General features: G+C 43.2%; 2 protein-coding genes across 7 annotated transcripts; both read right to left on the bottom strand.

Moving 5' to 3' along the window:
• Nucleotides 1-27,423: 27,423 nt before the first annotated feature.
• Nucleotides 27,424-59,509, bottom strand: ZNF621 (zinc finger protein 621). 6 transcript variants are annotated; one of them, XM_064589706.1, is made up of 5 exons: nt 59,378-59,509; nt 41,374-41,459; nt 31,724-31,850; nt 31,039-31,146; nt 27,424-29,214 (listed from the first exon to the last, which is right to left on the bottom strand). In XM_064589706.1, the coding sequence occupies exons 2-5, from the start codon at nt 41,395-41,397 to the stop codon at nt 28,154-28,156; spliced, it is 1,320 nt and encodes a 439-aa protein (XP_064445776.1). In that variant the 5' UTR covers nt 41,398-41,459; nt 59,378-59,509; the 3' UTR covers nt 27,424-28,153. The 6 variants fall into 6 exon arrangements, with proteins under 6 accessions (XP_064445776.1, XP_064445768.1, XP_045759950.1 ...); XM_064589698.1 differs by lacking the exon at nt 59,378-59,509 and adding an exon at nt 42,912-43,498; XM_045903994.3 differs by lacking the exon at nt 59,378-59,509 and adding an exon at nt 42,912-43,497 and having other exon boundaries at nt 31,039-31,143.
• Nucleotides 47,323-59,442, bottom strand: ZNF620 (zinc finger protein 620). Its single transcript, XM_045903998.3, has 4 exons — nt 59,378-59,442; nt 52,536-52,662; nt 51,937-52,050; nt 47,323-49,871 (listed from the first exon to the last, which is right to left on the bottom strand). The coding sequence occupies exons 1-4, from the start codon at nt 59,399-59,401 to the stop codon at nt 48,874-48,876; spliced, it is 1,263 nt and encodes a 420-aa protein (XP_045759954.1). The 5' UTR covers nt 59,402-59,442; the 3' UTR covers nt 47,323-48,873.
• Nucleotides 59,510-60,948: the final 1,439 nt, after the last annotated feature.

Here is a 60,948-nt window from a genome sequence, read left to right on the forward strand (position 1 = left end):
CCCGGATGTTGCATCACGTCGTGGTGAATGTGCTAAACAAACAAGTGATATTTCTCTGCAATAATCCAACAAATGAGAATTTGCCAAGAGAACTTCTACACACTATAAAGAAATGGATAGCAATTCTTGTGCCCTGCTTTTCCTTGCCTGTGTAGATGCTGGTTTCTCCACATGGCATGCTCTTTCCCCCACTCCTCCTGGCCAACTCCTCCTTCATATACCATCACCTATTCCAGAAGGCCCGCTCTCCTTCCACCCCAGGCTGAACTGTCCCCCCCCCACATCTGGGCCCACACACACACCGCTATGGCTCTCGTCACACTTTGGTGCTGTTCCTTGTCTCTTACCCCAGTTAAACTGTGTGCTCTTTGAGGGCATGGACTGGGTCTTTTCAGCTCTTGTATCCCTGCTGCCCAGCACAGAGTCCAGTGTACAGTAGACTCTCAATCCTGCTTTGTGTTGCATGACTAAAAACAAATGAACTAAATAAACCAATGCTACTCTAGGTCATAAGGATGTTCTCCTCTGTATTCTTTCAGAGGTCTTCTGAAATCCACCTGGATTGTTGTGTATGCATGAGGTAGAGGTAAAGATGGACTTTTTTCCCATATTCATAGGTAGTTAACCCAATGCTTTTATTTAAAAGGACCATCCTGTCCCCACTACACTGCAGGGTTACCTTTGTCATAACTCAGGTGACTGTATATGCATGTATATGTCAGTTTCTAGACTCTTTCTTCTGTTCCATTGGTCAATTCATCTTCCAGCTTCCTGAGCCAAAGACCCTGTTACAGACTTACTCTATGCAAATAAGTAACAAAATTTAAGCCAATAACAACTTCAAGCAGCGCCACACCTACTTGAGAGCCTGAGCAGTGAACAGAGCCAGCGTGAGTGGCCAGGCTGTCGGCTGGGGCTGCCATCAGGGAGCTGCAGGTGAGCAGCAAGCAGAAGAGCCCTCTCAAGGAAGGGAAAGTGACACCAGCCTCGTCTGTGCACCTCAAGGGACCAAACAAGGGGTGGACCATCCTTGTAACAAGCACAGAAGCAGAAAGCCAAGCCAGGACACCAAGTCAGGAGGAAGCCAGGCATTGCCTGAAGTCCACGACAGGAGCCAAGAGAACTTGGGCACCGCCCTGAGCTGAACTCACTGGTACCTGCTGCTGTGGCATCTGGCTCCTAGCCCTGCAGGCAGCTTTCTGATGTCCCAAAAGCTTGGCCAGGGCTGAACCGGCAACCACTTGGCATAGTGGAAAGAATACAAAAGTAGACATCCAAATACCTGAGTTCTAATTCCACCATCCCCACAAGCCGCTCAGGCATCAAGAGGCTTCTGACAGCTGGGGCTGGGAAGACGCAGAGAACCCAAGAGATAGAGATGAGAAATGCCCCAGGTCCTCTTTGCCTTCGGCTAGACAACTCAAATGAATGAAGAGGCCCCCTACGGGGACAGTGGCGATCTGACACGTGGCCCTTCCGAAGGGCCCCAAGGGCTGGCCACAGGGGAATGGGGCCTAGAGTTACCAACTCTTCCAGTTTTCCGAGAGAAGCTGCAAATCCAAATTCGTATGCAAGATGTCTAAGTGTTGGTAGTTAATTTTTTAAAATTAGCTGCGACCCACATACAACACATCTACAGGCCATATCTGACCATATCTGATTTAGTATCTGATCGTTATCTGATTAGTATCTTTGGAATCAGTAGAGGAAGAAACAAATTATTTTACCCTTGAGTCCTGGGTGTTGTTCTGATATTAGGAAGAGAATACGGTGGGGGCGTCCCCTATACACTGAGAAAATTTATTGTGAAAATGAGAAAAAAAAGAAACATGGCCCCCTGCTGGGTTACTTTTCCAAGCCTAATTGCATTTTAATAATCTGGAGCTAATTCTGAAGGTAATAATTGTTTGGTTCTCACATTGGATTTGTGTTGATTATTTTGGAAAATGTGTTGAAGCTTATTTTATTTTCCAATCTTGTACTACTTTAATGAAAATTCATTACCAACAGAGCCTTCTGAACTGGGAAGGAAGAAATTGAAAACAGTCATCTGTATATAAATAAAATAAACAGGCATGCTAAATAAATTCTTTTTACATGAGGTATCTGGCCCATACTGATGAAATACGAATAAGGGGATATTTAAGACCTAGAAAGAGAAAAAAAAACTATGGAGCGGGTAAGTAAATGAAACAACATTATTTCAAGGATCATTTGGGACACCATGATGGGGGTGGGGAGAAGTGTTAGGTTTGGAATCATAAGATCCAGCTGAAATCCAGATTCGGCTCTTTCAGGTAGAGTAACCTCTGGATGATAGGATTATATATCCCCACCCTCTGGGTCATTCCTTCAGTCAAAAAAAAAGAGAGAAGCAAATACATTACACGTAAGTGAACTTGTTCAAGTTTGCCAAGCTTTCTTTTCCCTCTGACGCAGTGATCAGCAACATCCCAGGTGGTGGACACTTTGTCACCCAGAGTTCTGTAATGAAAACAACAAGGATGCAGAACAGAGTCCCAGGACAGCACACACGGATGTGCATATAAGCAAGAAATAAACCTTTATTATTTTAAGCCATCGAAATATGGTGGTCTGCTTTTTACTACAGCAGCACCTAGCCCATCTCAACTGATACCAGTCTGTAAGCCTGATTCCTGATCTTAAAATAAAATTTACAAGCACCCACCTTAGAGCATATTGGCACGTTACCTCCCCCAGCAATGAGTACACCGAATTACTCATTTTTCTCCCCATACCGCATACCTTACATCCTCTAGTCCCCATTACACTTTCCACATGTAATTCCATGTTGATGTTTTCATTATATTGTAAGTTTCCTGAAGATAGGAACCCTGTCTTTTCATCTGTATATCTCAACAAACAAGATGTGTTTCTTGGAAGAGAGACAAAATTTGAACAGGGTGCTCAACTGGTTAAAACAGGTTTATTTTTCACTAGTCATCAAGTAAATACAAATTAAAAACCACAATGAGAAGTAATTGCATGACCATTAGAATGGAAAATCAGAAAGATTGATGACAAAATGTTGCTGACCAAGGCTGTGGAGCAGGCAGAACTCACACCAGCTCATGAGAGTGTCAAATATACAACCACTTAGGGGGCGCCTGAGTGGCTCAGTTGTTAAGCATCTGCCTTCAGCTCAGGTCACGATCTCAGAGTCCTGGGATCAAGCCCTGCAATGGGCTGCTCTGCCTCTCCCCTCTAACTCTCCCTTCTGCCTCTCCCCTCTAACTCTCCCCTCTGCCTCTCCCCTCTGCTCGTGCTCCCTCTCTCTGTCAAATAAATGAATAAAATCTTTAAAAAAGTTCAATGTACACCCACCATGTGATCTAGGCATTCCATTTACAGATATTTATCCAAGAGAAATAAGAGCATATGCCTACCCTGTTAGTTGTCTATTATTGTGTAATATTACCACCAACTTAGCAGCTCAAACAGCACATGTTTATTATCTCACAGCTTCTGTGGGTGAGGAGTCTGGCCACAGCTTAGCTGGGTCCTCTGCTTCAGCATGTCTCACAAGACTGCCATAATGGGGCCCACCAGGCGCTGGGGTCTCATCTGAGCCCTGACTGGGGAAAGACCCCCTTCTGAGCTCATGGGGTTGTTGGCAGGATCCAGTTCCTTGCAGGCCCCCAACTGGGAGCCTCAATTTCCTGCTGGTTATTGGCCAGAGTCTGCCCTCAGTTCCTTACCATGTGGGCCTCCTCATAGAGCGCTTACTTCATCAAAGCCAGCAAGAAAGTCAATAGAGTCTGCGAGCAAAATGGAAGATACGATCATTCATAACATAATCACAGAACGGACATCCCATCCCCTTCGCCATATTCTATGGGTTAGAGGCAAGTCACAGGTCCCGCCCACACCCAAAGGGAGGACACTGTACAAGAGTGTGAACCCCAGGAGGGGAATGTCGGGACCCATCTTAGAGTCTTCTGCCACACTCACGCAAAGACTCATTCACAAGTGTTCATAGCGGCTTTATTCGAAATAGTCCCCACCATGCAACAAGCCATCAACAGGAGAAACAAACTGTGTAAATATACAAGAGCTACTATTCAGCTATTAAAGGGAATGGGCTATAGATACAACATGAATGGATCTCAGAGATATGCTAAGTCTAAAAAAGAAAAAGAAAGCCAGACACAAAAGCACACGTACAGCATCTACACAATGGTCAAGAACAGGCAAAACTAATCTATGCTGATAGAAATTAGGCTAGTGGCTGCGTCTGGGTGCCAGGAATTGACTGGAAGGGGCAGGCAGGAACAATCCAGCAGATGGAAATGTTCAATACCTTGTTTTTTGGTGGTACATGGGTGTACACAACTGTCAAAACTCATCAAATGCCTAAAATATATGCATTTTAATGTGTGCTAATTATATTTCAATAAAATCTTTAGTCTCTTACTGTCAACAGTTTTTTGGTTTGGGGTTTTTGTTTTTTGTGGGTTTTGGGGGGGTTTTTCTAGCTTGAAGAACACGTATCCTGGTCATCAGCTACAACAATTCTAATTTTTAAATTTTCACTTCTATGGAGGGGAAAAATTATTCAAAATGTGATAGCAAATGGAAAAAAAATGTTAGAACAGAACAGAATATTCACAAAGATATTTTGCAATATAATCGATAGACCTCTTGGAATATTATTGCAAAATAATGGCCAAGGAGAGGGCTCTGCTCAAAGATGGCCCTAAAAGTATGTGGCTTTTTCTAACATCATCATTATCATTAAATACAGAGCACAGACAGCATTTCAGTTGGTATGGGCTTTTGCACTCAAAGCAAAATATATCATTCAAGGCACGGTAAAAGACATCCTAAGCTCATCCTCCTGCTACAGAAAGCGACAGCATTTGGTGGGGGCTGGAAAGAGTCCAATTGCTGAATAGCCCAACCGCAGTGCAGAACCACAGCCCAGCGTGCAGAGCCAGATGTGAAGGTAGGCCAAAATGAAAGCTATCAACAGAATAAAAGAACACACAGGCAGGAAAACAGCAGGAGGGCAGCAGAAACAGAGGCAAGCACAGGGAAATATACCCAGAACATGAAATGTGCTGTTACTGATTTGCATGTTGGATTGGGCTGATACACACCATTTTTGGAATAGGAAATTAAAATGGGAAAGAACTGGTCTTAATGAACAAGCAAAGACAGTATGCAGGCACAGTCACAATAACCTGGGAGAAGAGACCAATCTCTTCCAGTCAAATTAAATCCCAACAAAAAGAGGGGGTGGGTATGTGAATAAGACTGTTTTAAACAAATGGGGAAAGAAAGGTATTTGGGGTTGAGAGACATTGTATGTACTAAGGCAAGCTAGTTGAATCTTTAACCATAATAAACACACTTATGGAGAATAAATGCTTCTTAAGGTACATGGTTTGGCAGCTGGAAATCCAAAAAAAAAAAAAAAAAAAGGCAAAAGGAGTAGAGAACAGGGTATGTTGCCATCCAAGATCACTGATGTCACACATTTATTCCATATACATTTAGCAAACTCCCAGCCCTCAGTGTTCCTGACCCATCCTGACCACAGGATTATGTCATCCTCCTCCTCCCTCTTTCTCTGTGACTTTCCCTTCCCCAGCACCCCACGAAGGGTTCATAAATGCTTTCATCCCACTCCACACCCCTCTGCCATGGGCAAGCTCCCAACTCCCTGCGTTTCAGATCCAGCCTGGACCAAAATGCCCAACATCCCTGCCAGACAGAGAATCAGAAGTCTGTCAGACCATTTGTGCTAATTTCTTTTAGATGTGATAAGGTAGGGTCTTTTGAAACTACTTGTCTTTTAGAGTTATCAACTGAAATATTTATAAATGGAATGATAGGATGTCTGGAATTTGCTTCAAAATAATATTGGGGAATAGTACACAGCAATTTAAGAAACCAATTACAACTAGATGGATGACTCTAGTGAAGACACCAGACCCCAAAAGAATACATGCTGTATGATGCCATTTGTATAAAGATCAAAGAGAAAACCAACCTTTCGAGATACAGGTTAGAATAATGGATACCTGGAAGGGAAAAGTTGTGATAAAAATCAGAATAGTGGCTGCCTCTGTGTATTCACTGGAAGGGAACAGGAGGGAACTTTCTGGAATGACTGAAATGTTCTATGCCTTGGTTTAGTGATGGTACATGGGTGTATACAATTGTCAAAACTCAGCAAATGCTTCAGATATGTACATTTCATTACATAATAATTATATCTCAATAAAAACTAGGTTTCGTCTCTTGCCATCATGGTAGTTATTTTTTTAGCTTGAGGAACATTTATTCTGGTCATCAGTTTTCTTTATGACTAATGCTATGGAGACTCTCCTTGTACCTAATCTTCATGCAAGCCCATAGGCATTAATTCTCCTTGCCAGTGAAGAAATGAATGAAAATAACTGTCCCATTATTTAGCTATGAGAATAATTCCAACCTAGAGCCACAGATACTTAGAAAAGCCCAGCAGGACTTTGTCACTGACAAATCACCCAATTTGGGATCTTCTTTCTGAATCACCATTTTTTCATACGATGTATGTCAAGGAGCCAATGAATACAAAACAAGTGTTCTCATATGAGGGGAGTAAATGCACTGTATGCAGTGAGGCAGAGAAAGCCTTAACCCAGCTCTCCGGGTGAAGCCAGGGACCTCTCTGCCCTTCAGTGTCAGGCATTGGAGGGACACCGGTGTGGGCACGGCCAGCACACCTCCCTTACAAAGTCTAAAGATTCTTCATGAAGAACTAAAGCTTCTCCCTAAGAAAGAACCTCAGCCTTGGAAACTAAGTACATTTTTAAATAACCATTCAGTAAATCAGTGGAGGAATAAAGGGTCTTCCCAGTCCTAAGAATAATGGCGGATCATCTAGAGGGTCATCCTCGTCAAGGTACACCTGGTTCAGAGCAGCAGGAAAATCATCACTTGAGGACTTAGAGGTTCCAGTCTCAGCTGGAATTGATTCTTTCTTCCCCTGGTGTTGTTTATAGTCTGTTTAAAAATATCTGGCAGCTTTCACCTGATTGGCTTGTCAATCTACTGAATAAATAGTCTGAAGTTTGCTTCAGAAATGGCATTCTGCAGCCATTTCACCTGCCAAGGATAATTTAATAGAATTATAAAACTTGATTAAAGTTCTGTCTTATGCTCCACAGACTATACAGACAGGCATATATCACCTATATTTAAAAATCAGGGTGATGGGGCGCCTGGGTGGCTCAGTCGTTAAGCGTCTGCCTTCGGCCCCAGGTCATGATCCCAGGGTCCTGGGATTGAGCCCCGCATTGGGCTCCCCGCTCTGTGGGAAACCTGCTTCTCCCTCTCCCACTCCCCCTGCTTGTGTTCCCTCTCTCGCTGTGTCTCTGTCAAATAAATAAAATCTTAAAAAAAAAAAAAGGGTGATGAGTCAGGCAAGAATAGGTGAAAATTTGATAAGGAGCAGGATATTTCCATAAACCCAAAATATCTCCCGCAAAAGTACTTATTAATTACAAAAGGAAAAAATGGTACTTTAACAATGGAAAGATCCAATGGACATCACCTTAACAAATGACTGATGTTTGTATCAATAATGAAATCAGCCCACAGTGTATGCCTCATGATAAGGTGCACTGAGAAGGACACAATATCACTTCTGGGATATTCTGGCCAAAACGGATAATCAGAATCTAATAACGAGAAAACTTCAAAGAAACCCAAGCTATATCAAATGTTAAAGTCATGAAAGACAAAGAAAGGCTGGCTTTTTTAAATTAAATTAAAAATTTTAAAAACCCTAGAGAGGGGGCACCTGGTGGCTCAGTCAGTTAAGCATCTGCCTTCGGCTCAGGTCAGGATCCCAGGGTCCTGGGATCAAGTCCCGCATCCGGCTCCCTGCTCTGCAGGGAGTCTGCTTCTCCCTGTGCCCCCTCCCCCCAACTTGTGCTCTCTCTCTCAAATAAATAAATAAAATCTTTTTTAAAAAATAAAAATTAAAAAAAAATTAAAACCCCAGAGGGGCATGAAAATGAAATGCAATGTGTGATCCTGGGTTAGAAATAAAAATATGTGTAAGCAACTCTAATGAAATAATTGGTGAAATTGGGATGTAGACAATAAATTAGAAAATAGTATTGGCTCAAAGTTCGATTTCCTGAATTTGACAACTATGTTGGGATTACATAAGAAAATGTTCTTCCTCTTGGATATACCCATGGAAGTATTTAGGGGTGAAGGGATGTGATGTCTGCAACTTACTCTCAAATGGTTCAAGACAAAAAAAAAAAAATGGGTGTATATATGTATGTATGTATGTCTATCTATAGAGAGAGAATAATCAAATATGGAAACTGTTAATTGCTGAATCTGTGTGGATCTCATTTCAAGCGGTGTAAAAATGAGGGTGGAGACCTGAGCAGGAGTCAATCCCCTCTATGGATGCTGGCATACCAGAAAATTCAGAAGACCTCTCAGTTGATCCTGACAGCAACAAACTGAACTATTTATTGGTCTGTCTGTATGTCCAGCTGGATAAACTAAAATGACTCAAATAATCTTTGCTTTCTTTTCCTTTATTTCTATAGTTAATGTTGTGCTCACTCACATGACAATACCACTTTTTCTTAGAAATATAACTTGCTGAAAATCTGGGTGCAGGTAAAATAAAGTGGTAAACAATGCCTAATATTGCCCCCGTTCCCACCAATAAAGAAAGAATAAACTTGGGGCACATGGGTGGCTCAGTCGGTTAAGCATCAGACTCAGTTTTGACTCAGGTCATGGTCTCAGGGTTGTGAGATCCAGGCCTCCGTCGGGCTCCACACTGGGCATGGAGCCTGCTTAAGACAATTCTCTTGCTCCCTCTGCCCTTCCCCCCACTCACAATCACAAGTTCCCTCCCTCTCTCTCTCTCTCTCTCTCTCTCAAATAAATAAATAAATTTTTTTTTAAAAAAGCAAGAATAAACTTGCTGCTTCTCACACTGTTCACTTTCCCTTTGCTAATGACATTTATCTACCATTTTATGTTTTAAGATAATTTTTGCTCCGTGTTCTGAAAGTAATCCTATAATTATGGGAATAGTTCATTCAATTTTAAACAAACTAGGCTCTGTAGATATCAATTATCTGTATTTTAATATGTTGTGAGGCCTGTTTTATAATTTATAGCTCTGAATCCCTATATATTTACTGCTTAGCCTTCTGGTGACATCAAGCTACAGCTTGAAGTATGATGAAGGCAATAACTATTTGTACAATGACGCTTTTGTAATTTATTTCCTCAAAAAACACTTATTGAAAGCCTTCAACACATCAGGCACTCTCCGTTATTTGGAATAAGAGAGCTGTATGAATTAGATATGTCAGATAATCATAGATTTACTCTTTTCTTATGCTAAAAACAGCAGTAACAACTATAATAAAACATCATGATGGCTACAAGTTCAAATGAGAACCAACAGTCGATGCCTCTTGATCACCATCTTTCAGCACCAAGATCACAGAAATCTACTTATTCAGTTTGGGTTTCCACATGAAGAGAGAGTTGGAAATCCAGCTAAAAAGCCCAACAGCCCCACATCCATGAACTGGACTAAACATATCAAATTCCAACTTTGCACAATCCATGGATTACACAATCCATGTTCAAGATAACACAACACATCTAGTTCCCAGCTCTTGGTTTCTAAATACCATCCTCCATACCCGGGCTACTTGGAAAAACAGTTGATTTCTGAGCTGGGGCTCAAAGGTACTCAATAAGCATGGACATTGTGTTGGACCAGAAAGCATAAAAGTGCTCAAAGACTAATAGGGACATGGCCAGAGGACATAGGAGCCAGACTGAAAGGGCTCCCAGTGGCCAAATGTGGGACAATTTAAGAATAATAAGAATAATGACTGAAATTGATTGTAACACACTGAATAATATTTTTTTAAAGATACGAGTCCACAGTGATCATCAAAGTAGAAGGAGATAAAAAGATATTTACAAAAAAATGTCAGCTAATAAATGCAGAAGAAATGATAGAATTGGAAAAGCACTCTCTTACAATCCCCAATGATCAGTTCAGGCAAAAATCATTAATGGACACTAAAACCATGAGACAAAAGGTTGTTGGGGAATAAGAAATTAGCATGATGCTAAAGTATCATGCCATAAATTGCATAGTAACTTCAAAGGGAAAAATTCACCTTTATAATAAAAAAGATCTAGCAGTCACCACCTTAACCAAGTGATCAAACTTAACATTATCTTAGTGTTAAGTGCCTCCTGAAATGCAGTATGAAAGATAAAGCATCACCATGAAATTGTTTTATTTTGTTTGTTTTGTTTTTTAAGTAAACTCTACACCATGCACGGGGCTCAAGAGTCACATGCTCTGCCAACTGAGCCAGCCAAGCACCCCACCATGAAGTGTTCTTGCCAGAGATGTTACCAGAACCTAATCAAACCTCTAGACAAACTTCCAGGATACAGGAAATACAGAGAAGGAAGAAAAAAGTGTGTGTGGGGGTACCTACTACCCTTTTATTAGCACAAAACAACATTATTTCACAATATATGTAAATAAAATCATCATACTCTACACCTTAAACTTATACAGTGATATATGTCAATTATTTCTCAAAACTGGAAAAAAATTAAATTAAGTTTAAAAAAATTTAAATTCAACCATAATCATTGGAAACTTCAACACTCCACTCTCAGTAATTGATAGAAAACCAGGCAAAAAGTCAGCAAGGACAAAGAACTGAACAACACTATGAACCAACTTGACCTAAAGACATCTATCCAACAGCCCACTCAACAAGAGCATAATACACATTCTTTTAAAGCACATATGGAACAATCTCCATGACAGACAATATGCTAGGCCATAAAACAAGTCTTAATGAATTTAAGATAATTTAAATCATGCAGAGTTTGTTCTCCAACCATAATGGAGTTCAATTAGAAATCAACAACAAAAGGGAATTTTGGAAATGCAAAAATATTTTGCAATTAATGAACACATTTTCTAACCCATGGGTTAAAGAAGAAATTACAAGTGAAATTAGGAAGTATTTTGATCTGAATGAAAATAAAAACACGATATATTAAAATGTATGGGATGCAGCTAAAGTGGCGCTTAGAAAGAGTTTTAAATGCCTACATTAAAAAAGAAAAAAAGAAAATGTCTGTATTAGAGAAGATTTCAAATCAATGATCTAATCTTTCATTTTAAAAATCTGGAAAAAGGGGCACCTGGGTGGCTCAGTCGTTAAGCATCTGCCTTCAGCTCAGGTCATGATCCCAGGGTCCTGGGATTGAGTCCCACATCGGGCTCCCTACTCCGCAGGAAGCCTGCTTTTCCCTCTCCCACTCCCCCGCTTGTGTTCCCTCTCTCACTGTGTCTCTCTCTGTCAAATAAATAAATAAAATCTTTAAAAAAAAAATCTGGAAAAAGGGACACCTGTGTGGCTCAGTCAGTTGGGTGTCCAACTCTTGATTTTGGCTCGGGTTCTGATCTCAGTGTCCTGGGATGGAGCTCTGTGTAGGGCTCTGCACTCAGCAAGGAGTCTGCTTCTCCCTCATCTTCTCCTGCTGCCCCTCTCCTCTACTCGAGCACATGCACTCTCTCTCTCAAATAAATAAATAAATCCTTTTAATTAATTAATTAAAAATCTAGAAAAAGAGCAAACAAAAATGGAAGGTAAGCATAAGGAAGAAAGTAATAAATATTAGAGCAGAAAATAATTAAATAGAAAACCAAAAATAGAGAAAATTAATGAAACCAGCATTGATTTTTTTAAAAGATCAATGAAATCAACAAATCCTTACCTGCACTAAGAAACTGAGATGATACAGATCACAAAAATTAGTAATGAAAGAGAGGACATTACCACTGACCCCTCAGAAATTAAAGGGAATACTACAAATGACTTAATGTTTATAAATTTGATAACTTGGGAGAAATTTGTCCAAATTCCTAAGAAATACAAAAACTGATTCAAGTAAAAAATAGAACATCTGAATAGATCTAAACACATAAAGACAATGAATTAGCCACTCAAAATCTTTCCACACAAATAAAAAAAAATCCCAGATGGTTTTCACTGGTGAAATTCATACTGATATTCTACAAATTCAGAAAATAAAGGATAAAAGAACACTGCCTAATTCATTCTATTGAGGCTAGGATCATTCTATACCAAAATCAGACAAAAACATCACAAGAAAAGAAAACTGTAAACCAGTATCCCTCATGAATATAGATGTAAAAATTCTCAACAAAGTATTAGCAAGCTGAACCTAACATGTATGAGATTATATACCATTTATCCCATGAATGCAGTGTCCATTTGGCATCCAAAAATCAATATTAATAACACCATATTATATGTTTTTATATTACATGTTATAATTAACACCATCTTAACAAAACAAAGGACAAAAAATACAGCATCCCAATAGACACAGAAAAAACATTTGACAAAATCAACCACCTATTCTTGATAAAAACTCTTAACAAACAAGGAAGGGAAGGGAATTTCCTCAACCTGATAAAGAGCATCTACCCAAAACCTACACTGATTTCACTCAAATTAACTAAAAATGGACCAATGACTTAAATGTAAGAGCTAAAGCAGTAAAACTTGTAGAAGAAAACATAGGAGTAAATTTTCAAGGTTAGGAAAAAATTAGGTTAGGAAAAGATTTCATAGATATGACACCGAAATCATAATCATATAGGAAAAAATGATAAATTAAATCTCACCAAAATTCAAAACTTTTGCACTTCAAAGGACACCATTAAGAAAATGAAAGAACAAGCAACAAACAGGGAGAAAAGATTTGCAAAACATGTATCCAAAAAAAGACTTGTATCCAAAATACACAAAGAATTCTTACACCTCTATAAGACAAATGACCCAGTCAAAAAATGGGTAAAAGATGTGAACAGACATTTCACCAAAGTAGATACACAAACGACTAATGAGCACATGAAAAGATGTTTAACCTCAGTCACTAGAGAAATACAAATTAAACTCACATGAGATACCATTTCACACCTGCTAGAATGGCTAGAGTGAAAAAGACAAATGACAGACTTTGTCAAGGGTGTGGCAAAACAGGAGCCCCCAGACATTAATGGTAGAAATGTTAGTTGGTGCAGCCGCTTTGGAAAAGAGCTTGGCAGCTTCTCAAAAATATAAATCTAAAACTAGCATCAGAGCTAGCAATTCTACTCCTAAGGATTCTCCAAGAGAAATGAAAACATACATCCATACGAAGACTTACACATGAATGTTCATAGCAGTTTTATTCATAATAGCCAAAAACTGGAAAGAACCCAAATGTCCATCAACTAGTGAATAGACAAAATTCAGTATATCCATACAACGGAATATTAATTCAGCAATAAAAATGAATGAACTACTGACACATGCTGCATCATGGATAAACATTATGCTTAGTGAAAGAAGCTAGATATACAGGAAATGTTCATAAAAAGCAAATTTATAGAGATAGAAAGTAGATGAGTGGTTGGTTGGGCATGAGGGATCTTATTGGGAGGAGGAAAATATTGTTAAACTAATTAAAGGTCATGTTTTCACCCCTCAGTAAAGTTTCGAAAAATCATTGAACTGTATAGTTGAAATGTGTGAATTATGTATATGTGAAATAGACCTCAATAAAGCAGATTTAAAAATCAATATTTGGGAGTGCCTGGGTGGCTCAGTCAGTTAAGAGTCTGCCTTCGGCTCAGGTCATGATCCCAGGGTCCTGGGATCAAGTCCCGCATCAGGCTCTTCTCCCTCTGCCTGTCGCTCTGCCTACTTGTGATCTCTCCCTATCTCTGTGTCAAATAAATAAAATCTTTTAAAAAAATAAAAATCAGTATTTGTTGAATCACTATATTGTACACCCAGAAATAATGTAACACTGTATGTTAAATATACTGGAATTTAAAATAAAAGTAAAAAAATAAAGTCAATAGCACTTTTTTTTTTTTTAGAAGACTATTCCAGAAGAGATATAGCCACCAAGTCCATGCAAAAACCTAATTTGCTCCTGGATTGGGGGGAAAAGAATAGCTTTAAAAACACATTTGGGGGTGGGACACCTGGCTGTCTCAGTCGCTAGAGTGTGTGACTCTTGATCTCGGGGTTGTGAGTTCAAGCCCCACGTTGGCTGTAGAGATTACTTAAATTTTTTTTAAAAATTAAATCATTAAAAAACACACACATATTTGGGGGAAACTTTTCAATGGACTATAAAGTAGATGATACTACCAAATTGTTGGTACATTTTGTTGGCTGTGAGAATGATATTAGGTAGGTAGAATATCCTTAAATTCTCAGGAGATACAGCTGAAGAAGTCAGGGGTGAAACATGATGTCTACAACTTACTTTCAAATGATTTAGGGAAACACATACATACATACGTATGAAGATAGACAATATAAATGTGAAAAAAATGTTAACAATTGTTGAATATATGGAAGGTATACAGGTATTCATTGTACCATTCTCTCAACTTTTCTAGAGCTTTAACAATTTTCAAAATAAAATGTGTGGGTAAAAATAGTCCAGGCACCACACTCATCTGCTTTAGGATAGACCTTCAAAAAATCTTTACTTAATAAGCAAGTTGCACTAGTAAAATGACTCTCTACTTTGTGTTTCCTCCATCCCTCCCTTATTACCCCAGCCACACTAGATTTCCTTCAGTATTTCAAGGGAATTTGAACTTTTTTTAGGATTTATTTATTTAAGTAATCTCTGAACCCAACTTGGGGCTTGAACTCACCACCCCCAAGATCGAGTCACATGCTCTTCCAACTGGGCCAGCCAGGCACCCCTCAAATGAGTTTGAATTTCATGTGCCTTCCTATCTCAGGCCCTCCCCTTCCCTGGCTTCTCTCACAATACCCCATAACTTTGATTCAAATGCTTGCCAAAATTATAATAATTCATTCAATTATTTGTCCCACGATCTGTCTCTCACAAAGGATTGTAACATTCAGGAGGGTGAGGACTTGTCCACATCATGTCTCCAGTCCTGTGCAGGGCTTGGTATGTAGTAAGCACCCAGTAAATATTTTTAAGAGAATGAATGAATGAATTTAATAAATCTACCAATCACTAGTGTTAGGGAAGCACCACTGCACCTTAAAACAGGTCTGTCTCTAAGGAACAGTTAAAATTTTAGTTCCAGTCTGGTTGATATCCCCTGGAGGTCTGTGCCCACCTGTTTCTCACTATGTCTATAATGGACCTCCATTTGGGAGTAGGTAGAAAATCAAACAGACCGAGCGTGCAGTCATTTAGGGGGGAAATACATTGTAAAGAACGTGGTAAATCAGTCAAGGACAAGGCAGAAAACATTGTTCAAAGGCTGCCCCGATGACTGACCAGAGCTTACTGCAGCATCTGGCGCATCATGGATGTGGCAGGCTGATTAAGAAAGTGGCTTATGATTTGTTTTCTCGGTTTTGCTGCTGTCAATCATCAAGGAGTCAACATTTTTTCCTCTCCCAGGAGAGTAGGTAGAGATCTTGGATACTAAAATCTGAATTTTCCTCTCCCTGTGGGGGCAGTTAATAAGCGCTTATTTCTTTAAAAAAAAAAAAAAAGACACAACAAATTGGAGTCTACTGCCGCATAAAACAATACCTTTGTTTAGAAGCAGGGATTTGTTATTATTTTTTTTAAAGATTTTATTTATTTATTTGAGAAAGAAAGAGTACAAGGAGAGGAGGGGCAGAAGCAGAGGGAGAAGCAGACTCCCCGCTGAGCAGGGAACCTGATGCGGGACTCAATCCCAGGACCCTGAGATCATGACCTGAGCAGAAGGCAGACGCTTAACCAGCTGAGCCACCCAAGCACCCCAGGGATTTGCTATTAAAAGTATAAGTTTATTGAGAGAATTAACTAGACTGGGGAGAGAATGCAATGCAGGCTTTGTGTTTTTCTGGATGAAGAGGGGGGTTCTAGAATGAAGACAGCTGTTCCCCTATGAAGAGGAAGAGAAGTGGGAGGGATAGGGACATGAGTCATGCATATTCAGAGGGTCTGAGGTGGCAGAACTCCAGATCACTTGTCCATTAGTACTTGGGAGGACTGAGCTATAATCCTTGCAATGTGGCAATCTCTGAGGACAGCACCTAGTAATCTGTGTTTAAGAAGTCCTCCAGACCCAAAAATCAAACAATCCAATTAAAAAATAGGCAGAAGACCTGAACAGACATCTCTCCAAAGAAGACATCCAGATGGCCATCAGATGCATGAAAAGATGCTCGACATCACTCATTATCAGGGAAATGCAAATCAAAGCTACAACGAGATATCACTTCACTTCTGTCAATATGGCTAAAATCAACAACACAAGAAACAGCAGGCGATGGGTGCCTGGGGGCTCAGTCAGTTGAGCATCTGCCTTCAGCTCAGGTCATGATCTCAGGGTCCTGCGATTAAGCCCCGAGTCAGGCTCCCTGCTCAGCAGGGAGTCTGCTTCTCCCCCTGCCCTTCCCACCTCCCCCCTGCTCATACTCTCTCTCTCTCTTTCTCTCTCTCTCTCTCTCAAATAAATAAATAAAATCTTAAAACACACACACAGCTGGCGTTAGCAAGGATGTGGAGAAAAAGGAACCTCATGCACTGTTGGTGGGAATGCAAACTGGTGCAGTCACTGTGGAAAACAGTATGGAAATTCCTCAAAAAGTTAAAAATAGAGCTACCCTAAAATCCAGTAATACCACTACTAGGTATTTACCCAAAGAATACAAAAATACTAATTCAAAGGGATACATACATGCACCCTGATGTTTATAGCAGCATTATCAACAATAGCCATACTATGGAAAGAGCCCAAATGTTGCCCACTGATTAGTGAACGGATAAAGATATGTGTATACACACACACACACACACACACAATGGAATATTATTCAGCCATAAAAAAACAATGAAATCCAGCCATTTTCAATGACATAGATGGAGCTAGAGCATAATGCTATGTAAAATAAGTCAGTCAGAGAAAGACAAATAAATACCATATGATTTCACTCATAGGTGGAGTTTAAGAAACAAAACAAACGAGTAAAGGGGGAAAAAAAGAAAGAGAGAGAGAGAGAGAGGCAAACCAAGAAACAGACTATAGAGAACTATAGAGAACACACTGATGGTTACCAGAGGGGAGGTGGGTGGGGGGATGGGTGCAATAGGTGATGGGGATGAAGGAGTGTACTTGTGATGAGCACCAGATGACTTAAAAAGTCCTCCAGATAATTCTTAAGCACATTTGAGTTTGAGAAGTGCTGATCTATAGTATGATTCCACTGGGAGTTATAAAAAATTGTATGTGTGTATGTGTATATACACACATGCATATATTTAAAAATCATACAAACATACAGAGAGACCCAAATAATGTACAGTCTGTTCACAGTAATGTCTAGATGAAGAATTCAGATGGCAATGAGTAGTTTTCTCTTTTTTAACTTTATATTATGTTATGCTAATTTTATCTTTAAAGATACTTCCAAAAGAAAATATAAAGTGTAGTGTGATCAGGACTCCACTTCTCTGGGACTCTCTGGGCTCAGCCCTGTCACCTTGTCTGGCTTCCCACTGGCTCAGAAGATGGGGGCTGCAGGAGCTTTGAATACCACATCCAGATATGACAATGCCTAAAGGCCACTTACTTGTGTCTCTTTTGTAAGAGTAAAACTACTTTTTGAATAGAATGTACTCTGTTTTGGCTTTATCTCATGTTTTCTTGTGAGATTCAAGATATTCAACCCATGCTAGAATACTCATAAGTGATGTGCCTTTCTCAGGTTATCACCTACAGATGATGTAATTTCCATTGGCCCCTCATTGGTGGTGTTTTTTTTTTAAGATTTTATTTATTTATTTGAGAGAAAGCAAAAGAGAGAGCATGAGGTGGGGGAGAGGCAGAGGGAGAGGGAGAAGCAGATTCCCTGCTGAGCAGAGAGCCCAATGCGGGGCTCAATCCCAAGACCCCGAGATCATGACCTGAGCCAAAAGCAGACACTTAACTGACTGAACCACCCAGGTGCCCCTGGTGGTGGTAATATTGATTATCCAGTCAAGGTGTTGTACAATTTCTAGACTCTTACTGTGCTTTCTCTTGCAACTTACAATCTTTCCATGGTTAAACATCTTAAGACTATACAAATATTCTAATCCTCATTACATCTTACCATTGAAGATTCTTAACTGAACCTATCTTTATTATAATGGTTGTAAAATGGTTTTCCAACTTCAGCACTACCAGTACATTTATCAGTTAGCACCTGACATTCTACTTGCATTAACTTATTTTTTTTAAGTAAGCTCTACACCCAACAAATGGCTTAAACTCACGACTCCAAGATCAAGAGTTGCATGCTCTACCAACTGAGCCAGCTAGATGCCCCATATTAATTTACTTTTGATGGATAGTTTGGCTAGGAATGAAATCCTAGGTTGAAAAGAATTTTCCTCAATTTTAAAGGAATTACTCCACTATCTTGGATCATCCCATATTGCTAATGAGAATCTGATGTCATCCTGATTCCAGTTCCTTGATGTCCCCCATCACCTCTCACCCCCAAAAGCCCTTAGGATCTTTTCTTTATCTTTGGCATTCTAACACTGTATAACGATCGGCCTGGAATGAGGATAATTTTTTTTCCTTTTTTCCTAGAGGCCTAACTCCCACAATTTTTCATCATCCTACTCCAAGTTGAACTGGTTGGTGCCTAAGACAAATGTATGACTGTCTTCCCAGCCCTTCACTATTCTATGAATGTTGGATCCTCCATCCCCCGGACTCTAAATATTTTTTTTAGATTTTATTTATTTATTTATTTATTTATTTATTTATTTATTTATTTAATTTATCTGTAAGAGATAGAAAGCACACACAAGTGAGGGGAGAGGCAGAGGGGGAGGGAGACGGAGAAACAGAATCTGAAGCAGACTCTGTTGCTGAGCAGGGAATCTGACATGGGGCTCAACCCCACGACCCTGAGATCATGACCTGAGCTGAAACCACAAGTCAGACATTTAACTGACTGAGCCACCCAGGCACTCCTAAATATTTCTTTTGGTTCACTCCCTCATTTTGCTGAACCACAGTCCTCTAGTAATATCACTCAAGCATAATGTTAAGAGAAAAAAGGCAAGTTGCCGAATAAGAGACTGATAACCCACAGAGACTAACAGAGAAGCACGTATGTGGTTGTACGCAGCATAACTGTCTCTAGTGTTCCTGGGACACTAGCACCTACATCAACTTTTTTAAATGTGCGAAGGATTGCCATTATTCATGGATTAACTCTGGAGAAATAATGGAAGAGGCAAATAGGAAAGAGAAGAACAGGGGCGCCTGGGTGTCTCAGTCATTGGGTGTCTGCCTCCGGCTCAGGTCATGATCCCAGGGTCCTGGGATCGAGCCCCACATCAGCTCCCTGCTCAGCGGGAAGCCTGCTTCTCCCTCTCCCACTCCCCCTGCTTGTGTTCCCTCTCTCACTGTGTCTCTCTCTGTCAAATAAAATCTTTAAAAAATAAAAATAAATTAAAAAATAAAAAAATAAAGGAAAGAGAACAAAAGGGACCCCTACTTTATTGAAAATATTCCATTTTTCTTCAAAAAGTATGCAGAAATAAACCTAAAAAATAATGACTGTAACAATCACGTATGTACTAGATGTTCATCAAAGTATTTAAGAGATTCAAAATGGAAATATCCTACATGTTCAGTAATAACGGGTTATGTAAAGAATGTAAATCCAGGGTGCCTGGGTGGCTCAGATGGTTAAGCATCTGCCTTTGGCTCAGGTCATGATCTCAGGGTCCTGGGATCGAGTCCCACATCGTGCTTCCTGCTCCTTGGGAGCCTGCTCCTCCCTCTGCCTCTCTCTCTCTCTCTCTCTGTCTCTCATGAATAAATAAATAAAATCTTTAAAAAAAAAAAAGAATGTAAATCCAGGCAATGTAATATTATGCAGCTAATATACATAATATTAATTGTTGACTAGGACATGCGCATGATATTCTGCTAACTGAAAAAAGGAGTCTGTGATAGAATATGCATTTTAAAATTTGTGTATGCATGTGTGTGTGCATGATTGTGTGATTGGGTGCATGTCTGTGTGTATACCAAAGTATTAAAAGTGTTGAAATTCAGGACAAGTTGTTTTCTAGGTAAAGATTTTGGTCTAAGTATGTATTTCTCCTATAATTAGAAAAACAATGTTTTTAGTTTTAAGAGATGCTTTACATGCAGGGCACCTGGCTGGCTCAGTCAATTAGTACAGCATGCGACTCTTGATCTCAGGGTCGTGAGTTCAAGCTCCATGTTGGGCGCAGAGCTTACTTAAAAAAAAGTGTAAAATAAAAAAAACTGCTTTATATGATCAAGAAGTTAAAAGTGGACAATTTATACAAATGATGGAGACCCTCAGTGTTTATGAAACAACTAGCCATCCTGTTTATGGAAAATGAGAGACCTGAGAAGTACAGGAAAACTGACCTATTCCCAGAACACAGCACCTGTAAAGAAAGATCTCTCTTCTCAGAAACAGGCACAACATGGCTTCAGATTTCTGCTGCATCTACGGCTAAGATTCATCATTTACACTTTGACAGTCTAATGGACATTGCTCCTGCAATTAATTATGCCATCTGCTAGTAGTCACTGACAACAAACAAATTAGAACTGAACTGCCAAGACAGCCTGCAAAACAAGGGCAAGAAAAAGACCTCTGCCCTGTAACGATCACTTGATAGACTGAAAATCACTATACTTGTGATGTTTCCTTCAAAAGTTAATGTCAAGAGCTGAAAGTGGGCATCAAAATATTTCACTTCTGTCCCCAACCACTGTGACTTTGAGAAAGGTCCTTTACCATCTCTGGAGCTTCTTTTTATACAGACCTGAGATAGGAAACCTCATATGCAACATACTGTGTTTAAATATTAAGTGGTAAACCAGGAAACTATTTTTATCATTATTGAAATCCAAGGTGTCCTTGTAGAGGTAACAAAAAGGAGTAGACTGAAACTTTTGGGCCAATTAAAATTTCACGTAACACCATAAATTCACTGTAATTAGCAAGTAGATCAGCAGAAATAAAGTTATAACATTGATTACTGATTCATTTAAGAGAAAGACATGAGCCAGTCTTATAATTGGGCTTCAGGTAATAAAACTAACAAAATGTTTTCTTTAGGGGTGCCTGGGTGGCTCAATTAGGCATCTGAATTTTGATTTCGGCTCAGGTCATGATTTCAAGGTCGTGAGATTGAGCCCCAAGTCAGGCTCCATGCTCACTGGGGAGTCTGCTTGAGATTCTTTCTCTCCCTCTCCCTCTGCCCTTCCCCGCTGCGTGCACGCTCGCACTCACTGTCTCTCTCTAAAATAAATAAATAAAATCTTTAAAAAAAATGTTTTCTTTAAGCAACACATTCAATCATCTGGCTTTTAAAATTATACGGTTTTTTTTTTTTAGATTTTATTTATTTATTTATTTGACAGAGAGAGACACAGCGAGAGAGGGAACACAAGCAGGGGGAGTGGGAGAGGGAGAAGCAGGCTTCCCGCCCAGCAGGGAGCCCAACTCGGGGCTCCATCCCAGGACCCTGGGATCACGACCCAAGCCGAAGGCAGCCACTTAATGACTGAGCCACCCAGGTGCCCCTGATTTTTAAAGATTTATTTATTTGAGAGAGAGCACTAGAGCGTGAGTGGGGGGGAGGGGCAGAGGAAAAGAATCTCAAACAGACTCCCTACTGAGCATGGAGCCCTAGTGGAAGGATAGCATTAGGGTGCGGCTCAGTCTTCAGCTCTGGCCTCAGGGTGATGCTCCTAGTGGGGCTGAGTTTCAGGTATTTCGCTAGAATCATGTTCTCCAGCAATATCCATGGGTTCCCAGGGGCATGGGTTCCTTCTCTGTCCCTGACAGATGCGAGATCTCATGACCCTTGAGATCATGACCTGAGCCAAAAGCAAGAGTCAGACACTCAACAGACTGAGCCACCCAGGGACCCCTAACATTATATGATTTTTAGTTACATAACTTGTGGACAGCCATGAAGTAAGATACTAGTACTGCTCTACGTACAGAGAGATTAAAAGACCACATTTCATACTTTGAGAATTATTAACTCAAGATATTTTTTTAAAGATTTTATTTATTTATTTTAGAGAGAGAGCATGCACACAAGCAAGGGGAGGGCCGAGGCAGAGGCAGAAGCAGGCTCCCTGCCGAGCAAGGAGCCCAATGAGGGACTCAATCCCAGGACCCTGGGATCATGACCTGAGCCGCAGGCAGATGCTTAACCAACTGAGCCACCCAGGCGTCCCTAACTCAAGATATTTTAGAAACAAAATATCTGACTCATTTTCAGACAAGAAAAAGGTGGCAACAGTGAAGGGTGTTGGACAACTGGTGAGCAGCATTTGGGATTGGGTTCCAGACATTTGGGACAAAATGAGAAAAATAGTGAGAGAAATGAAGGCGGATCTTTTATATTTTCCCAGCTTATGCCACTGATGCTTACAGATTTCATTTCTCTATAACTTTATATTTTGTATGTGTATTTTGTATAAAATGTATATATTACTAAATAGTATATTTTTGGCTTAGATTTGTTTTTAGTTTATGCAAATCATATTACAGTGTATCTATTTTATAACTTAGATTTTTGGGGGATTTTTTCTTTGTTTTGTTCTTTTCAATGATCATTATATTTAATATCTGGAAGAACAAAATCTCCCACCTTGCTCTTCAAAATTGTCTTGGCTATCCTTTGTTCTTTGCTCTCCCATATAAAATTTAGCATCAGTTTTTCAGGTCCCATACACAATCCCCTTCGCAATTTTGGTTGGAATTGCTTTTAATCTATAAATTCATTTGGCAAAAGTTGAAATCTTAATGGTACTGATCTTCCCCACTCACGAGTAGAGTGCATCCCTCAGTCATTTCGATCATCTTCTGTGCCTCTAATGGATATCCGATATTTTATGGCTGCCCAAAATATTTTGAAAATCCTTTTCCCATTTTAAGACTTCCCCACCTTATAAATCTCACTTCCCCCAGGTAAAATCCAAAAAGTATTTCCCAGAAGCCCTTGCTATGCAGATGTACACATATAACCAACTTCAGTGGCAGGCACACCCTTGCAGAAGATGGAAGATCACAGTGCCCTATGGTATCCTACCAAAATAGTTGTATGGGTACTTGCTTTTTCTCCAGAATATGTAGAAACCTCCTGGTGGTCTGGTCCCTCTATTCAATGGGGGTAGAGGACAATCTAGTAGCAGACACCAGCCGCTGCTGGGTTTCCACTAGAACAATCTGGTACTGTCAATGTTGGTTATTTTTCTTGGCTTCTGCCTACGTGACATTCTACATTGGTTCCCTCTTGGAAATTCTGCAAGTTAACTAGGAATACGTACCAAATCTCTTTGCACTTAAACTAGTGAAGGTGGATCTGCAGTAGCAACTGAACACTGGCCAACACAGAATTAGGAACCAGAAGTGGGTTGCTGAGTGGGCGAACCTTGGAGGTAGAAATGTCTTGGTGTACGTGATTGAGAATATGGCAGTGGAAAACCAGATACAGCAAGCTGGAAGGCAGATGGGCAAGACAAGGTGGCCGCAGCAATCCCGAGCCCAACTTGGCTCCACCTGACTTCTACATGTGTCACCCAGGCTCTCTGGAGCCTACATGTTCTCCTGGCAGAGGACAGAAATGATCGTGAGCCCGAGGACTGAAAAGGAGACACCATAGAATTGAGAAGAGAGAAGCTACAGAACAGTGGTCTAAGGGAGTGGGGAGTGCCGTGGACCCCAGAAATGTATGACTGTCGGGAAGCATCAGGGGCCCACTTGCAGTTACTGGTCACGAACTTCAGGTGAAACAACTAAGCACGGTAGTGTGTTTTCCTGATCGCCTTCGGTAGGGAAGGTGCAGGCACAGAGAAGGCAAAGAACTGCGTTTAGTCTGAGGTGGGGCAAGTGAACATGACGACAAGGGAGTTAAGGGAGACTGTGAAGGGACTGTTAGAATAGTTGAGCATGGAATTCATGCTGGGCGAAGGAGAGAGGACAGGCACAAAGGAAGTGAAGGACAGTTGGCATCAGGATTCCAAAGAGAATGAAAAGAGCTAAGAGGGCCGGATATTTAAAGTGCTGAGGCCACAGAGGAGGTGAGGTGCTTGGTAGCAACAAGTTCTAAGATCTGATCAGAGGAGAGCCTGGGGTAAAATGGAGGGCCAGGAAGGCAATGAGAGGGCGAGGTACTGGAGGGATCAGCTATTGAAATCACCAAGAACTCTGACAAGAATAATGTTGAAGAGAGTGCAGGCAGGCCAGGAACTAAAAGCTTCTAGAAATAAATGGGTGTGACCCAGAAGCCTGGCAGTACAGCCTGATGACCTGAGATTCAAAGGTGGTTTTTAGGAAAGGGGAGGAGAGGCAGAATGGTCTGGAACTGGCAAAGAGAAACTAAGAGGACCCACGCTATCTGGTATCAGCCCTGTGTGAGAGAGGGGACCACCCTGTCAGAGGGCACTGGGGCAGCAATATCCTCAAGGGACCGGCAGGTTCTGATTAGAGCACAAAGGTAAAGGCAATGTTGAGAGGTTCAGCACACAGGCGACTTTGCTACCAGTGGACTGGCCGTTTCAGAGACCAGAAGGAAGAAAGGTATGCAGGAGCTGAAGAGGGAGCAGATGAAGACAAAGGGGGAATGCAGAGATGTGGAGGATTAAATTTGCAGGAGACGGGGGTTATCCTGGGAGGTCAGGGCTCCTCCTGGTGACTGAGGTTAACATCCGATGCAGGTGGAGACTGTCCCAAGGCTCCAGACTAGAAGGCTGGGCAGGCTGAGGTTGGAGCATGGTAGGTTGGGGTATGGGTCTGGAGTCCCTCTTTATTCCTGCCAGGAAGGGCATGGAGGCCTGCGGTGGGGTAACTTTACTCCAAGTACTTAACACGTGCTGATGACGGCACGGAACCCTAGGCTTCCATTCTGGGAAATCGCCTGGCAGCATTTTTTAGGATTTGCTTCTCTGTTCCCCTCTCTCTAACTCCTATTAGGTCACCTACACTGCACCTCTTTTGGCTACTTTCACCTCTTTTTGCCATGCTTTCTAGGGGATTCCCTTGCCTTTATTTTTCAGTGCTCACTCCAAGTCTCATTTCTGATACCAACTTTTAGTTTTCAAGAGGTTTTTCCTGTTCTCTGAATTTTCCTTTGTTTGGAGCAGTCTATCATTTCATAGATGTGAACCTCTTCTCTAACCTCAGAATAAACTCTTCCCGCCAGTCTCAAGTAGGCTTTCTTTTTCCTTGCTCCAGCCTCTTTCATATCCTTGGCTATTGGTTTATATCTAAGAATGGAGCATTAACAACCTGACTAAGGGAGGGGCACCTGGGTGGATCAGTCAGTTGAGCATCCAACTCTTGATTTTGGCTCAGATCCTAGTATCCAGTCTCCTGTTGGGCTCTGCACTCAGCAGGAAGTCTGCTTTGGATTCTCTCTCTCCCTCTTCCTCTGCTCCTCCCCCCACCGTTTGCGTGCTCTCACAAAATAAAATCTTTAAAAAAATTTTTTTTAATTTAACAAATAAAAGGCTGACTAAGAAGTTCTACATGCACAGTTGGAACATCGCCGGAGAGCCAAAAAAGACAGTCTTTTCTCTTGATTCATCCGATCTCCCAAAGAAAGTTCTGATTTCTAGCTGAGAAGGTACACAATTCTAGTCAGCAGCATTCTGGGAATAGAAGCAGGGGCAGAAGGCTAGAGGGTGACGGAGGACCTGACATTCAGCATGGTACCCCTGACCTCCAAAACTCCTGTTTTACTGCTCCACTGAACAGAGGAATAGGGGAGGTGACCTGAGAATCTAAATGCTTCATAAAGACTTTGTAAATTCTCCTATGTTTAGCTCCACCAGCATCCTCTACTTCCACAGAAACCTAAATCTTCAACACCTAAGCCTCTGTGGGGAATCTGCCACATAGGATGGCTGCTTAGCTTCCCCTGGTGGCTGTTCAAAGTTGTAACTCTTCACCTGCCTTCCAGCTTCCAAGCTCTTCACATCATATTTTCATTGTCCTTGTCAGCGGGTGCCTTTTAATTTTTAATCTTTTGCTGTTTTAGTGGGGTTTCAGGAGGGCACGAATGCTAACATGTTTAACCACCATTTTCACCAAAAACTCTGTTGCATATCTTATTTTTGCCAACTGTGTTTTGGACTTTTTTGTTTTTTTTAGTTTGTGGTTAATTTGTTTCCCACCACCAGATACCATCCCCAGCTCTCTGAACTGCAAAGCTTCAAACTCGTCTTGTGAAGGATGCATCCAAGCCCGTCAATACTGCTGAGTACCGCCTTTTGCCACATCCCCCTGCCGCATCCTGTTCTTACTGTTCAGTTCCCGATCATCCATAGCAGGCAATTTGTGCTCACTTTAGCCCAAGAGCTCCTTGGAGAATTAACTTTCTAATATGAAAATATTTCTTCATTATTTCAGCCAACAAGAAAATAGCAAAAGGTAGCCAATGTCAGGCCCCACAAGCATCTGGCGGTGGAGACCTCTAGAACACCTCATAGCCACCTCAGACCTCTTTGCCCCTTTCTTCTGTTCCCTACCAGCCATGTTTTAATTGCTTTTATCTCTTCTAAACCAATGCCACCCACACTGCTTTTAGCGGTCTCTGTTGTGAAGATCCACTGTGCAGGAAGACAGTCCCTCCCAAACCCTGTATCAACACACACCTCCAACAGCCCACAGCCACTTTGTGCTCAGAGTTTCTCTCTCAGTGTATGTCTAGCCATCACCACAGATATCCAAAATCAGAAGTTCTGGGAGTTAAGCCAGAAAATTACTCTTTTCAGACCAGGTTATTCAGACACACGGGAGTATAAGAACCACTGATTTAAAGGTTTTTCTGTGAACTGCTGTGCAGAAACATCTGGGTAGCAAAAGCAACTTAGAAGAATAAAATGTACGGCCCCTCTCATCAATGTTTAAGGAGTTACTTTATATTAATGCCGATAATGCAGGACTCAGATTCTTTTTCCAGAAATTGCTTCACATAGTCCTTTGCATAGCTGTAAAAGATCCCCGCCAAGGTCAAAACTAAGAGCAATCCAAAATTCCACTTCACTGACCTATCACAGAAGTTTAGCCACTGACCCACCACACAGCTCTCTCTATTCCTAAAAAAATAATTTTGGAGACTTATTCAGATTTCCCCCACATTGGCTTTACACAGATGCTATTTCTTTCATAATTCACCAAATTCATATTTACAATTCATGCTATCTGGAGAACATAAAATGTAGAAGCCAATGCTTGCAAACAGAAAACCAGAATGCCCAAGAAGAAAAATGTACACAACACATGGAACAAAGATGAATACTTTGGTGTGTATTTACTTAGGAAACCAAAGTTAAAAAGAAACATCTAGATGTCAAGAGCAAAACTAAAGGAAAAAAAAACACACACTTTTGTGTTTAAAAACATGATTGCTATCAATCACATAAATGATTGTGATCACTGCATACATTAGTTTTTCACTGGTTATCTCACATGATCTTTTGCATAGACACAGGAGATCCTCAATGATCCATGCCAAGGGCAACATGACTTCGACTGCGTTGATGGACCACCTTAGCCCACTGAACAAGCTGCATTAATCTCTGAGTCTGCTGCTGGAAGTGGATTCCAGCGCTCCCCTCTCCCCCAACCCTCGCCTCGGTTCCTGCGCGCTTCTTCTGCCTCCCCCAAGCCGCTTGGCTCTAACCACAACGGCCCCGCGCAGGGGAGCCTTTCTCCCAGATACTCTCAGGCAACCAAGTGTCCTGCCAGCCCTTCTAATACCCGCACCCCCACAGTGCAGATACAGCCATTACTGTTCAAGCCTGAAAGAGACCAGTGCAAAGGTCAGGTAGTTTCACTTTCTCCCTGGAAGAAAATACATAAACAGTCTTTCAGTATAAGTTATAATGGAGTTTATGCTGAAACAGTAGTCATGCATGTAAAGTAAAAAAAAAAAAAAAAAAAACACATACAAATGAAATCCAAGTGAAGCTAAAGATCTGCAGGGCCTAAAAGCTCATAGAGTGCTGAAAGAAAGCTCATGAGGCATGAGGGGAGGGGACCAGCATAACTGGGGACGGCTTCACAGTGGGAGGAAGGCCCTGGAAGACACGCACTATTTGGACAGGTGAAGAAGGCATTCCAGGTGCGGGCAGTAGCACGAACAAAGGCCCAGAGGTAGGAATGAGCACAACATGTGGAAAGGTCAGTGAAGGTGCGGCCACCGGGGGAGCAGAGCACGGGCCCTGGACAGGAATGGCAGAGAAGGCTGGAGGGGGGCACGGGGGACTCATCAGGGATGGCCCAAGAACCTTGGCGGGCTTCTTCTCCACAGGGTGCAACTTCTGGTGCTGAACAAAACTGCCATACCACTTGAAGGCTTTGCCGCACACCTTGCACTCATAGGGCTTCTCGCCGGTGTGCACTCTCTGATGCTGGATGGAGGCTATCTTCTGAGTGAAGGCCTTGCCGCACTCCTCGCACTGGTAGGGCTTCTCCCCCGTATGAACCCTCTGATGGACGATAAAAAGTGACCGACACCCAAAAGCCTTCCAGCATTCCTTGCATTTATACAGCTTCTCTCCGGTGTGCAATCTCTGATGCTGCAGATAGGCTGCACTTCTTCTGAAGGCCTTCCCACATTCCTTACATTCGTACGGTTTCTCCCCAGTGTGGATCCTCTGATGCTGAGTCAAGGCCGTGTTGGAACTCAAACCTTTGCCGCACTCCTTACATTCATAGGGCCCTTCTCCAATGTGATTCTTCTCGTGGACGATACAGTCATAGCTGGACTTAAAAGCTTTGCCGCATTCCTTACACTTGAAGGGCTTTTCCCCAGTATGACTCATCTGGTGCCGAAGCAGCTTTGAGTTGTATCTGAAGATTTTCCCACATTCTTTACATTCGTAGAACTTCATCCCACCCCGAAGTATCAGATTCGGATTCAGACTGAAAGTCTGCCATGTTGCCTTGCTTTTAAAGTCAAAGTGCTGGGAAACGTTTCTGAGAAGTCCTCCTCCTGGCGTTGTGGGCAATTCTGCCTCCTCAGAGGCTTCCTGCTTTACAGCTGGCTCCTCCTCCTTGATCCAGGACTCACCACCTGCCCGAAGAAACCAAAAGTGTTCCAAGTTACTGAGCTGGGAGGGGAACAGGATCCAGGGCTCCCGCTTTCTCCTGTAGAATGTGATTTTGAAAAATATACTCATGAAGTGGCTACAGGCATCCATACAGATGGATCATACTCCATCCATACATATGACATCTCATATGTCATCCATAAGAGAGAAAAAGAAAAATGATAATCTACTAACTGGAGGGAAGATGACACTGGAAATAGGAGGAAGTGCCTCCTATGAGGAAGGCTGGGAAGTGGACTAAGGCAGATGAAAGGAGCACGATGAGACCTTCCAGAATGGAAAGGAAAGAAGGCAGGAGGGGGGAAAAGGAGAAAACAGAAGGAGATAAGAGGATCAGCAAGAAATGGAAAATTTTTGAGAGAGAAAGAGAGAGAGAAAGACCCCAAAAAGGGAAGGAAATCTGTGCTCCTGGGGAGAAGAGATGGGCAGAGCTCTTGCACTAGCAGGGCTCTAGCAGGCTGCAATCCAAACTCAAGAACACTGCATTTCAACGTCCCCACCTGCAAGCCAGGAAACCATCCTAAATTCTAAATAATGGCCTGATGATTCTATTTTTAAATATTACACATTGGAGCACCTGGGTGGCACAGTCGGTTAAGTGTCTGACTTGATTTCCACTCAGGTCTGATCTCCGGGTTGTGGGATCAAGCCCCGCATCGGGCTCTGTGCTCAGCATGGAGTCCACTTGAGGATTCTCTCTCCCTCTCCTCATTCTCTCTCCCTAAAATAAATAAATCTTAAAGCAAATAAATAAATAACTATTCCACATAATCTTCTGGGATAAAAGATTCTTCCAGAAAGTCAGCTGGAACTCAAATTGAACTGGAGATTTGTAGGCCACAGGCATAGCTCTGCTAAAAGAACTGCAATTTACAAAATCACAGCATATATGGAAAATTTCTTCCAAAAGAAAGAAAACCCAAGTAATCAAGAGCTCCCAGGAATGGTGAGCAGTCTCAGGGAAATTTTAGGCTGTGTGTGTTGGCTGTGTGCGCACATGTGTTCATGTATGCACGTGTGTGTGTGTGCTGGGGTCTTCGTGTGTGTGTGTGTGTTGGGTGCAGTGGTGGAGAAATAGTCCCTGCCTCTCCCTCTACAGCTGTATATAAGACAAATATATGCAGACCTAAAGATTTTGGCATATAGAACTTTTAGGTGACTTAAACACTAAAAAGGCAAATAAAGGCATTTATTTCATTGCTGAAGGCCTAGAAACAAAATTCATAGTTGTGGCACAAATATGTCAGTCTGACCCATAGAATCATACTTTCCTCAAAGTATGGCTGAAACCCACTTCTTTGCATAAAACAGGCTTAAAATTAAGTATTTCCACTGGTAAGTGAGAAAAGAAGTGGTTTAAGAGCACTGGGTCACAGGGCGCCTGGGTGGCTCAGTCAGTTAAGCGACTGCCTTTGGCTCAGGTCATGATCCTGGAGTCCCGGGATCGAGTCCCGCATCGGGCTCCCTGCTCGGCAGGGAGTCTGCTTCTCCCTCTGACCCTAACCCCTCTCATGTGCTCTCTCTCTCTCACTCTCTCAAATAAATGAATAAATAAAATCTTTAAAAAAAAAAGAGCACTGGTTCACAGCTTTTCTGTGGGAGGTGAGTAGCCACACACTCCTGGGGACTGGTCTTCCCAGGCTCAGGGCTGGAACTGGGCAGAGGTCAGAGAGTGCACTGAGTACTGCCTTATAAACGACAGGGAGCCACGGCTTCCCTGCTGCAGGAGAAACATTTCTAAGAAACTGGGAAGGCAAAATCAGAAACCACTAGGTTCTCTTACTCACCTGGACAGATGCCTCTCAAAACCTCTGCTTCCCAGGGATCTGGGCCCCATGGCGCTTCCCCTCTCTCCAGCTGGGAGACCAGATCAGGTTTGGGGAATGGAAACACTACTCCAGCAAGAAAAAGGAAAAACAAGTTGAGGGAAGACTTCCAGAGCTTTCCTGAGATCTCGCTCGGCCCACCTCACAAAAGGCTAACAGGGGGAGGGAGGGAGGGATGGGATGAAATGCCCAGGAGACCAACTGAGCTATCAAGGGGTGCTGAGGAAGAGCTCCAAACTATGCTCCAAGGCAAGGCCAAGGAGACAGCCATTCTCCTCAGGAAGAAACTGCAATCTCGCCCTGACCTAAAGGAAGAGATGCCCTCAGGAAGAACATAGGTACTGATTCCCATGGCGGGAGGACAACATCTCCAGAACACTGGCAGCATGGAGGAACAAAGGGCTCACCTAGGGCACAGGGAAGCATCCTCCCCGCCAGGGCCCAGAACCATGCCCTTCCGGGACATAGGGAACTCTGATTTCAAAATCAGAGGGAACCAGGGATTTATTTCCTCACCCAGCATCTCCAGAGGCTGGGGACTGCAGAACTAATCTCTGAAGTCATCAAATCCAAGGACTTTTAGAAGCCCCAAAACATCTGAGGAAGATGTCAAACTATGACAAAGGACCACGGAGAGAGTCCTTACCCAGGGAAGCCACACTCGCATAATTTTCCAGCATCACCTCCCGGTACAGGGCCCTCTGCGTGGGGTGCAGGCTGGCCCATTGATTCTGGGTGAAGTACACGGCCACGTCCTCAAAGGTCACTGGCTCCTGAAACAACAAGTTCCTGCTCAAGCCCTGTGTGAGGGCAGAAGAGAGGCCTGAGCTGCAGGGAAGAGGCGGACCTGCCAGGGTCTGCAACTCTGAGCCTCCTGGAAGGTTTGCTCTAGTGAGAAGAGCACCCAGCACCCAAAGGGGCAAGCCCTCAGCCAATGTTCCCACTTCCAAATGGAGAACCCCAACACTCTTCCATCTGCATGGCTCTGAGGCCCCAAACTGTCATCCCCATCTCACAGCCTGGCAGCTGGGGCTCTCTGCGTGGTCACTGCATCAACCCCATGTTCCTGACTCTGTCTCTCCGGCACCTCCTGCCCTCTTGACCGCAATCCTGTCACCCTGTTTTCTATACAGCAGCCACTGCAAGCTGCCGCCACTCACCCTGTCTCCACCCACTCAGAGTACACATGCACCCCCGTTTGTTCCCTGCACCCTGCGTCTCCTTGGTCTTCCCCAACATTTCCACTAGTGCAGACGAGCTACTCCTTAAAGATATTTCCAGCACTCTGCAAATTTCTTTTTATACCTTCTTATCAGAAAGCTCTCTTGAAGGAAACCTGCAGCCTGCCTGTTCTGGCCTTTTCTCTGAACCACCCATCTTCAAAGAAAACCTGGGATTTCCTGTCTCTGGACACAGATCCATCCCCTAGTCTTGAGTTCCATCCCACCTGCCAAGATGGGCCCCTCTCTGCCTCCCTCTGGAGCCATCCACATTCCCAAGGATGAAGGGAACTCATACTTGTTAATTAAGACCTAGGCACCAAGTTCTTAGGTGGGTACCTTTAGGACATGTATTTCATTTAATCTTTTTTTTAAAGATTCATTCATTCATTCATTCATTCATTCATTCATTTGACAAAGAAAGCACACAAGCACACACAAGCAGCAGGGGCAGAGGGAGAGGGAGAGAATCTCAAGCTGACTCCCTGCTAAGCACAAGACCCTGAGATCATGACCTGAGCTAAAATCAGGAGTCAGACGCTTAACTGACTGAGCCACCCAGGCGCCCCTGTATGTCCTTTAATCTTAAAACATATATATGAAGTAGGAATTATTACTCCCATTTTCACATGATGAAACTAAGGTTCAGAAAGATTAATTACTTTGCCCAAGACCACACAGACAGAAACTGGTTGAGCTGGGATTTCAGCCCAGATCCATCAAACAGCAGACCTGGGCTCTTCCCACACGCCAGGTTGCCTCCCATACCGGACTCACGAGCTTCCCCTAAAACATGGCTCGCCCCTGATCCTCATCATTACCTGGTGCTGTCCTACCTCTGAAGAACAGTTTCTCAAACTCCTAACTCCCAACAGCACCTGTCAATCTGTCTTCACCATGCTCCCTCCAAGCCACAGGGAGTCCCTCCCCGAGTGTGGACTGAGGGGTCAGCCTTTTCAAAACCTCACATACCACCCCGGGAGCCAGAGCCTCTGAACCTTCCATGAGGCCCAAGAGCAATCCCTAATGGTGTCCACTGGCTACCTTCTCTGCTTCTACAATGGGGTAGCACAGACCACAGAAACTAGATTCTCACATTGGAGGTTTCATGACTCCTGTGCCTTCTTACCTGGTTGCCCCCCCTCCCCCTGAGTCCACATCCTAGGTGATATTCAGTACCCTATGCAGTCAGCCTTTTTCTTCCAATCACCAAAAGTGAAAACACCTACAAAGAGGGGCTCAGCTAAGCCCCTAACTCTGTGTGCCCCTGTCTCTCTGGGTAGTGGCCTTGCACTGGGGGCAGCACCGGGGCTGGGGAGGAAGGAAGACTACCGTAACTGCTCTTGGAGAAAGCCTGGAAGAAAAGTATCCCAAGGATAAATGCTGGCATACTGTTCATGGCCACTCTACACTCAGATCCTTATGAGGGTGCCCTTTTATTTTATTTTTTTAGGGAGAGAGAGCGAGAGCGTGAGTGGGGGTTGGAGCTGGGGGGAGGACAGAGGGAGAGAGAGAATCCTAAGCAGGCTCACTGTGGCGCCTGATGAAGGGCTCGATCTCATGACCCTGAGATTATGACCTGAGCCGAAACCAAGATCATGACCTGAGTCGAAACTGGACACTTAACTGACTGAGCCACCCAGGCGCCCAGAGGGTGTCCTTTTAAAACAATTAGGGAATCCAGTTCAAAAGGAGACACTGAAAGAAAAAGAACAAATGTGGACACTCCTCAAAGCAAGAAGTGGTCTTTAAACTGGGCAATGACAAGGTCCAAAGGGCCCCCAAAATAATCTGAGCCAAAAAAAATCCCAACACTAGACAGAACCACAAGGTGGTAAGGCCTCTAAGGACACCAACCACAGGATCACAGGTGAACCAAAGTTCACCTCCACGTAGAGCAAGTCAGACCTCACTTCCTCACTTCTCCAGGGCTGCTCTCACAACCTCCTCCTCCCAGCTTTCCGCCACCAATCTCTTCCTCCCCCACTGTCCCTCCCACCTGCCACCACATATCCCCAGGGTTCCAGAGTCTGGAAAAAGGAAAACTTACTGCTTTAAGGTAGTTGGGTTGTGGATATACCTTTTTTTCCTCCCATGGATGGTCCCCATGTACCTCACCTTATTTTTCTCCACAGCCTTTCTCATCATCCAACAAATCAGATTGTTCATTATCGATCTCCCTCCAAAAGAACATAGGGGCAAGGACTCTGTTTTGTTCATAACCGGTTCACTAACACACAGTCCAGTGCCCATCAGATACTAGCTGCTTAATATAAATTTGCTAAATGAATTTAGAAATGATTTGACCATAAATAATTTTTTTTTTTTTAACTTATGAAGAGGGTCAGAAAACACCAGCAAGGGGTGCCTGGGTGGCTCAGTCGTTAAGCGTCTGCCTTCGGCTCAGGTCATGATCTCAGGGTCCTGGGATCGAGTCCCACATCAGGCTCCCTGCTCCGTGGGAAGCCTGCTTCTCCCTCCCCCACCCCCCCTGCTTGTGTTCCCTCTCTCACTGTGTCTCTCTCTGTCAAATAAATAAAATCTTTAAAAAAAAAAAATACCAGCAAATACCACCCTGAGTAAAATGCCAGAGCATATCCCCTCAAACTGATGGCTGGTACTTTACCATGAGCAGAGATTCCCCCTTCTGTAAAAAACTAAAAAAGGAGCATAAATGCAGGAAATGCGCCTCAACATCTTTGCTTGCAGATGAAGTAACTATCTGCCTAAAAATACCCAAGAGCTAAGGGAATAAATGGAAAATAGTTAGAACTGACAAAATAACTCATTAAGTTGGCTACAGATAGGGTAAGTAAACGGAATCACTAGCTTTCCTAAATACCATAACAATTAGAAGATAAAAAGGCGGGGGGGGGGGGGGTGCTTGGTTGGCTCAGTTGGTAGAGCACGTGACTCTTGATCTCAGGGTGGTACGTTCTGGCCCCCTGGTGAGTGTAGAGATTACATAAAAATAAAATCTTGTAAAAAAAAAAAAAGAAGATAAAATGGGAGAAAATAGATGTCATTCATATACAAATAGCTAAGACTAGCCCTAACAAAAATGTGCAAGACCAAGATGAACACACAGAAATAAAGGAGAAACAGTGTTTCTGAGTGGGAAGAATCAAATTTGTAAACAATTATATCCAATTGTGCCTCAGAATTCAATAAAACCCACGCTCCCACCAAAAGAGTCAATGACATCTGTGCAGAAAAAAGATCATTTAAAGTCATCTGAGGGGAACCTGGCTGGCTCAGTCCATAGAACACGGGACTCTTGATCTCAGGATTATGAGTTCAAGCCCCACATTGGACGTGGAGCCTGCTTTTAAAAATAATAATAATAGGGACCCCCTGGGTAGCTCAGTCAGTTAAGCATCTGCCTTCAGCTCAGGTCATGATCCCAGGGTCCTGGGATCAAGTTCCGCATTGGGCTCCCTGCTCATCAGGGAGCCTGCTTCTCCCCCTCTGCTTGCCGCTCCCCCTGCTTGTGCTCTCTCTCTCTGACAAATAAATAGAATCTTAAAAATAAATAATCAAATAAGTAATAACAGCAACAACAACAGTGTCACCCGAAAAGTAAGTGTGGAGGACTACCCAAAATGTTTTGAAGAAAAGAAGTTTTGAAAGAAAAGATGAGCAGGAATTAACCCCTACATTGAAAGGCCAATACTTCAGGGGTGCCTAGGTGGCTCAAGTCGGTTAAGTGTCTGCCTTCGGCTCAGGTCATGATCCCAGGGTCCTGGGATTGAGCCCCGCGTCAGGCTCCCTGCTCAGTGGTGAGTCTGCTTCTCCCTCTCCCTCTGTGATCTCTCTCGCTCCCACTCTCAAATAAATAAAAATCTTTTAAAAAAAGAATAAAATTAAATTAAATTAATGGAGAAAATTTGAGATACTTTAGGATTCTGGTCTTGGGTGTTTGTATTTAATTCTGAGGCCTTGATTTAAATCTTTCATTGTATTGTGATTTCCTTTTAGGTGTATTGAACTAAGTGAAACTTGTCAAATACATCTTCCTTTTAAAAACTAAAAGAAAAAAAAATAGGATATAAGAAAATGAGAAGGGACACCTGGGTGGCTTAGTCAGTTAAGCATCTGCCTTCGGCTCAGGTCACGATCCTAGGGTCCTGGGATCAAGTCCCGCATCAGGCTCCTGCTCAGTGGAGAGTCTGCTTCTCCCTCTGCTTGCCACTTCCCCTGCTTGTGTGCACTCACATGCTCTCTCTCACTCTCTCTCTGACAAAATCTTTTTTAAAAAAATGATAAAACAAGCCACCACAGGGAAAAAAATAGTTGAAAAGAACTATTTGATAAAGGACTTCACCAAAATACACAAAGAACTCTTAAATCTCAAAGGTAACAAACAACCCCATTAAAACGTGCAAAAGATGAGAAGAGATACCTCGCAAAGAAGATATAGAGATGGCACACAGGTATATGAAAAGACGCTCTACATCATATGTCAACAGGAAAACATACATTAAAACACTGAGATACCACTAGAATGGCCAAATCTAGAACACCGAAAACACCAAATGCTAGTGAGGATGTGGAGCAACAGGAAATCTCATTTATTGCGGACAGGAATGCAAAATGGTGCAGCCACTCTGGAAGGCAGTTTGGTAGTTTCTTACAAAACTAAACATACTCTTACCATATGATCCAGCAATCATGTTCCTTGGGATCTTCCCAAATGAGTTGAAAACTTATATCCATATAAAAACCAGCACACAGATGTTTATAACAGCTTTATTCATAATTGCCAAAACTTGGAAGCAAGCAAGATGTCCTTCAATAGAGCTGAATGGATAAACTGTGGTACATCCAGACTATGGAATGTTATTCAGCGCTAAAAAGAATTATGCTATAAAGCTATGAAAAGTCATAGAGGAAACTTAAATGCATATAACCAAGTGAAAGAAACCAATCTGAAAAAGCTACATACTGTACAATTCCAACTATATAACAAAACTTTGAAGACAGCAAAAAAAAAAAAAAAATGTTGCCAAGGAGCTAGGGATGAATAGGTACAGCACAGAGGATTTTTAGGAGCATGAAAATACCCTGTATGATACTATAATAATATTCTGTATGATTCTATAATGATGGATACATCTCATTATGTATTTGTAACCCACAGAATGTTCAACACCAAGAATGAACCCTAATGTAAACTACGGACTTGGGGTGATTATGACGTGTCAGTGTAGGTTCATCAGTTGTAACAAAAGTACCACTCTGGTGGGGGATGCTGATTATGGGGAAGGCTAAGAATAATAGCCAGAGCAATCTTGAGCAGAAAAACAAAGCTGGAGGTATCACAATTCCAGATTTCAAGATACACTACTAAGTTGTAGTAATCAAAACAGTATGGTACTGGCACAAAATAGACACACAGATCAATGGAATAAAAAAGAGAATCCAGAAATAAATCCACACTTATATGGTCAATTAATCTGTGGCAAAGGAGGCAAGAATACACAATGGGGAAAAGACAGTCTCTTCAATAAATGGTGCTGAGAAAACTGGACAGCTTCGTGCAAAAGACTGAAACTGAACCACTTTCCTATACTATATACAAAAATAAACCCAAAATGGATTAAAGACCTAAAAGTGAGACCTGAAACCATAAAAATCCTTAGAGAGAACACAGCAGTAATTTCTCTGACATCAGCCATAGCAACATTTTTCTAGATGTGTCCTCTAAGGCAAGGGAAACAAAAGCAAAAATAAACTACTGGGACTATACCAAAGTAAAAAGCTTTTGCACAGCAAAGGAAACCATCAACAAAACAAAAAGACAACCTATTGAATGGGAGAAGATATTTACAAATAATATATCCAATAAAGAGTTAATATCCAAAAATATATAAAATATATAAGGAACTTATACAACTCTACACCAAAAAAACAAACAAAAAAATCTGATTAAAAAATGGGCAGAGGACTTGAATAGATATTTCTCCAAAGACCTATAGATGGCCAACAGACACATGAGAAAAGATGCCCAACATCACTCATCATCAGGGAAATGCAAATCAAAACCACAGTGAGGTATCACCTCACACCGGCCAGAATGGCTAAAATCAAAAAGACAGTAACAGGGCGCCTGGGTGGCTCAGATGGTTAAGCATCTGCCTTCGGCTCAGGTCATGATCCCAGGGTCCTGGGATCGAGTCCCGCATCAGGCTCCCTCTGCCTCTGCCTCTCTCTCTCTCTCTGTCTCTCTGACTCTCATGAATAAACAAATAAAACTGAAAAAAAAAAAAAAAAAAGTAACAAGTGTGGGTGAGGATGCGGAGAAAGGGGAACACATGCACGCTACTGGTGGGAAGGACACCGGTGCAGCTGCTGTGGAAAACAGTACGGAGGTTCCTCAAAAAGTTAAAAACAGAATACCATGTGATCCACTACCCAGCAGTGGAATTACACTAATGCAAAAAGATACATGTGTCCCTATGTGTAATGCAGCATTATTTAAATAGCCACGATATTGATTCAACCTAAGTGTCCATCATTAGACAAATGGATAAGGAAGATGTGATACACACACACACACACACTGAAATATTCTGCAGCCATAAAAAGGATGAGATTGTGTCACTTGGTTTTTGTTTGGTTGTTTGTTTTTTTAAGATTTTATTTATTTATTTGAGAGAGAGTGAAAGAGAGTGAGCGAGCGAGCACGAGCGGGGGGAGGGGCACCAGTTCGCATTCCCACCAACAGTGCAAGAGCATTCCTCTTTCTCCTGATCCTCCCCAACACTTGTTTCTTGTGGGGGTTTTTTTTGTTTTTTTTTTTTTTAGATTTTTATTTCTTTATTTGACAGAGAGAGCAAGAGAGCACAGGCAGGCGGGAGCAGCAGAGGGAGAGGGAGAAGCAGACTCCTCGCTGAGCAGGGGCTCGATCCCAGGATCCTGAGATCATGACCTGAGCCGGAGGCAGACGCTTAACCGACTGAGCCACCCAGGCGCCCAGAGATTGTCATTTGCAACAACATGGATGTACCTAGAAGGTATTAATGCTAATGAAATAAGTCAGACTAAGAAAGACAACAGCATATAATTTCACTCATATGTGGAATCTAAAAAAGAAAAATGAATAAACAAAAAGCAGAATCAGATTGGTAAATACAGAGAACTGATGGTTACAGGGAGTGGGGGAGGATAGGCAGAATGGGTGAAGGGGAGAGGGAGACACAGGCTTCTAGTTATGGAATGAATAAATCATGGAAATAAAAGGTACTGCATAAGGAATATAGTGAATGACATTGTAAGTGTTACAGGGTGAAAGATGGTAACCATGCTTGTGGTGAGAGTAGCATAATGTATAAACTTACCAAATCACTATGTTACACTCCAACTAATGTAACATTGTGTGTCAACTACACTCAAAAAAAAATTTTAGGGGTGCCTGGCTGGCTCAGTCCTTAGAGCATGTGATCTCAGGTTCATGAGTTTGAGCCCCATGTTGGGGGTAGAGTTTACTTAATAAATAAACAAAAATTAAAAAAATAAAAAGATAATAGGCTATGCATGTATGGAGGCAGGTTGTGTATGGAAACTCTCTGTGCTTTCTATTCCATTTTATTATGAACCCAAAACTTCTCTGAAAATAAAGCCTATTTTTTTAAAAAGGACAATATCTCTTATCTGGACTACAATATGCTTCTAACTGACTCACACCCTTCTACAACCAACTCACCACTGGGGCTGGAAAAATCTTTTTTTTTTTTTTTTTTTTTTTAAGTAATCTCTACATCCAACTTGGGGCCATGGGGCTTGAGCTCACGATGCTGAGATCAAGAGTCACATGCTCTACCAACTGAGCCACCCAAAGTCTGCTGGAAAATCTTTTTAATACATATAACCAACCATGTCACCTACCCTCCTTAATAATCCTTCAGCACCTTCCCACTGAACTCAGAATAGAAATCAGTCTTTATAGTGTCCTACAAGATATGTGCCTACTTCTCCCACCTCACAGTCAACTATTTTCTTTGACCTCTCCGTTTCTAGAGTACACCAGGTTTCTCCCAGACTATAGAGCCTTTGCATTTGCCATCCTTCTCTCTGGAAAGCTCTTCATTAGCTCTCTCTTCAGTGCTTCCCAAAACTGTCTCTAGCTCATTCTTGGGATCTCAACCCCCATGTCACTACCTCCATGAGGGCTTCCCTGACCACTACCTTGAGAGGGAGCTTCTTCAAGGCTTCTCAGATTTGAAAAGGTATGGGCATAAGAATCACCTGAAGAGGGGCGCCTAGTGGCTCAGTCGGTTAGGCATCTGCCTTCTGGTTAAGGTCATGGTCCCAGGCTCCTGGGATTGAGCCCCACAGCAGGCTCCCTGCTCAGTGGGAGGGGGTCTGCTTCTCCTTCTGCCCCTCCCCCTGTTCATGCTCTCTCTCTCTCTCTCAGATAAATAATATCTTTTTTAAAAAGTCACCTGAAGAGCTTGTTACAACTGATTCCTGGCCCCACTCACAGTCCTCCCCAGTCTGATTCTGGGTCTAGGGTGGGGCCCAAGAATTTGCAATTCTAATGACCTCCCAGGGATATAGATGCTGCCCATGTGGGGACCACACTTTTGAGAAGCACTGCACTTTAGCAACATGTAATTAACTTACTAGTTTGTTTACAGACACTTTGCTAGCAGGTACCTTCCATAAGAAAAGGAAACTTGTCTGCATTACCCAGTACTATGTACTTACAAAGTGCATAAGGAAAGAACAATGCTGGTCCCCCTGGGATACCTCTACAATTTGTGGAACAATTTCTTCAATACAGAATTTCTCTGATCTCAGTAGGCAACTTTTATTTGCAGAACACGATCTGGATTTTCCACATTGAGAGACAATTTCTTAGCTTGGGTGCCTCTTTTCCCACTTAAACCTACACATCCACACTCATCACTCTCATACACACAACTCTTATCTCCTCCACCACTATTTACAACCATAGCTATGGAGATAAGTTAAGGGGGAAATTAGAGCGTGGCCAAGTCAGGCCTTTTTGGTCCTTTCCTAATTACCTGATAGCTAACTTAATTTTCAAAGACTGAAAGGAAGCTCAGCTCACCTGAGGCCAAGATGTTTGGAGCATGGCTGATGTCCCCTGGCTTTGTGCACTGTCTTCTTGATTTGGAAAAGCAAGAACCTTAGGAGCTAAGAGAAGAAGAGCGATGAGTGCTTTGCACCCTGTCCTACAACACCCACAGCCGCCTGTAGCCTTCCCAGTCTCATTTCCAGCACTGGCAGGAGACTCTCTCAGCCCCCCCACCCCCTGTGGCTGATGGCCCCCAACAACCTCATGAACTGCTCTGCCTGGTCCTCGGGACAATTCTCATCTTCCTGCTCAGTCCAAGAGTGTTCCTGAGCCCATTCACACGCAGTGGACGGAGGGATCTAAGGCAAATCCTATCCCTAGTGTTGGGTCTGAACAAACCTAAAAGCGCACTTACAGGAACCATGACGTTGACCCAAAAACGGAGCCAATGGAAAGGAGGGACAGAGATGGCAAGATGCGGATTAACAGTTACTCAGTGTTCCAGTGGGTGATGCTGACCGGAGACCCGACCGGGGAATCAGAGACCCTAAGCAGAAACGTCAGTAGTGGGCGCGGGAGGCTGTTGGGCCAAGCTCTTTAGGACAGAAAAGAGGGTCACGCCTCGGTGGGCAGGGGGCTGGGCCACGGCTCTAGAGGGCCGCGCAGCCACCTCGGGCGGCTTCTGCGAGGCCCAGGCGCCCGAGCTCCGAGTCAGGGACGGGGGGTGAGCCGACACTGGGCCCGAGTTCACGGGTCGGGGGCGCTGACGAGCCGCCAGGGAAAACGAGGAAGCCGACGCCGGGCGGACCTTGCACGTAGACTCGCTGGACCCCACGCTCTCCCTCTCCGAACACCAGAACGCTGGTAGAGGCAAGCCGATGCGGAAGCGAGCGCCAGCGCCAGCGCCCAACGCCCCTCTAGGCCGCGCGGAGGCAGCCCGTCTCTGTGGTTCCCACGGCCCGGCCCACGTGGCCCGGCCGGCCGCGCGGAAGAGGCGGGGTTGCGGGCGGGCCGCTGCCGGCCTGCTCATTGGCCGGTGCCTCCCCCGCTGCCGCCGCTGCAGCCTCTAGGGGTCAGGCACGCTGCGGCTCTGGTGCCCCGTCTAGACCCAGGTGGGCCCGGGTTAACGGAAAGCCCGTCAGCGGTCGGCCGCCTTTATTCCGAGCGTCACCCGGCCTGCGCTGCTCTGGGGAGAATGGCTCCCGGTGTTTCACCTCTTAGAGACCCAAGCCAAGGACACTGCTTGGGGCCCCCAAGCTGGGCCGCCCTTGGGAACATCCACCCGTGTAAAGCCCTCGCCCTTCCTAGGACCTGCACGTGTGGGTCCTTTTAGGACAGACTCATTTAGCTACCAACATAATGGTGACTAAATTTGCCAGGCATCCTGTATATACAGGACATGTCCTATGTTAGATGATTTTGTTCTGTATTGACATGTCCTCTGTTTAGCTTTTCCCAATAAATTTACCAAAAAAATCTGTAGTTTAGAGTTATTTTTCCACCTGGTGACTGGCACTTAAATAATTTCACTGTCAACACTGGCTAAAAAAAAAAAAAAAAAAAAATCATACCTTCCATAAATAAAGCTCTGGATAATCTTAACAGTCTCTCCTGCAGGTTTGGCTGTGTGAAGTTAAAACAGAATTAACAGATTAAAGTTATCTGTTTTTCATTTTCAAGTAATTGCCGTTAATTTGCACAACTTTGGGTCAGTACACATGTTCTGCAAATCAGCCAATAGAGTGACAGTCTCACTTAGGTGGTCCCAATTTGCTTCTGAAAGTTAGCAAATCAATGGCAGCCCAAGCTTCTGAACATGAACCAATTAGTGGCAAACACCCCTGAAAATTAGCCAATCAGTGACAAACACTCGGAAAAGTCAGCCAATCAGTGCCCTCAATATAGCGACCAAGACTTTGGAAATCACTGGGTCGCCATGTTCCAGTGACCACGGCCTGCTAGTGTGGCTGCCAACGTGAACGGACTTTAACTTGTATTGAACACGTGTTCAGATACACGCCTCCTACTCACCAAGCACTTCAATGCTATGGAGGGGAATTGGCCTCCCACTGCTATAAGATAGAACGATCCTTGCTATCTGGATATGGCTCTATCACAAATTTCTACTCCTTTTTTTTTTTTTAAAGATTTTATTTATTTATTTGAGAGAGAGAATGAGATAGAGAGAGAGCATGAGAGGGGGGAGGGTCAGAGAGAGAAGCAGACTCCCTGCTGAGCAGGGAGCCCAACGCGGGACTCGATCCCGGGACTCCAGGATCATGACCTGAGCCAAAGGCAGCCGCCCAACCGACTGAGCCACCCAGGCGCCCTCTACTCCTTTTGTTACCAAAACCATTTGGCTGCCTGTTACCTGAAAGATCACTCAAGAGACGAGTTTTGTTTGGAAAGGAATCTGAGCTTAATCAGGAGGCCAGCAACCGAGGGAGAAGTTGGACTCTTGTCCAAAAGCCCACTCCGAGGTTTCTGCCTGGCCCGGGGGGCTTAAAGGAGTTTAGGATAGTTAATCGGCAAAGACTGGGCAGTGGCCTGTAGCATTTCTTGATCACTTGCAGATCTGAGGCCAGCTAGAAACATTTTCAGTGCTGGGGTTGTGCGTGGGGGTCCTGTTCTTGTGTCCTGATGTGCCCGAGTACTCCCTTCTTTCTGGAAAGCAGGGCAAGGTCTACAGATACACAAAGGGAGGTTAGTAAAATCATTAGTGTAACCTAAAAAAGAATATTTTGCTAAAAAAAAAATTGCTGGACTGATCAGAAAGCTGAGACGGCTTCAAACAGACTTGCTGGCCTTTGGGACCTGGGAAGGTTCTGGTTCTTCTCAAGGCCAATGGTCTGCAAATCTCAAAGTAAAATAGTTCTGTTACAGACTGAGGCCTTAGGTCAGCAAGTAAAGAGTGTTAACCCTTAAGACCGGCTGGAGTGCTGTTACACTTCCACAGGAATTAGACTATTACTAACAAACTACAGCTTAAAGTCCTGTCATGGAGAGTACAATAGGTATCTCCTGCTGCATAATCATCCCAAAACTTTGTGGCTGAAAACAATATACATTTATTATTGCTTAAAGTTTCTGTAGACCAGGAATTCAGGAGTGGTTTGGCTGGAAGATAGCAGCTTGGGATCTCTCATGAAGTTCCAGGCAGGTGTCACCTGGGGCTGCACTCATCCGAAAGCCTTGACTGAGCCTACAGCATCCGCAGCCAAGATAACTCAAGTACACGACTGGCAAGTTGGTACTGGTTATTGGTGTGAAACTTCAGTGCCTTCCCACACCAGTTTCTGCACACAGCTGAGTGTCCTCACATGGCTACAGGATTCTACCTAAGGTAAACAATCCAAAAGGCCAAGGCCAGGGGCACCTGGCTGCCTCAGTTGGTGGAGCATGTGACTCTTGATCTCAGGGTCATCAGTTCAAGCCCCACACTGGGTGTACAGTTTACTTAAAAAATTAAAAACTTATTAAAAATAAAAATTAAAAAAGGCCAAGGCCAACTAGTGTTATGACCCAGCCTCGGAAGTCATGCACCATCATCACCTCAATATACTACCAACACAGGCCAGTCATAATACAGTATTAGATGAGATACACAAGGGCATGAACGCAAGGATTAGAATCACTGCGGACCATATGGAGGCTGCCTAGCGCTGAGATTTTGCCTATCACAGAAACTATGTATTTTATAAAATTTCCAGTATTTTTATTGTAAAGCTTCTGTAAAATTGTTTTAAATAAATGAATTAGATTTCCAGGAACAATAGCATGATGAGGACTTTTATTTTCATATTGCCCCTTCTCTAAACCTATCAAAATGAACATCTACCATGAATCTAGAAAGATGGGCACACATATATGGGTGCACACACACACATATACATCACAAACCCTTAAAAAGTATTAGCCAGGGGCGCCTGGGTGGCTCAGTCAGTTAAGCATCTGCCTTTGGTTTAGGTCATGATCCCAGGGTCCTGGGCTGGAGCCTCATTTTGGACTCCCTGCTCAGCGGAGAGCCTGCTTCTCCCTCTCCCTCTGCTGCTTCCCCTGCTTGTGCTCGCTCACTCTCTCAAATAAAATCTTAAAAAAAAAAAAAAAGTATTAGCCAATTATCACAATCAGGTCTAACTTGAAGGGGTACAATATTGGACACGGAATTCCTCTATCTGGTATTACAGTGCAGGGAGAATATGAGAGTTTTGGGTAGACCCAAATAAAAATCCCCAAGTTGTGAAAATGAGAATTGGAATCATGGGCAGTCAGAGGAGAAAACTGGGAGCATGGAACAAGAGTCCCATTCTTTCCCAGAGCAGCCTCACCAGAAGGACAGAGTACAGGCAGTGCGGACCTACAGGCAGCTAGAAAGCAAGGTGAACCAGGAGATGGGACACTTGAGCTGCTTTTACAGCTGTCAGTGAGCCTGCTCATGTATCAGCAAAATTGAAGGTCTGGAGCTGGATGTCCCTCACCTGGCCAATGCCACAAGGACTGGCTCTCCCTAACACACTATCCCCAGCCACTAGCCAGTGCAATAAGGCAAGAAAAAAAATCCAGAATTGGAAAGAAGTAAAATGGTTATGAACATGATTCTCAATGTTAGAAAAATGTTATTAAAATAAGTGAGTTGTGCAAGATTGCAGGATACAAGGTCAAAATACAAAAATCAATTGCATTTCTATATACCATCAATGAATATTTAGGAATTTGCTATTACAATGGCATCAAAACATGATATATTTAGACAAATCTGAGAAAAGGTGTGGAAGACTTATACAGTAAAAATTACAAAACACTGCTGAAATAAAGATCCAAATGAGAGATTTACCATGTTTTTGAGTTAAAAGACTATACAGTTAAGAAAGCTGTGAATTCTCCCCAAAATTGATCTGGAGTCCATACAATCTCAATCAAAATTTGAGGGTATGTTTTGTAAAAATTTGCAAACTGATTCTAAAATTCCTGTGAAATGCAAAGGAACTAGAATGGCCACAACTTTGGCAAAACACAAAATAGGAAAACTAACACTGTGTGACTTCAACACTTAGAAAAAGTACAGTAATTGGGGCACCTGGGTGGCTCAGTTGTTAAGCATCTGCCTTTGGCTCAGGTCATGATCCCAGGGTCCTGGAACTGAGCCCCACACCAGGCTTCCCATTCAGCAGGGAGTCTGTTTATCCCTCTCCCTCTGTCCCTCTCCCCCGACCCCACCTGTGCTCACTCTCTCTCAAATAAAATCTTAAAAAAAAAAAAAATTAAGAGAACGGAAAGGCAAGCCACATGCTGGGAGAAAATGTTTAGAAATCACGTATCTGGAAAAGGACTTGTATCCACAATATATAAAGAACCCCCCCACCCCCCAAAAGACCTCCCAAATATCAATAAAAAGAAAACAACCCAATAAAAACATAGGCAAAAGATATGGACACTTAACCTAAGACATATGGAAGGCAAATAAGCACATGAAAGTATGTTCAACATCATTAGTCATTAGGGAAATGCAAAGTAAAATCACAATGAGACAGCATTATACTTTAGAAGAGCTAAAATTTAAAACAATATTAAGCATACCCAAAGATGTCTTGGAAGTATAACTCTCATACAATGCTGGTACGGATATAAAATGGTACAACTTCTTTGTAGGGGTTTAAGATTCTTAAAAATGTAAATATATACTGGGGCGGGCACCTGGGTGACTCAGTCAGTTGAGCATCTATCTGACTTCAGCTCAGATAATGATCTCAGGGTCCTGGGATTGAGCCCTGCGTCAGGGCATCCAAGGTCCCCGATCCGCAGGGAGTCTGCTTGTCCCTCTCCGCTCCCCCCAACCCCGCTCCTGTGCAGGCACATGCTGTCTCTCCCTCTCTCTTAAATAAAACCTTTTTTAAAAATGTAAATATATACCTACCTTATGACCCAGGCATTCCACTCTCTTAATTACCCAAGAGAAATAAAAGCATACGTCATTACAAAGACTTAAATACAAATGTTCATAGCAGCTTTATTTGTAATAACCAAAAACTGGAAATAGCCCAAATGGCCATCAAGAGATGAACAGACAAATTTTGGTATTTCCATAGTGGAATACTACTCAGCCAAAAAAAAAAACAAAAAAAAACCCACTGATATAATGAATATGTAACATAGGTAAATCTCAAAATAATTTATGCTGAAAGACACCAGACCAGAAAGAATACATACGATGGGTTATTTATATAAAAGCAACTCATCCAAAGTGACAGCAGATCAGCAGTTGCTGTGCAAAGCTATGAGAGAGGGATTACCAAGGGGCATAAGCTATTTGGGGGGGTTATGGCTCTGTTTATTATCTTGACTGTGGTGACTATTTCAATGGTGTATACATAAGTCAACCCTTAGCAATGGTATTATAATAAGTAACACTTTTATTAGGTTCCATTGTTCTAAGCATTCCTATGTGTATTAATGCAATTAATCCTCAACACAAACCTATGAGGTAGACTGTCATCCAGATTTTACAGATAAAGAAATTAGTAGTGTCTGTACTTAACCAAGGTAACACACCTGGGCTCATACGAAAGTCAGCCTGGCTCTGTATTATTATCCACTACTCTGCTTCCTGCAGTGGGCAAAGTCAAGCAGCTTGCAAAAGGGGTATGCTAAAACAGAACACTTTATATCTCCCCTCATCGCCACTGGTAACAGAAAATAACGGACACTTCTTCCATGATAAGATAGAACTAAATGAAGTTGCAAGGAAATGCTTCCTGCTATGAGGGTGACTTGGAAGAGCAATGAGATGGATGAATAAATAGGGCCTTGCATTTCACTCAAAGGATACATATATACCCCAACTTTCGCAAAGGCACAGATTACAACTGAGCAATGATAAGTAACTACAGAGTAAGTAGTGTGGGTGGGCACTGCACCTGAGGTAGGTCTCTGAAAACTTGCAGCCTATTACGAATATCCTCCAAAATACAGATGGCTCCACATGGACAAGTGCCCTCTGTTTCTGAGTCTAGGAGACTCCTAATATAGATTGTGATAGGGTTTCTTTTCTGGTTGACCCCTTGTTTAGTGTTGCACACCTGAGAATGGATGCATGGGAGACAAAGGTTCAAAATCTAAAAGTTTATACTAAGCTCACACTTGAGGGTACTAAACACTGGGTGGAACTTATGTTCCCTTAGAATTTTGCAGGAATACACCACTGTCCTCTAACTTTCAAGACTGCTGTTCTGAAATCTATTGCATTCTTATACCTGATCTTTTGTTTTTTCTAGAACCTTTTTAAGATCTCCTCTTAAAGCCTGGAGTTTTGATAATTCACAGCGGTGTCCCCTGATGTAGGCCCTCCCACACATCCCTCATCCGTCTTGCGGGGCACTCAGGGACACCACAAACTCCACAGAGTATCAGCCAGTTACATTTCCTTGTACATCTGAGTTTGGGGGTTTGTTTCTTCTTTTCTAACTGTAAAGAGCGTGCTGGCGAACAGGAGTGGGGAGAAACAAGGAGGCACAGCACACCCAGCTGCAGACAACCCTACTCTTGCACAGGTATCTTCTGTGTGTGTAGTTTCCGATGCAGAGTGAATCGCCCACACCAGCTGAAGGTTTTCCCACACACCTCACACTCGTACGGTTTCTCACCAGTGTGAACTCGCTCGTGCTGGACCAGGGTGATTTTCTGACTAAAGGCCTTCCCACACTCCTTACATTCAAAAGGTTTCTCCCCGGTGTGAATGCGCTGATGCTGAGTCAAGGCTGTGGGGGAGCTTAACCGTTTCCCGCACTCTTTACATTCGTAGTGCTTCTCCCCAGTGTGCACTCGCTGATGGACGATAAAGCTTGAGCTACAACTGAAAGTCTTCCAACATTCGTTACATTCATAGAGTTTCTCCCCAGTGTGGAACCTCTGATGCTGGAGGAAAACAGAACTGCTAATGAAGGCCTTGCCGCACTCCTTACATTCATAGGGCTTCTCTCCAGTGTGGATTCTCTGATGCTGAATCAAGGCCGTGTCTGAACTTAAACCTTTCCCACATTCTTTACATTTAAATGGTTTCTTTCCAGTGTGAATTACCTGATGCCGAATAAGTAATGAGTTGTATCTGAAGGCTTTTCCACATTCTTTGCATTTGAAAGACCTTTCACCAGTGTGACATCCCTGAAAATCCGCCACTCGACTAAAGTATCTGCCACATTTTCTACATTCGTATGATAGCTGACCACTAGGAACTGTCTGATCTGTACTGAGTTGCCTGCTGACACTAACGTTTTCCCCAGATTTCTCACACTGCTCCCCACTCCCAACGGTGCAGGCCTCGCGATGGCTGGTTGGCCCATCTGTGAAATCTCTCCTCTTTGACTTGGCCTTCTTAGCTACCCAGTGACCATGCTGCTGCTCTGGGCTGCTCCCAAAGTCCAGGTGCTGGGGAACATTCCCTGGCAGCCCTCCTAATGTCAGTCTGTGGGACTCCGTTTCTTTAGAAATGTGTTCCTTTGGAGTTGATTCTTCCTTCTCAGCTCTGGTCTCACCCCCTGAGATCATGGGGGAAAAAAAAAAAAAGATGTCAGCTTCTGATAGTGCTGAAGGGGAAAAGGATCAAGTGGCTATTTTTCTATAGGTACACAAAATGGCCACCGAAGACCACCACACAGCAGAGCCCCACAAGTGAAATGAAGACACTATGGGTGGGAGGCAAGCAAGGCCGGGAGGCATTCCCATAAAGAGTGTAAAGACGGGAAAACAGCCAAGACTGTTACCTACTAGGGCGGGAAGACCAACCGCTTTCTCCCAAGTGAATGGGTGAGGTAAGAAGGTATGGAAAAGTGATGAATCTCAGAGGTCAGAGGAAGACCACCAGATTGAGGAAGGGGCAGGTCAAGCAGCTCAAACTACAAAGGGTCCCACAATTGATTCCTTAAAAGCTGCTTATTATTTACAACATTATCCAAGTCATAATCTTTGAAAAGAGAATGGTCTCTGTCGTCAAGCTGACGCTAGTAAAGCAGCAGCCTCCAGTGTGGTGGCTAAGGGGACTATGGTGGGCTAACATGACGGCAGCTGCAAGGAAAGGGGAAGACATGGAGGCTTGCTTCTAAAATAAAGAGCGCTCACTGCACGTGTGAAGAACCCTTCCAAGAACGGACATAAGCCTCAGGGAGGACCTGGTAATGATGTTTGTGCTTTTCCTAAACTGCTGCACACTGTATATAGTTTAATATGACAGCAGGAATGTGAAATAGAGAAAACCAAAAGCTATTTTCCCTCTCCTTTTAAGGCCTTTTGCAGGCTAAGATAATCTTCAGCACTGGGCCAGGGCAACCTCATGTGTTTACAAGCAAACTGTTTAAAAAATGCTCTTTACCCAGATAGGCTGAAGTCCTGGGAAAGGCAGAACTTTCACACAAGGCTTGGAGTGGGGGGAGTTGTGCATTATTTATGGACATTCTCTGTGAAGAGTCCGAAGAGCACATGAAATTTTTACAGGCAGAATAGGGGTGAAACAGTTTTAAAAAAGGCAAAAAAAAAAAAAATACACTGTTGTTATTTTTAATTCTCAGATCAATACCTTTCAAAATGAGGAAGCCATTCACCTTTCTTTTATAGTAAGTTTTGTTTCAAAAGTTCAGCTGTTAAAATCAAAGTTTTTTTAAGTGTCTATAGGGGAAAAATGACAGGCTTCAGGTGGGTGTTGAGGCAAGGGAATCATGGGATGTGTTGTGCTGGTGTCTGCCTACGTGTGAAAATTTCCATTATGAAAATGAATTTTTTTATTTTTTTAAATAATAAAATTTTATTTTATTTTTTATTTTTATTTAAGTTGGTGTTTGGGAACTCTAACTCAGTTTCCCAGAGAGGAGCCTGGCTGGCTCACTCAGTAGAGTAGGCAACTCCTGATCTCAGGGTTATAAGTTCGAGCCCCACATTGGGTGTAGAGTTTACTTTAGAAAAAAAAAAATTCCCAGGGGCGCCTGGGTGGCTCAGTCATCAAGCGCCTGCCTTCGGCTCAGGTCATGATCCCAGAGTCCTGGGATCGAGCCCCACATCGGGCTCCCTGCTCGGCGGGAAGCCTGCTTCTCCCTCTCCCACTCCCCCTGCTTGTGTTCCCTCTCTCACTATGTCTCTGTCAAATAAATAAATAAAATCTTTAAAAAAAAAAAATTCCCATAGAAATAATGTACTCTGTGAATATGTGGATGGCCAGATAGGCCCCAGAAGCCTATTTTCCTTCTAAGGTGGTTGACATCCTCATCTCTACAACAACAAACTGGTGGAAAAATAAACTTTCCACAAGACAGGGCTCAAAAGAGCTGTCATGGTTCAAGAGCTGCTCGCTCAGTCACATGATGTCCCTTAGCAGGTGGTGAGGTGGAGAGGCAAAGATGAACATCCAGAGAAATCTTGCAGCCATGCCTTTCCTGGAAGAGACTGGCCCCTCCTCATTTGAAAGGGGCTACCACCATGAACGCAGAATCACATGTAATGATTCCAGAGGAAAGAAAACAGTCTCACAGAGAAGAAACACTTTACATACATTCAAATGTGAAAATAGGAAAGCAGGCTAAGCAAAAAAGACAGCTGGTAGGTTCTCATGCTCACCTGGACAGATGCCTCTGAGGGCTTCTCTGCCTGCAGGCTCCCAGGGTTCCAGGCCCCATGGTAGTTCCCCTCGCTCTAGCTGGGAGACCAGAACAGGCCTGGTGAATAGAAAAGCTGCCCAGGAAAAAGAAACAGGAACAAAAAGTAAAGGGAATCAGGGAGCAAGGTCCCCTTTTGGCTGTCTGTACGTTTCTTCACTGAGCCAGGGAGGGAAATAAAGACAAGTCAGCCTGTGCTATCTTGGAGGACAGAAAATTCCCACAAACAGGGGCAGAGTCCTGGAATAACCCCCCACTCGCATGAGGGAGTCCCAGATCTTCTTCAGAGAACTTGGAAGACAGAGGCAAAGGGCTCTGCTGAGCTCCCAAGAGCTCTTCCTTTCCCTCCATGCATGGGGCAGAGTCCCTCCCAGGGCAAGAGGGACAGATTTCAAAACCTGGGAACCCAAAACTCTCCCCACCCAGCAGCCTCTGAGGAGCTCAGCCTTTGGAGCAACCGCCCATGAGGATTATCAGAGAGGCCACAATATCTAAGGAAGAAAGTAGCCAGGATGCACAAACAGCAGATGCAGACAACAGCAGGGAGAAGAGAGTCCTTACCCAGGGAAGCCACATTTGCATAATTCTCCAGCATCACCTCCCGGTACAGAGCCCTCTGTGAAGGGTCCAGGATAACCCATTCATTCTGAGTGAAGTACACAGCCACGTCCTCAAAGGTCACTGGCTCCTGAAACAACAGGTTCCTGCTCAAGCCCTGTGTGAAGGCAGAGGAGCCGAAGTATTGGGGCAGAGACCTACTGGGTGTGGTGGTATTGCCAAGGACAGTTCTCCAGTGCCCCCAACTCCCCGCGGGGGCCAGCCCTCAGCCAGCATCACCCTCATCAACAGGAAGAGTCCAAGACCCACTGCACCCCTTTGTGGTCATCCCCACAAACAGCCCTTCCTTCCCCTGCTGACCCCTGTGTTGACTCTGCCGGGCCCTGCTCTATGTGCCCGTTAGTCCCTCTGGCTCCTTTCCATGGGTTTTGTGTGCACACGCACAGGGAACATCTGTATAAACACAGCCCACCGCACTTTTGTACTGATCTCCACTCCCTCCCTAATCCCACTAAAGTGACAGTAACATAATGGCCCAAGAGGAGAAGAGTCAGAGCAGACCAGGGTGTTAAGAGAATTTTAGAAGGCAGAAAGGATGAATGTAGGTACTTAATGAGAAGAGCAGAGAAAGCTGAATGTTAACTGCTGGCAGAGGGGGAAGCAAACAAAAAGGAGGCTGATCATCATACAAAACCAAGGATGAGCTCCGGATTTTTTAAGTGTGCTCTGCTATTTAAAACTTGGTAAAATATTCTATCTGTTTAAAAGCACCAGGGAGAAGAGAGGACCCACAAGTACTTAGGGCAGTAAATGAAAAATAGCTACACTAAGGTATATCACTGAGAAGTCTCAGAAAAATGAAAGCATTAAAAAAAAAAAAAAATCCTAAAGGCTTTCAGAGCAGGAAAAACAACACACACACAAAGACTGGGGAGTCAAGATGGCAACAGACCACATGGTGAAAGTAAACGGGGAAATGTTTTTAAAAATGCTGAGTGAAGGGGCACCTGGGTGGCTCAGTCGGTTAAGCCTCAGACTCTTGATTTCTGCTCAGATGATGATCTCGGTGTCATGAGATCAGCCCTGCATCGGGCTCTACACTCGGTATAGGCAGTCTGCTTGGGATTCTCTCTCTCTCAAATAAATTAATTAATTTAAAAAATTAAAAAAAAAAATGCTGAGTGAAAATTTCTGCTTCTCGTTCAGATGGAGTCAAAGGGATTGGGTTTATTCTGCCTGAACCAAAACAAGACAAATTACACAACACAAGTTATCAAATAATGGGTGACAGCAATGAAGGACAACAATCCCAGAGGGACGGGAAACAAAGAGGTGACCCCTATGACTTGCCAAGTTTACTACCTTGAAAGAGTTTCCAGGCTGTAACACAGGGAAGGGGAAATGAGGCAGAGCCCGGCAGATTCCCTGGTAGCTTCTGAGGAGACCAAGACAGCAGAGTTTGGAACAGAATACCATAGAGAAGAGAGCTGCACAGAGAAAAAACCTAATTCCCTGCAGAGGGTGCCCTAGAGTATTCAACAGAATGACCAGGGCACAGGTGTGTGGAAACTACCCAAAGCCAGAGAAAGGATCACTAGAAAGGATCATTTGAAAGGACTGAAGGGCACAATGCCTGGCGTTCACACAGGGCCAGAAACAGTGCCTATTTCCACTATCCACACTGGAAAATTTCATACTTCATAGGCCGCTGGACAGAGCTCTCAGGAAACTCTTGCCTCAGTAGTGGAGAATAATTATTCCTAGGCTGAGTACCACTCCAGGTTCTACTAGCAAATGATAAATATCAGGGCCAGAAAGGATCAAATTGTTTCCAAGTAAACTGAAACTTATTCCAGAAAAGATACAAGAATATTTGGGGGAGGGGCATCTGGCTGGCTCAGTCAGTAGAGCATGCAACTCTTGATCTTGAGGTGTTTCTTTTTTTTTTAAGATTTTATTTATTTATTTGACAGAGAGAGGGAGAGAGCACAAGTAGGCAGAGAGGCAGGCAGAGGGAGAGGGAAAAGCAGACTCCCCGATGAGCAGGGAGCCCGACGTGGGGCTTGATTCCAGGACCCTGGGATCATGACCTAAGCCGAAGTCGGGCGCTTTGACCGACTGAGCCACTCAGGCACCCCTTGATCTTGAGGTTTTTAAGTTCGAGCCCCATGTTAGGTATAGAAATTACTTAAAAATAAAATCTTAAAAAAAATTTTTTTAAGAAGAATATTTTGAGAGGGGTGCCTGAGTGGCTCAGTCGTTAGGCGTCTGCCTTCAGCTCAGGTCATGATCCCAGAGTCCTGGGACTGAGCCCTGCATCGGGCTCCCTACTCCGCGGGAAGCCTGCTTCTCCCACTCCCACTCCTTCTGTTTGTGTTCCCTCTTTCGCTGTGTCTTTATCAAATAAATAAAATCTTTTAAAAAAAAAAAAAAGAAGAAAAATATTTTGAGGACTATAAAAAATCTAGAATCCAACAAGGTAAAATTTACAATATCTGGCATTCAACCACAGATTACTAGGCATTCAAAGAAGCAGGAATACGTGACCTATAATGAGACCAGTCAATCAAAACCAACCCAGAACTGATAGATGTTAGCATTAGCAGAGATGGACATTAAAGCAGTTATTATAAATGAACTCCAAATGTTCAAAAGTTAAATAGAGACAAGGAAGATATATATTAAAGATTTACTTATTTGAGAGAGAGAGAAAGCGTGTACGCACGTGAGCTGGGGGGGAGGGGCTGAGGGGGAGCGAGAGAACTCAAGCAGACTCCCAGCTGAGTGTGGAGCCCTACATCTGGCTCGATCTTGATGCATCTGGATCTCACTATCCTGAGATCACGACCTGAGCAGAAACCAAGAGTCCTACACTTAACTGCCTGAACCACCCAGGCACCCCAAAGATAAATTTTTTTAAGGCCCAAATCAAACTTCTAGATATGAAAACTGAATGTCTGAGATGAAAAATATAATTCATGGGATTGACAGCAAATCTGACATTGCAGAAAAAGAAAAAAACAACTTGTGAACTTGAAGGCTTAGCAATAAAAACCAACCAAAAGGAAACAGAGAAAAAGACTGAAGGCAAAAAGAACAGAGCCATCAGGGAGCTATGAGAGAACCTTGAAAAGCCTAATGGACAAGTAATTGAAGGTGGACTGATAAATTAAAGATGCACACTACAAACCCTACAGCAATCTCTAAAACAGTAACATGAAGAGTTATAGTTTATATATAGCCAACGAAGAGGAAAACATGGAATAAAACACACCATTAGTCCTAAAGAAGGTGGAAAATCAGGAGAAAAGGGAACAAAGAAAGGACAATTAGAAAACAATTAGAAAGATGACAGACTCAAATCTAACCATATCAATAATTATGCCAAAATACATAAATCTAAACATCCCAACAGGTAAACATTATCAGATTAGATTTTCTAAAAAGCAAGGGCCTACTATACACTGCCTTCAAGAAATGCATATTACATGTAAAGACAAGAATAAGTTAAAAGCAAAAAGACGTAAAAAAAATATATACTAGTCCAAGAAAAAGCTGGAGTGGATATATTAATTTAAGGCAATGTAGATTTCAGAGCAAAGAATTTTTTTTTAAAGATTATTTATTTCAGAGAGAGTGCGGGGAGGGGCACAGGGAGAGGGAGAGTAGGAGAGAATCCTCAAGCAGACTCCCTGCTGAGCTCAGAGCCCAACATGGGGCTGATCCCAGGACCCTGAGATCATGACCTGAGCTGAAGTCAGGCTTAACCAACTGAGCCACCTAAGCGCCCCCAGAGCAAAGAATATTAAGAGATAAAGTCATTTATAACCATAAAGGGATTAGGTCATCATGAAGATGTAACAATTCTACATGTTTATGCAGGTAGTAACAGAGCTTCAAAATACATGAAGCAAAAACTAATAAAACTGCAAGAGAAACAGACAAATCCATAATTAGAGCTGGAAATTTCAATAACCCCTCTCAACGAGGATATAGCAAACATGAATAATACTATTACCCAACTTGACTTAATGGACATTTACAGAACACCCCACAACAGCAAAAAACACATTCTTCTCAGGTGTCCAAGGAACACTTTGTAAAGTAGACCATATTCTGGACCATAAAAGAAGAAGAAATCAAGTCATACAAAGAATGTTCACTAACCACAACAGAATTAAATTAGAAGTAACAGAGAAACGCATGGAAAATTCCCAAATATTTATAAACTAAATAACACACTCTTAATTAACACATAGATCAAAGAATAAAACAGAAAAGAATGCAGAAAGTGTTTTGAACTGAAGGAAAATGAAAACACAAGGTACCAAAATTAGTGATGCTGCTAAAGCAGTACTTAGGAAGACATTTATAGTATTAAATGCCTGTGTAATAAAATTTAAAAGGAAAAAAGGTCTTGAATCAGTGACCTCAGATTCACCTTTAGAATCTAGAAAAAGAACAGCAAATTTAACAAAAACTAAGTAGAACAAACAAAATAAAGATCGAAATGGAAACCAGTGACATAAAATAGACAAGAAATAATAGAGAAAATCACCAAAACCAAAAACTGGTTCTTTGTGAAGATCAATGCAACTTAAAAATCTCTGGTCAGATTAATCAGAAAAAAGAGAAGAAATAAATTAGCAAAATTAGTTCTAAAAAAGGTGACATCACTGCAGATAATAAAAGGATAATAAGGAAATATTCTGAACAACTTTATGCCATTAATGTCTACAACTGAGATAAAATAGACAAATTTCTTTTTAAGTTTTTATTTTTTATTAGAGAGAGAGCACAAGCAGGGGGAGTGGCAGGCAGAGGGAGAGGGAGAAGCAGGCTCCCCGCTCAGCAGGGTGCCCAATGTGGGGCTCGATCCCAGGACCTCAAGATCATGACCTGAGCTGTAGGCAGATGCTTAACCATCTGAGCCACCCAGGCACACAAAATAGACAAATTTCTTCAAAGAGACAAATTACCAACACTCATTCAAGGAGAAATAGAATAGCCCTATACCTACCAAAGGAACTGAAACTGTATTTTAAAACTTATCAGAAAGAAAACTCCATACCTAAGTGGTTTCACTGGTGAATTCTACCAAACATTCAAGGAAGAAATGTAATCAGTTCTACACAAATTCTTCCAAAATATTGAAGAGGACAGAATACTTCCCAACTCATTCAATGGGACAAAGAGATGACAAGAAAAGAAAACTGCAGATCGATACCTCTTACAAACATAGATGCAAAAATTCTAAACAAAATTTTAACAAAAGAGAATCGAAAATATAGTAAAAGAATAATACATCATGACCAAGTGGTTTTTATCCAAGGAGTGCAAGGTTGGTTGAACATTTGAAAAATTAATGTAATTCACCACAGTAAGAAACTAAAATAGAAAAATCATATAATCTTCTAAACCAACATAGAAAAAGCAAACATCATTTCAAAATCCAACATCCATTCTTGATAAAAATTCTCAGCAAGCTAGGCACTGAACATCCTCAATCTGATAAAGGGCATTTAAAAAAACAAAACAAAACCTATGATGGAGTAATCATACTTAATGGTGAAATATTGAATGCTTTCACCTTAGGATCACAAATAAGACAAGGGTATTTGCCCTCACCACCCGTACTCAACATTAAATGGAGGTTCTAGCCAGTGCAGTTAGGCAAGAAAAAGAAATAAAAGGTATCCAGACAGAAAGAAAGAAGTAAAATGTCTTTATTCGTAGATGGCATGTCTAGGTAAAAAATCCAACAGAATCTACCAAAAAAAAAAAAAAATACCAGAATTACTTTACCCAAGGAAAGACTGCTCCAATCTTGTGGACAGAGGTGAAAAGGGTCTTCGCTGTATGCAGTGATGCAGATTTCTACTTTTCAGCCTTGATTTCAACTCTATCCCAATCAATCCCCCACACCTGCCTTTCTATCCTGATTATATCTTAGGTTGGGCATTCTCATCTCTCCATCCCTCTCAGCTCCTCCTCCCACACCTGATAGTGACAGCCACACAATGAAAGCCACAATCTTGTGAAACAGGAACCTCGGGAACAAGCCCCATGTGCACCTGTGAAACTCCCCGCTGCCTGCTGGCCCACTGGCTTTTCTTTATTTTATTTTATTTTATTTATTTGACAGAGAGAGAGACAGCGAGAGAGGGAACACAAGCAGGGGGAGTGCGAGAAGAAGCAGCAGGCTCTCTGCTGAGCACGGAGCCCGATGCGGGGCCCGATCCCAGGACGCCGGGATCATGACCCGAGCCGAAGGCAGACGCCTAACGACCGGGCCACACAGGCACCCCCTACTGGTTATTATCACTTAACTTGCAGAGCAAAGCACCAGCTAAGGAGGAAGCCCCCACCGGTCCAAACCAGTCTCCTCCAAATCGACCCAAGCGCTGAACTTTCACGACTTTTTCCCTCATTATAATACTAAAAATCATGCCCAGGGCTGGAGATTTAACAAGTTCATTACGCAAGCGATGCATGAAGAAACATGACCTTAAGTGTGTAGGTGCGAATAAATCCCTGCCTCTACTTCCTTAGACGGCACTCTCTTCCCACCTAAGTATCTTTAAAAATTCTCCTTGACCTCTCCTCGGAGAGTCAACCTGAGGATTCTTTGTGGTGCTCCCCTGTGCTCGAGCTTAAACGCCGATAAAGCCTTTCTTGTGACTTTAAATTTTGGGTGCAGTCTCGTTTCTACCGATGCTGAGTCCAAGGACCCGAGTCCCGTAACACCAGGACAACTCAGGCTCTGGATGTAGACCGACATCTGCTCTCTCTTGACATCTAAGGGGGGGAGGGGGGGCAACGGAGCAGAGAGGATGCTCGCTCACCTGGCACCACGTGATCTGGAGCATGGCTGGGGTCCCCACTTCACACAGCGCCGTCAGGGTTCGAGGTGAGACTGAAGAGAAAATAAAGAGGCACGGGTGGGGCTGCTGCGGCCGGGCACCCGGCAAATGCCGTCTGTCCGCCCGGGCCCCCCTCCGTCCCGGTACCCCCTCACCCCAGAGGCACGGGGATTGGAGAACCGGGTACTGGAGAAGGCCGTGGGGATGTGACCCCGTTAGCCGGACCCGGAGCCCCAGCGACCGCTAACGCCGCGCGCCGCAGACGCAGGGAACGCGTGGGAAGACGGCGAACCTGCGCTCCCGGGAAAGCTTAGGACCCGCTCCGCCGGAAGCACGTAGGGCCGTTTCCCTTCCTCTCTAGGAACCTGAAAACGTGCTCGTCTCCGTGGTTCCCGAGCCCCACTGCTGCAGCCACTGTCCCTACTCTCCGAGACTGCGAGCCAGAGTTGCGGGCTCTAGGCTCGGGTCCTGCAGCGCCCTCTCTCGGTAGCCCCTCCGGGGGATGTGGTCCGGCCGGCTCAGGCCACAGAAGGGTTGCAATCCCGTTTGCCCCTCCTGGCTGCTTTTCCAGGTCCTGAAGGCACCACTGCCAAAGCTGCCTAGGTTCTGTGGCTGCGCGGCAGTGAGGGCGTGTGGGGCCCATCACCTGAACAGCCAACTGTGTATTGGTGGAGAGCATGGACTGCGTAGGTCTGGGAACCTGGCTGGACCACTTCTTAGCTGTGTGAGCAGAAGCAAGTTTCTTTGCCTGTTTCCGTGTCTGTTAAATGGGTAGAAGAGTGATACCACCCTCAAAGGACTGTTGAGGCTTAGTAATCAAATGAGTCAATGGATTAACAAAGTATTTACAGTAGTGCCTGGCACACATTAAGAGCTTGCGGGTTGTTTTGTTTTCTAATTGTGTTTTTTGCTTTCGAAGATACAAGCGCTGCTGGGACTTCCAAGATATGGCACAGTTTAGGGAAAGGGCTATTAACATTTAGCCTTAGACCCTTTCCCACCCTATATCTGGGTATGTGTTCCAGGCCCAGCCTGGAACCAGATTTCAGCTAAGGGCCCAGCAGCCTTCCCTGTGAATACTGGGTCCTCCGTATTAAGTTGAATGTTTCATTTAGCTTCTCCTCTGCCAGTCTTCAGAACCACTCTATCCTCAAAGACTTGTCAGAGCACCCCACTATGCAGCTAGACCTGCCAATGGGATAGCGACCATGATTTGCCTTTATTGCTTGTTTGCAAGCCAAGCAAATGTCTCCACCCTATCCCAAGAGGCTCTTCTTGGAGGTTGCCAATGTGGGAAGGCTCTGTTTTACTTTGAGGGTTCTAATACTCCTGAGAATAGCTTCAGAGGCATGGCTTCTACTAGCCAAGCACTACTGTTCTATATAAGAACTGTCCTCCTCAAAGAGGACTTTGGCTGCCTCCATTCTGACCCCAAACTTCTTAGTTGGGTTCTTCTTTCCAGCTTGGCTCTTGGCTCAGGAAGAAGATCCATAGGACCAAGTATCCCCTGATGGGAACCAAAACTACCCCTTCAAGCAACAAGAACTGCCCTG

The sequence above is a fragment of the Mirounga angustirostris genome, unplaced genomic scaffold (assembly GCF_029215605.1).
Source record: "Mirounga angustirostris isolate CCGP_5_RB_7025 unplaced genomic scaffold, mMirAng1.0.hap1 SCAF_1, whole genome shotgun sequence".
In the NCBI taxonomy this organism is placed as follows: domain Eukaryota; kingdom Metazoa; phylum Chordata; class Mammalia; order Carnivora; family Phocidae; genus Mirounga; species Mirounga angustirostris.

What these genes read in the sequence shown, in the direction of transcription:
- ZNF621 (XM_064589698.1), bottom strand. An exon ending in TCCAAACATCTTGGCCTCAG is followed by an intron (nt 31,851 to 41,373) that starts GTGAGCTGAGCT and finishes TTGTTGTTTCAG; the next exon opens with GAGCCAGTGACCTTTGAGGA. An exon ending in TGCGAGTGTGGCTTCCCTGG is followed by an intron (nt 31,147 to 31,723) that starts GTAAGGACTCTC and finishes TTCTTGCTGGAG; the next exon opens with TAGTGTTTCCATTCCCCAAA.
- ZNF620 (XM_045903998.3), bottom strand. Translation starts at nt 59,401, where the DNA reads ATGCTCCAGATCACGTGGTGCCAG. An exon ending in TCCAGATCACGTGGTGCCAG is followed by an intron (nt 52,663 to 59,377) that starts GTGAGCGAGCAT and finishes CTGTTGTTTCAG; the next exon opens with GAGCCAGTGACCTTTGAGGA. An exon ending in TGCAAATGTGGCTTCCCTGG is followed by an intron (nt 52,051 to 52,535) that starts GTAAGGACTCTC and finishes TTTCCTGGGCAG; the next exon opens with CTTTTCTATTCACCAGGCCT.